Raw genomic sequence first — 72,089 nt, 5'->3', positions numbered from 1 at the left:
CTTGCTTTGTTTCCTGCTGTCTGTATTGAATGTAAGTTACACATTTTAGCATAGCAGCTGCCAGGGTAAAGACATTTGCTTTTAACTTAGGTCAGTTTAGTGTTAGGACATCTGCTCTGGAGATTTACCTCAACGTTGGTGCAGATGTCCAGTATATCTATATTTTTGCATGCAAAACTATGATGGAAGCTAAAATTTCTCCATAGACCAGTATTGCATTGTTTGGATGCGGGCGTACATTTTAGTCCAGGGGGGGCGGTGTGCGCCACAGCGATTAACCATTCAATTGTACAGTATTGGGTCAGGGATGCTCAGCCTTTTACCTATATTTTGTATCCACAGTTCTGTAACTACCAGGCTAGCAGCACCCATTGTGCTATCCTGTTTTGCATGGTAAGTATTTAGTTTAGTTTTGCATATGTTTTGCATCTGTCTGATTGCTGAGTGTGTATTTGAGCTATTTAAGCGGTGCATATGAGGTGGTGAGTCATTCAGATGCGGCCCATATTGGTGAGCGCTTGCTTTGTTTCCTGCTGTCTGTATTGAATGTAAGTTACACATTTTAGCATAGCAGCTGCCAGGGTAAAGACATTTGCTTTTAACTTAGGTCAGTTTAGTGTTAGGACATCTGCTCTGGAGATTTACCTCAACGTTGGTGCAGATGTCCAGTATATCTATATTTTTGCATGCAAAACTATGATGGAAGCTAAAATTTCTCCATAGACCAGTATTGCATTGTTTGGATGCGGGCGTACATTTTAGTCCAGGGGGGGCGGTGTGCGCCACAGCGATTAACCATTCAATTGTACAGTATTGGGTCAGGGATGCGCAGCCTTTTACCTATATTTTGTATCCACAGTTCTGTAACTACCAGGCTAGCAGCACCCATTGTGCTATCCTGTTTTGCATGGTAAGTATTTAGTTTAGTTTTGCATATGTTTTGCATCTGTCTGATTGCTGAGTGAGTATTTGAGCTATTTAAGCGGTGCATATGAGGTGGTGAGTCATTCAGATGCGGCCCATATTGGTGAGCGCTTGCTTTGTTTCCTGCTGTCTGTATTGAATGTAAGTTACACATTTTAGCATAGCAGCTGCCAGGGTAAAGACATTTGCTTTTAACTTAGGTCAGTTTAGTGTTAGGACATCTGCTCTGGAGATTTACCTCAACGTTGGTGCAGATGTCCAGTATATCTATATTTTTGCATGCAAAACTATGATGGAAGCTAAAATTTCTCCATAGACCAGTATTGCATTGTTTGGATGCGGGCGTACATTTTAGTCCAGGGGGGGCGGTGTGCGCCACAGCGATTAACCATTCAATTGTACAGTATTGGGTCAGGGATGCTCAGCCTTTTACCTATATTTTGTATCCACAGTTCTGTAACTACCAGGCTAGCAGCACCCATTGTGCTATCCTGTTTTGCATGGTAAGTATTTAGTTTAGTTTTGCATATGTTTTGCATCTGTCTGATTGCTGAGTGTGTATTTGAGCTATTTAAGCGGTGCATATGAGGTGGTGAGTCATTCAGATGTGGCCCATATTGGTGAGCGCTTGCTTTGTTTCCTGCTGTCTGTATTGAATGTAAGTTACACATTTTAGCATAGCAGCTGCCAGGGTAAAGACATTTGCTTTTAACTTAGGTCAGTTTAGTGTTAGGACATCTGCTCTGGAGATTTACCTCAACGTTGGTGCAGATGTCCAGTATATCTATATTTTTGCATGCAAAACTATGATGGAAGCTAAAATTTCTCCATAGACCAGTATTGCATTGTTTGGATGCGGGCGTACATTTTAGTCCAGGGGGGGCGGTGTGCGCCACAGCGATTAACCATTCAATTGTACAGTATTGGGTCAGGGATGCGCAGCCTTTTACCTATATTTTGTATCCACAGTTCTGTAACTACCAGGCTAGCAGCACCCATTGTGCTATCCTGTTTTGCATGGTAAGTATTTAGTTTAGTTTTGCATATGTTTTGCATCTGTCTGATTGCTGAGTGTGTACTTGAGCTATTTAAGCGGTGCATATGAGGTGGTGAGTCATTCAGATGCGGCCCATATTGGTGAGCGCTTGCTTTGTTTCCTGCTGTCTGTATTGAATGTAAGTTACACATTTTAGCATAGCAGCTGCCAGGGTAAAGACATTTGCTTTTAACTTAGGTCAGTTTAGTGTTAGGACATCTGCTCTGGAGATTTACCTCAACGTTGGTGCAGATGTCCAGTATATCTATATTTTTGCATGCAAAACTATGATGGAAGGTAAAATTTCTCCATAGACCAGTATTGCATTGTTTGGATGCGGGCGTACATTTTAGTCCAGGGGGGGCGGTGTGCGCCACAGCGATTAACCATTCAATTGTACAGTATTGGGTCAGGGATGCGCAGCCTTTTACCTATATTTTGTATCCACAGTTCTGTAGCTACCAGGCTAGCAGCACCCATTGTGCTATCCTGTTTTGCATGGTAAGTATTTAGTTTAGTTTTGCATATGTTTTGCATCTGTCTGATTGCTGAGTGTGTATTTGAGCTATTTAAGCGGTGCATATGAGGTGGTGAGTCATTCAGATGCGGCCCATATTGGTGAGCGCTTGCTTTGTTTCCTGCTGTCTGTATTGAATGTAAGTTACACATTTTAGCATAGCAGCTGCCAGGGTAAAGACATTTGCTTTTAACTTAGGTCAGTTTAGTGTTAGGACATCTGCTCTGGAGATTTACCTCAACGTTGGTGCAGATGTCCAGTATATCTATATTTTTGCATGCAAAACTATGATGGAAGCTAAAATTTCTCCATAGACCAGTATTGCATTGTTTGGATGCGGGCGTACATTTTAGTCCAGGGGGGGCGGTGTGCGCCACAGCGATTAACCATTCAATTGTACAGTATTGGGTCAGGGATGCGCAGCCTTTTACCTATATTTTGTATCCACAGTTCTGTAACTACCAGGCTAGCAGCACCCATTGTGCTATCCTGTTTTGCATGGTAAGTATTTAGTTTAGTTTTGCATATGTTTTGCATCTGTCTGATTGCTGAGTGTGTATTTGAGCTATTTAAGCGGTGCATATGAGGTGGTGTGTCATTCAGATGCGGCCCATATTGGTGAGCGCTTGCTTTGTTTCCTGCTGTCTGTATTGAATGTAAGTTACACATTTTAGCATAGCAGCTGCCAGGGTAAAGACATTTGCTTTTAACTTAGGTCAGTTTAGTGTTAGGACATCTGCTCTGGAGATTTACCTCAACGTTGGTGCAGATGTCCAGTATATCTATATTTTTGCATGCAAAACTATGATGGAAGCTAAAATTTCTCCATAGACCAGTATTGCATTGTTTGGATGCGGGCGTACATTTTAGTCCAGGGGGGGCGGTGTGCGCCACAGCGATTAACCATTCAATTGTACAGTATTGGGTCAGGGATGCGCAGCCTTTTACCTATATTTTGTATCCACAGTTCTGTAACTACCAGGCTAGCAGCACCCATTGTGCTATCCTGTTTTGCATGGTAAGTATTTAGTTTAGTTTTGCATATGTTATGCATCTGTCTGATTGCTGAGTGTGTATTTGAGCTATTTAAGCGGTGCATATGAGGTGGTGAGTCATTCAGATGCGGCCCATATTGGTGAGCGCTTGCTTTGTTTCCTGCTGTCTGTATTGAGTGTAAGTTACACATTTTAGCATAGCAGCTGCCAGGGTAAAGACATTTGCTTTTAACTTAGGTCAGTTTAGTGTTAGGACATCTGCTCTGGAGATTTACCTCAACGTTGGTGCAGATGTCCAGTATATCTATATTTTTGCATGCAAAACTATGATGGAAGCTAAAATTTCTCCATAGACCAGTATTGCATTGTTTGGATGCGGGCGTACATTTTAGTCCAGGGGGGGGCGGTGTGCGCCACAGCGATTAACCATTCAATTGTACAGTATTGGGTCAGGGATGCGCAGCCTTTTACCTATATTTTGTATCCACAGTTCTGTAACTACCAGGCTAGCAGCACCCATTGTGCTATCCTGTTTTGCATGGTAAGTATTTAGTTTAGTTTTGCATATGTTTTGCATCTGTCTGATTGCTGAGTGTGTATTTGAGCTATTTAAGCGGTGCATATGAGGTGGTGAGTCATTCAGATGCGGCCCATATTGGTGAGCGCTTGCTTTGTTTCCTGCTGTCTGTATTGAATGTAAGTTACACATTTTAGCATAGCAGCTGCCAGGGTAAAGACATTTGCTTTTAACTTAGGTCAGTTTAGTGTTAGGACATCTGCTCTGGAGATTTACCTCAACGTTGGTGCAGATGTCCAGTATATCTATATTTTTGCATGCAAAACTATGATGGAAGCTAAAATTTCTCCATAGACCAGTATTGCATTGTTTGGATGCGGGCGTACATTTTAGTCCAATTGGGCGGTGTGCGCCACAGCGATTAACCATTCAATTGTACAGTATTGGGTCAGGGATGCGCAGCCTTTTACCTATATTTTGTATCCACAGTTCTGTAACTACCAGGCTAGCAGCACCCATTGTGCTATCCTGTTTTGCATGGTAAGTATTTAGTTTAGTTTTGCATATGTTTTGCATCTGTCTGATTGCTGAGTGTGTATTTGAGCTATTTAAGCGGTGCATATGAGGTGGTGAGTCATTCAGATGCGGCCCATATTGGTGAGCGCTTGCTTTGTTTCCTGCTGTCTGTATTGAATGTAAGTTACACATTTTAGCATAGCAGCTGCCAGGGTAAAGACATTTGCTTTTAACTTAGGTCAGTTTAGTGTTAGGACATCTGCTCTGGAGATTTACCTCAACGTTGGTGCAGATGTCCAGTATATCTATATTTTTGCATGCAAAACTATGATGGAAGCTAAAATTTCTCCATAGACCAGTATTGCATTGTTTGGATGCGGGCGTACATTTTAGTCCAGGGGGGGGCGGTGTGCGCCACAGCGATTAACCATTCAATTGTACAGTATTGGGTCAGGGATGCGCAGCCTTTTACCTATATTTTGTATCCACAGTTCTGTAACTACCAGGCTAGCAGCACCCATTGTGCTATCCTGTTTTGCATGGTAAGTATTTAGTTTAGTTTTGCATATGTTTTGCATCTGTCTGATTGCTGAGTGAGTATTTGAGCTATTTAAGCGGTGCATATGAGGTGGTGAGTCATTCAGATGCGGCCCATATTGGTGAGCGCTTGCTTTGTTTCCTGCTGTCTGTATTGAATGTAAGTTACACATTTTAGCATAGCAGCTGCCAGGGTAAAGACATTTGCTTTTAACTTAGGTCAGTTTAGTGTTAGGACATCTGCTCTGGAGATTTACCTCAACGTTGGTGCAGATGTCCAGTATATCTATATTTTTGCATGCAAAACTATGATGGAAGGTAAAATTTCTCCATAGACCAGTATTGCATTGTTTGGATGCGGGCGTACATTTTAGTCCAGGGGGGGCGGTGTGCGCCACAGCGATTAACCATTCAATTGTACAGTATTGGGTCAGGGATGCGCAGCCTTTTACCTATATTTTGTATCCACAGTTCACTCAACACAAGGCTAGGTATATGCAGTGATGAGGTGGGTTAAGTAAACACAACAGGTACTGGGTAGTTAGATGCAGTGAGCTGGGTTCACTCAACAGTAAAGGTACTTAAGATGCAGTGAGGTGGGTTCTCACTCAACACAACAGGTAGTTAGATGCAGTGAGGTGGCCAGGTGGGTTCACACTCAACACAACAGGTAGTTAGATGCAGTGAGCTGGGTTCACTCAACACCACGCTAGGTATATGCAGTGATGATGTGGGTTAAGTAAACACAACAGGTACTGGGTAGTTAGATGCAGTGAGCTGGGTTCACTGAACAGTATACAGTAAAGGTACTTAAGATGCAGTGAGGTGGGTTCTCACTCAACACAACAGGTAGTTAGACTTAGATGCAGTGAGCTGGGTTCACTCAACACAACGCTAGGTATATGCAGTGATGAGGTGGGTTAAGTAAACACAACAGGTACTGGGTAGTTAGATGCCGTGAGCTAGGTTCACTCAACACAAAGCTAGGTATATGCAGTGATGAGGTGGGTTAAGTAAACACAACAGGTACTGGGGTATATGCAGTACTGGGTAGTACAATGTGCAGCTCCCTGTCACACACACAGGTAGTCAGTCACTGAATGTGCTGGGCTGCTGGCAGTGGCACACACACTATCAATTAGCAAGGCTGTGCATGCAACAAAAGTGTCAGAAAAAAAAAATGTACAGGTTGAGCTCTGAAAAGAGCTGTTGCTGGGTGCTTTAAAAGCAATATTAATCAGTCAGGAACAAGCAAAGCAGCCTAGAACCTAACTAATCTGTCCCTAAGAGAAAAAGTCTGCAGCAGCTGTCCCTTTCCTCTCTCTAGCAGGCACACGAGTGACTGTAATGGCCGCCGGAGGCTGCCTTATATAAGAGGGGGTGGGGCTCCAGGGCTTACTGTAGCCTGAATGGCTACAATGTGCCTGCTGACTGTGATGCAAAGGGTCAAAGTTGACCCTCATAGTGCATTATGGGGCGAATCGAACTTCCGGAAAAGTTCGCCTGGCGCAGGCGAACGCGAACGCCCAATGTTCGCCTGGAACCGTTCGCCGGCGAACTGTTCGGTACACCTCTATTCATGATTGCTAACTCAGTAAAGGACCAGCCTTTAAGGCGTTGCTATCATATAAATCCGGCATAGCGGGGTCTGAACCCTCTATAACAGTAATTATAGACTGACGGTATACCTTGAAATGAATCAGTATATGATTTTATATAAAAATTATATTTGCTTATCATACAGCGTATATACAAAATATGAACAGTTCCAAGTTGTGTTTCCTTCTAACAGTATTCCATCTCATTAAGGCTTTATAGTCAAGCGATCATCAATCTTCTAAGTACATTCAAAAAAAGAATATAACAGTTGTGTTATGTAGGATAAGATCAAATGTAGTCTCATCTGTATCAATACCCGTGTATCTAGTAGCTGTGTAAAACGTGTAGTAATCTTCTTAAAGAAATGGATTAAAAAATAGCTTCTAAAAAACTTCTTGCTAACATCTTAACAGAACTGAATGCTGAAAATTTAATAAAGTAAATCACCAGAATATTAAGCATATTACCCCTTCTCTGTCATCTCTTCAGCATCTAGAACCACGTGTGGGAAGGTAGCTTCTGCCTCATGTGTCTTCTCAGGAGATTGGAAGGCTAGTGCAAACTATGAGCTTTCAGCTCTTACTTTTATAGTGATTGGATGCAATATGGCTGCCTAATCTGGAATTTCCCTGAATCCCAGGTTCTGATTGGCTGAAACTTCCGTGCGTCAAACGCTATCTTTGTTTTGAATACTGTAAATAGTTGACATTTAAAATCACCATAACATTTTTGTTTATAAACTCCATAATTACCTTATCTTGTGAGAATTAACGTCATTTGGAGTGTTTACAAATTCTGATTAGGTCATTTCTGATGCAGTTAATTAAAAATGGAAGTCACCAGCCATCTTTTCTGCTGGTTGACTTATAAGATATAATTGCATATTAAAACTTAATAATGTTCTATCTAAATCATGTAAAACAACAAGCTGTATTATTAATATTAATTTTATAAGACTATGAAACCACCAGGTGGCATAATTGTCCTAAATACGGGATAATAGAGAAAACCTTGTAAAGTTGTTGACATTACAAAGGACACTCATAGTCAAAACAACTTTGTGGAACACAGCTAATATGTTTTGAAACTTTCACTGCAGAATCCAGCATTTAAATGTATTTCAAAGTATTAAATTATATTATATAGGGTTTAACAATAATTATTTATTTCTTTGGAAGGACTGTATTGATTATTAATATTTAGATTAATAATATTTATATGTAATAATTGAGAAAATGTGTATATATGATGCTGCAGTAATGTGAATTTTAAACCTGTTTCTTTTCAGTCTTCACACAGTACACTTATCTACAACCTTGACATTTGAAAAATGCACATAAACAAAAAATGTTTTCGTTTCTGTAACTAAAATAATCTTATAACTATCACAGCCTGGAATATGCTGAGATGTCTCAGAGCAATATTTTAAAGAAGTACTCTAACTTTACAGTTTACAATAAAAGTTTGCATAGAACATTACAACTTAAAACATACGCATATGACAGCTTTTCCTGCATAAATAAACCGCTAGAATTCTGACAACACTGCAAAAAATAATGTAACTATATTACACAATACGCATTCCTTTACCTAAAAAATTCTTCCTAGGGTTGAAACAGGTGATTTCTCAATTTATATGGTGAAAAAAAATGCAGGTTAGCTTATGATACATTAAGGACCCAAAAAATAAAGGTGGATTCGGGCTACCCTGTCTGCAAATGTACTACAATGCATGTATCTTAGACCAAACAAGATACTGGGGGTCTACCAGAGAAGATAATGGAAAAATATTGAGCAAGATATTTTGGGCTGCCCCCTAGAATGTTTTTATTAGCTAATTCAATAAAACCCCTCAAACTGAGCAACACTTATCCTACTATACAGAGTGCATGTCTGTCATGGAAGTATCGCTTGTCTTTACCTAAACAGAAGGTTAGTAATATAAAGCTGACCTTACCCCTCTGGGTCCTCGCCATTCTAAACAGTGAGCTGTATATCACACCTTGGGTAAAACAAGGAATACTGTACATATTATCAGTGACATCATGGAAAATAATCACTTTACAACTTTTAAGCAATTAAAAGAGGAGTTAAACATCCCAAACAATACCCACTTTCTTTACCTACAAATAAGAGTTAGTACTAAAGTACAAAATCTTAGCCCCAGAAGTGCAGATTCAAGTACGGCAAATCCTCTCATGTACCTAGAATATCAAAAAAATCATATCTAACTGGTACAATATATTAATCTCTCACAGGGGTGGTGATATAGGGCCCTTTGTGGAAGGTTGGTTGAAAGCACTGAATACAAATATTGTAATATCTGATATACAAGAGGCCACTAAAGTGGTGTCACAAGCTTCTAGATGTCTTACGCACCGGGAAACTCCGCAAAAAAAATCCTTAAGTGGTATCTTACTCCAGATAAATTAGCAAAGTTATCACCCTCAAATTCCCCTATGTGCTGGAGAGGTTGGATGAATGTGGGAACATTAGCACATATTTTATGGGAATGTCCCAAAGTTAAACAATATTGGCAATGTGCGTCTTTAATTCTACAAAAGGCCTTGTCACAACAAATAGTAATAACACTGCAATTGGCCATACTAAATATTGGTCTGAGGGGTTTTGGGTTATGCAATAAGTTTATCACTACACTTTTAGAGTGGTGCGTGTAATTTATTATGCAAATATTCAAAAACAGATGAAATAGCTTCGATGCCTCAATTAGCCACTTGTGGACCACAGGCTTACATCCCCGTAGTGATCAGGCCATTTTTCACAAATCAGTGCTGTGCAGCTTTGGCCATACAACTTGGCGCACAAATGAGTCTTACCTCCTTTTCTTGTCCTAGTTAACAGGACATTCTTTTGGAGGTCTCTGATCGCTGGTGCTTGATTAAAATAATAATACAAAAAAGCATTTTCCATCCCTCCCCCTCCCTGCCTCCCTCCTTCCCTGTCCAAAATTAACATAGGAAGGCGATCCGTGGGGCTTTCAATGCGAGCAGCTCTGAGGGACAGCCGAGTGTCTTGACGCCTATCAGCATTAGGCGGTCCTGGGGCTGCCCACCTTGCGACCGCCCATCGGCGTTAGGTGGTCGTGAGGTGGTTAATAAATAACATTCAATACAACTTCAGAATGGAATGGTACATCAGAAGCAGAGAACATGTGACACCTTTAGATGGAGACCTCTTTCCTTTATTCCTGCAGTAGAGATACACTCAGTCAATGTAAAAATGTTTACATTAACCCAGAAATATAAGCCATAATTAAGCTCAGATAGAACAGGCAATGAAGTATGGAAATGTAAGATAAGCCCACACAGGATTGTCAATTACTATTATATGGTATATTAATGATCTGGTCTTTACAGTTTTCAATGTTATTTTATTTATGCTCATTTTTTTTATATATTTTTATATATATTTTTATGCCTTGCTTCTGTTCTCATGCATTTGTTTCAAAGACATTAGCAAAGTATTGATTTTATAGCAATTATTAATAAGAAACGTGATAAGCTACAATGGAATTACTTTGCATGAACAAAGCTATGTGTAAAAGTTTAGCTATTTAGCAACAACAATGTTATATTGCGGATACTATATGCAATGCTCTACTTTGTTCTTTATTTGTATTTTTCACCAAATGTTTGAGGTTAAGGAAATTCTAACGCATATGTTGTAATTGTCTTCTAACAAGTACCAATAAAAAGTTAAATTTGGAAGAAAAAAAAAAAAGTATTTACTTATGTCATCTCCTTTTGCCAGAAAGATAAAACCTGTACTTATCCGTTCTGTAAGTTTATATTAGATTCAGTTATGCTCAACGTGGTCTCCTATATGTTGAATTATCCAGCAGTGTGGCATTATTTCAACATACATTTCTGAGACAATATCTATGCTGACAACTTGCTATTGTATAGATTGTCAATGACTGCCATCTAGTGGACATTATGTAGAATTTCAGCCTTTATCTCTATAACCCTGGGTTATAAAATCACAGCCTCAGCCCAAATGCATATCTTTCTTGTATGCCAATATATCAGTGGTAATGTAAAGAACATATGAGTGCAGCAGTCACTACACCACATATGAAATGCAGAAATGTAACTCCCACTCACATCTTACATGCAGCATCACATAACACATGGAGACAGTTGTGTCCCTATTACACAAGGTGTAGACACAGACACTGCCCCTTAATCATCCTTGCCAAGCGGGTCCAAAAACTGTTCCTCAAGTAGCAAGAAGAGACACCATAGTGCAGCCACTGCTCTCCCAAGTCATCGGTACTCAGTAGGCCTATCTGAAGCATGTGCCACTTCCTGGCCGGCGCCCTCCAACCCGGATATCCTACCCTGCACATGTGCAGTATGTCTGTCTGGGCACCTTGCAACCACCTCGCCGGCGACCCCATATGACATAAGCGCATCCGTGCATTCGCAAGGCACCTAAGTACCATACTGAGTATGAGCAGCATAGTATGTCCACTAACTGCCCAGTCCAGGAATAAGATTACCTGGATCGATACTGAAGAATGGAGGAAGCCATCGGGGGCATGGTAGGTGCTGTAGGCATCCGCACAACTTCCCATACACACATTAGGCGTCCTTTGAAGAGCTTGTACTGAACACTGCAGGGCTGTGGAGCAATTTTAGGTACCTGGAGTCAGAGGTTTCATAAACTGAGGAGTTGGATGAGTTTTGTAGCAACTCCACAGCCTGGAGCACAGTACAGTTACTCAGCTCTCTGCATTTCCAGCAACCGAAGTTCTTTATCAGTAATGATGGCACAAACAACAGATGAACATCTAGCTACTTTCAGCCCTGCGAGCTGCGAGAGTAATGCGCAGGCACTGGCCCAGCGGCACGTGCCTGTGTCCAGGAGTATTCTGCGCATGCGCACTACGTAGGGGAGTAGGCGGAAGATCAAGGACACGCTGCCAGGCCAGCGCACTACTGCCGCAGCTCGCCAGGCTGGAAGTAGCTAGATGGTGAACTGTTTGCGCCATCACTATTTATCAGCCCTGCATTTAGCACCTCATCTCCATGGCTCAGTGGTGTCTCCTAAAAAGTGACACGGCTGCAGCCCTAGACATGATACTGGATGCAGGGCTGATAGCAGTGGCGGCTCCAGGAATTTTTTTTAGGGGGTGCTAAGCAAGTGCTGGACCAATTTCCGGGGGAGCTGACGACGTGCGGCGTGTGGGTGGGGCTACAACCTGCGGCGCGCAAAGCACGCCGCGGCGAACAAATGGGCGTGGTCATGACCGGATGAGGGCGGGGCTAACTGTAATTTAAAGTGAACCCAGGGTGAGAGTGATATGGTGGCTGCCATATTTATTTCCTTTTAAACAATTCTAGTTGCCTGGCAGCCCTGCTGATCTATTGGCTGCAGTAGTGAACTGAATTACACCAGAAACAAGCATGCAGCTAATCTTGTCAGTTCTGACAATATTGTCAGAAACCCCTGACCTGCTGCATGCTTGTTCAGGGTCTATAGTTGAAAGAATTAGAGGCAGAGGACCAATACGGCAGCCAGGCAGCTGGTATTACTTAAAAGGAGATAAATATGTCAGCCTCAATATTATTCTCACCTCGGATTCCCTTTAAAAGTGCAACGCAAAGACAGAGGGCCCAAGTTTTGGTGACCCTTTCCCCAGAAAATTCACATAATTGTGCAGGTTTTTTCAAGAAAATACACGTAATGTGAGCAGATTTGAACAAAAAACACGTTCAATGACCCCAATATGCACAACCGTTATCAGATGTGACCCCAATATGCACAATCGTTATCAGATATGACCCCAATATGCACAACCGTTATCAGATATGACCCCAATATGCACAACCGTTATCAGATATGACCCCAATATGCACAACCGTTATCAGATATGACCCCAATATGCACAACCGTTATCAGATATGACCCCAATATGCACAACCGTTATCAGATATGACCCCAATATGCACAACCGTTATCAGATATGACCCCAATATGCACAATCCTTATCAGATATGACCCCAATATGTACAATTCTCAGCAGATCTGACCCCAATATGCACAATGCTCAGCAGATCTGACCCCAATATGCACAATGCTCAGCAGTTCTGACCACAATCAGCAGCACCACCTAGAAAAGCAAAGAAAACCCCATTTACTCACCTAGTCAGAAGACCTCCTGTTCCGACCTCCTCCTCTCCCGACCTCCTTGTGGCGCGCAGCTCAGCTCCCACGATCCTCTTCCTTCCTGCAGCAGCCTGCATTTCCCGGCGAGCAGGGCTACTGGAAAATGGCCGCCCGAAGCCCTGCACTGCAGACTCCAAGTCTGCAGAGCAGGGCTTCGGGCGGCCATCTTACCGTAGCCCTGCCTGCTGCTCCGGGCTGCCGCTGTGAACTGACTCGGCGTCTCTTAGACGCCTGAAGTCAGTTCACGCCAGGGGGTGCTTTGGGGGTGCTTGGACAAATGTAGGGGGTGCTTGAGCACCCCCAAGCACCCCCCTGGCGCCGCCACTGGCTGATATAGAACTTCCACAAGAATGCTGAGAGGTGATTAACCTCCTAGCTGTACTCAGTCCCCCAAGCTCAGCAACACTGCAGGTCAGGTCAGCAGCAGGGGGGCTGGTAGAGCTTCATAGGGTTTGGGGGTGGGGCTTCACTTAATTTGAGGGTGGGGCTTATCAACGACCAGGTGCAGGACTTAAAGAGGAACTGTTGCGAACATCTTAACATTTAAAACACATACAAATAAGAAGTACATTTCTTCCTGAGTAAAATGAGCCATAAATTACTTTTCTCCTATGTTGCTGTCACTTACAGTAAGTAGTAGAAATCTGATATTTCCGCCAGATTTTGGACTAGCCCATCTTCTCATACGGGTGTTCTCAGGGTTTTCTTAATTTTTAAAAGTACTTTGTGAATGGCAGTTGCTCTGTTCAACTGCCAAAATAGTGTGCAGCGAGCAGGGAGGCTGGCCAGCATCTTTGTATAAATCATTTTCAGGGAATGTCTTTATAAAGAATAAAGGTCATGCTGAGAATCCCCTATGAAGAGATGGACTAGCCCAAAACCTGTTGGTAATGTCAGTTTTCTACTACCTACTGTAAATTCCAGCAACATAGGAGAACAGTAATGTATGGCTCATTTTACTCTGGAAGAAATGTACTTCTTATTTGTATGCATTTTAAATTTTAAGGTTTTCGCAACCGTTCCTCTTTAACTACTCTACGACCGCCCCACGCCAATGGGCGTGGTCATGGCGGCAGCCCCAGGATCGCCTAACGCCAATTGGCGACAAGTCCTGGAGCCGGCTAATGCAGGAGATCGCGCTCAGGCTGCGCACGCATCTTCTGCTTGGGGGCGGAGCTCCGCCACGCCTTCAGTATCCGAGCGGCGATCGCCGCTCGGGAGACTGTTAGACGGCGTAATTAATACAAAATAAATATTTATTTAAAAAAAATTAAAAAATAAACAACTGTGGAGCGATCAGACCCCACCAACAGAGAGCTATGTTGGTGGGGGGAAATCACTCGTGTGCCGTGTTGTGCGGCCCTGCAGCTTGGCCTTAAAGCTACAGTTGCCAATTAAGTAAAAAATAGCCTGGTCTTTAGGGGGGTTTAACACTGCGGTCCTCAAGTGGTTAAACACACCAGAGCCCCCCCAAAAACAAAGTATTATTCCGCTCTGTGTGACGGCTTACTGAGCAGGCTGTCCCTGTGCATAGGCTATTTTAAAACTTGGTGGTGAGTTAAAAGCTGCCCCCTCCCCCCATGCAAGAAGTACCAATAGCCACTCCCCCCCCCACACACACACAATATTTTAATATACTACTACCATGTGCTGAACCCCCTTCACACACAAATACAGTGGGATGCGAAAGTTTGGGCAACCTTGTTAATCGTCATGATTTTCCTGTAAAAATCGTTGGTTGTTACGATGAAAAATGTCAGTTCAATATATTATATAGGAGACACACACAGAGATATATTAGAAGTGAAATGAAGTTTATTGGATTTACAGAAAGTGCACAATCATTTTTAAAAAAAAATTAGGCAGGTGCATTGATTCCAAAACCTTTAGAACTAATTATTGGAACTCAATGACCACTGACCTACATACACAGGTGAATCCAATTATGAGAAAGAGTATTCAAGGGGTTCAGTTGTAAGTTTCCCTCTTTTTTTAATTTTCTCTGAAGAGTAGCAACATGGGGGTCTCAAAACAACTCTCAAATGACCAGAAGACAAACATTGTTCACTATCATGGTTTAGAGGAAGGATACAGAAAGCTGTCTCAGAGATTTCCGCTGTTTCCACATTTAGGAGCATATTGGGGAAATGGAAGACCACAGGCTCAGTTCAAGTTAAAGCGGAATATAACCCTGCATTTCAACTTTGCTCTAAAATATTATTTACAGCATATTATATACAAAAAGCATTTTTTTTTACTAGACCAGCATTGGAAGGGTTAAACACAGAGGTTTAAAGGTCCTGGAGAGATATGCAGAAGTTCAGATAGATACATTCTATTTACATGTTACACACTCTTTGGCTGTCGTCCAAGCTCCTTCTCAGTGAGAGAGATGAGTCACATTCAACACTTAGATACATTATGTAAACAAAATGTATCTATTTCAGCTTCGGATGCGTCTGCAGAAATCTAAAGGAACTTTAAAGCCCTGTGTAACCCTTCCAATGCTGGTCTAGTAAAAAAAAAAATGCTGGTTGCATATAATATACTGTAAATAATGTTTTAGAGCAAAGTTGAAATGCAGGGTTATATTCCGCTTTAAGGCTCAAATTGGCAGACCAAGACAAAATCTCAGATAAACAGAAGCGACGAATGGTGAGAACAGTCAGAGTCAACCCACAGACCAGCACCAAAGACCTACAACATCATCATGCTGCAGATGGAGTCATTGTGCATCGTTCAACCATTCAGCACACTTTACACAAGGAGATGCTGTATGCAAGAGTGATGCAGAGGAAGCCTTTTCTCCGCCCAAAGCACAAACAGAGCCACTTGAGGTATGCTAAAGAACATTTGGACAAGCCAGCTTCATTTTGGAAAAAGGTGCTGTGGACTGATGAAACTAAAATTGAGTTATTTGGGCATAACAAGGGGCGTTGTGCATGGAGAAAAAACAACACAGCATTCCAAGAAAAACACCTGCTACCTACAGTGAAATATGGCGGTGGTTCGGTCATGCTGTGGGGCTGTTTGGCCAGTGTAGGGACTGGGAATCTTGTCAAAGTTGAGGGACGCATGGATTCCACTCAGCATCAGCAGATTATGGAGACCAATGTCCAGGAATCAGTGACAAAGCTGAATCTGTGCCGGGCTGGATATTTCAACAAGCCAACGACCCTAAAAACTGCTCAAAATCCACTAAGGCATTCATGCAGAGGAACAAGTACAATGTTCTGGAATGGTCATCTCAGTCCCCAGACCTGAATATAATTGAAAATCTGTTGTGTGAGTTAAAGAGAGCTGTCCATGCTCGGAAGCCATCAAACCTGAATGAACTAGAGAGGTTTTGTGAAAAGGAATGGTCCAAAATACCTTCAACAAGAATCCAGACTCTCATAGGAACCTACAGGAAGCATTTAGAGGCTGTAATATCTACAAAATGAGGATCTACTAAATATTGATTTCATTTCTTTTTTTGTGGTGCCAAACTTTATGCACCTACCTAATTTTGTTTAAACAATTATGGCGCACTTTATGCAAATCCAATAAACTTAATTTCAGTTCTCAAATATCACTGTGTGTGTCTCCTATATGATATATTAAACTGACATTTTTTATTGTAACAACCAACGATTTATACAGGAAAATCATGACGATTAATAAGGTTGCCCAAACTTTCGCATCCCACTGTATGCCTGCTTTATCTGGCAGAGATGACTCACTGTCCTCCTCAGTGTCCCGGGGTTATAAACCATATGCCTGCAGGCAGGCTTTCCTTGCATGTAGTGAGCTGTGCACAGGCTGTATTTGTAACATCTTGCACTGCATGGCCTCTGTCGGTTGGATGCAGATAGGGGGTGGAGTTACACATACACATACACTTTTGAAAACGCTAGCGGTTTGTGGTTAGCGGGAATTGCGCGATTCCCGCTTAGGTGTGAACAAGGCCTAACCCTTAACCACTTATCAGCGGAAATTTGGGAGTCCGAAGGCACCCATTAACCACTTGAGGACCACAGTGGTAAACCCCCCCTAAAGACCAGGCTATTTTTATCATAATTGGCCACTGCAGCTTTAAGGCCAAGCTGCAGGGCCGCACAACACAGCACACAAGAGCTCTCTGTTGGTGGGGTCTGATCGAACCCCCTCCCCCCCCCCCCGTGTTTATATTTTTTTAAATAAATATTTATGTTAATATTTTTGTATTTTTTTTGTATTATTTTTTTTAATCCCTACCACCCCCCAGCCAGTCAATAATGGCGATCGGCTGTCATAGGCTTCTGCCTAGGAGAGCCGATCGCTCTCATGTGCCCCAGCTGAACGCAGCGCTGTACATGTAAATAGACGGCGGTTTCACCGTCTAACAGTCTCCCAAGCGGCAATTGCTGCTCGAAGACTGAAGGCAGGGCGGAGCTCCGCCCCCCCAGCAGGAGATGCACGCGCGTTCTCCTGCAAACTGCTGCCCCAGGACTTTACGCCGATCGGCGTTAGGCGGTCCTGAGGCTGCCGCCGCAGCCACACCCATCAGTGTGATGCGGTCGGCAAGCAGTTAAAACAGCGGGCACTGAGGCTACCCGCTATGTGAATTGCAGCAATAAATAGCGGGCCCTTTGCGCCTGTTATTTATTATCACAATATGCATACCAGGTAGCTCCAGCACCCGCTATGGTGTTGGGCGCCTCCGAGCACCCAAAATTCCACTACTTTTAACAATCGTGGTGCCTCGGCTGCCCTTTTTCCTGTTTCACTTGACGTATCCACTAAAATACTAAATTGTCTGCTATCTTACCAGAAATTAGTACTGCCCAAGCATGTATTATGTATTCAGCAATGACCGTTTATACACTTGTGGTGTACAAGCCTTACAACACTCCATCCTCTTTGGGGCAAGTAGCGGGGAAGGCACAGTTTTTATGTGAACATTCCATATTCTCAGCTGTAGTTTTAATTCTGCAAGTGGAATAGAAGGCGGCAAATGAGAAAAGGTAGCTGCAAATGGGAAAGAACACATTGAAGAGGGGCACTGCTGCCCAAATAAGAAAAGCTGCTGTATATGGATGTTACACATGGAATGAGGGAAGGGGGCTGCATATGAAATGGCTGACACTGATGCTCCTGGAAGAAAAAGCACAACATACTTGCTGCTTACCTCAAGTTAGGGCATTAAAATTACTAATAAAGCAGGAGATAAAGGGGGTGTGGCCAGGGCCGGCCCTAGACTTTTTGCCGCCTGAGGCAAATTTTTAAAAAATTGCCACCGCCGCCGCCCCCCCCCCCCCCCCGTGGGGGGGCCGCCGAGCTGGAGGGGTAGCTGGCAGGACGGGGGTATTGGGCCTAGCGGCGGGGAGGGGGGTCGGACCCCCCCCTCCCTCGCCTGGGTCCCCCGTCCTCCGCTCCCCTCCAGCCTTAAATAGAAGCAGCCGCTATGTGATGTGTAAGAGGAACGGGCGGGGAGGACACTCACCTCTTCCCAGCGTGCGCTCCACTGACGTCACTTCCTGCAGCGTTGCAGGAAGTGACGTCAGTGGAGCGCACGCTGGAACGAGGAAGAGGTGAGTCCTCCCCGCCCGTTCCTCTTACACATAGCGGCTGCTTCTATTTAAGGCTGGAGGGGAGCGGAGGACGGGGGACCCAGGCGAGGGAGGGGGGGGGGGGGTCCGACCCCCCTCCCCGCCGCTGGCCCAATACCCTCGTTCCGGCCAGCTACCCCTCCAGCTCGGCGGCCAGCTCCCCGCACCCAGGTCGGGCTGCCCTCACCGCGGCTCTGGCTCCCCCCGCTATCACAGCCACATCATCTGGTGCCGCCTCTCCACTTCCTGCCGCCTGAGGAACCCGCCTCACCCCGCCTCATGGGCGGGCCGGCCCTGGGTGTGGCCAACAAAATAGCAACACCAGTTAACCCTTTGCACACTCGCATACAAATGCTTCCATGCAAATCAATCATCCAGTAACTAATGCTATTCCTACTGCAAGTTAAAAGCCGGGGTCTTCATTAGAAAACAATATGCATGTTACAGGGCCAGAGTTAGGGCACATATGAATTCTGGGGAACCTCTGCTTAGTAATGTGACCACACATGAGAAAGTATTCATTTGTAACTAAGATCCCGCATTTTAACTTAGCTGTAGGGATAGCATTGGTTTCTGGATAATTGATTTGCGTGAAAGCATGTGTATACATACGAGTGTGCAAAGGGTTAACTTATTTTGCTGCTCATGGAAGGGGAACAATACATAAAGATTCATCCTTGATGTCATTACTGTTCCTGACATGAGTAAAAGTGACAGCTTGTTCTCTGATCACCGGTTAGTGAGAGATCATTATGTTCAGCAAATGACAACAGTTGACTGTAACAATTTCTATAACCTTAGTCTGACTTTAACCCTAACATGCTTCCGTATGGTTCTGATCCAGTTCCATATAAAGCCTGAAGAAAAAGCTTGCAACAAACCATGTAGTTAGTCATTTGTCGTTTCCGGACCAGATGGCTCTTGCTGCTTTAAAGTGAACCTAAAGCCTGATAAAAAAAAATGAGATTAACTCACCTGGGGCTTCCCTCAGCCCCCTGCAGCCGATCGGTGCCCTCGCAGCTTCGCTCCGATGCCTCTGGACCCGCCGGCGACGACTTCCGGTTTCGCCGTCACCGGCCGACAGGCATGGGAACGCGAGTGATTGTTCGCGTTCCCAGCCTGTATATTGCGACCCGCAATAGCAGCATAGGGGGCGATATACAGGCGGGGAACGCGAACAATCACTCGCGTTCCCATGCCTGTCGGCCGGTGATGGCGAAACCGGAAGTCGTCGCCGGCGGGTCCAGAGGCATCGGAGCGGAGCTGCGAGGGCACCGATCGGATGCAGGGGGCTGAGGGAAGCCCCAGGTGAGTTAATCTCATTTTTTTTATCAGGCTTTAGGTTCACTTTAAGACCAGAGGAATCTATGCCCTTTTAAAGAGAATCTGTACTCTAATATTCTTACACTAAAAAGCATACCATTCTATTCATTATGTTCTCCTGTGCCCCTCTGTGCTATTTCTGCCACTCCCTGCTGCAATCCTGGCTTGTAATTAACAGTTTTAGGCAGTGTTTACAAACAAACTAACCAGCTTGTGATAGGCTCACATAAACACATAAACAGAGTGTGTGAGTCATACAGAGTGTGCAGGGGGCCTGCAGAGGGTGTGTATCGCTTCTATCCAATCACAAGCAGCCCTGCACATTCCACACATTCAAGCCTTAGCCCGACAGACACCACAGAGGAAAGGAGATAAGATTTATTACAGAGACAGTGCAATTAGGAAAGGCTGCAGTAAGCCAGAGCACATTAGAACAGGCATAGGAACTTATAGGATAGAAGAACTAAGGCTGAAAAATTTGTTATAGAGTCTCTTTAAGTGCTGTGATTGGCTTACAGCAATCACGGTGTCAGAAGCCAATGGAATTAGCACCTGCCCTATATATGGAAACTCTGCTGTCAGAGTGACAGCAGAGTCAGCAGATACAGTGATGCGGACATCGGCGAGAGTCGGTGGTGCGGCAGGGATAACAGCTCCCAAATGGCATAGATTTCAATTACCAAGGTCCGGAAGCGGATAAAGGTATTACCAGAAACAACGTTTGTTGTTTTGAGATCAGGATAGCGGCTCCATGACTAACACCAGAGTACAGTTCAATACTTTTATAATGTTTATAAAGTCAAATAAAAAGTTTCTTACTTCGTAAAGACAAATCTCAGAGGTCTGTTTCATCTTTTATTTATGACAACATTTTGAAAACATATAGACCTTTTGCATAGATGAACAAGAATAGCAGAAACACTGTGAAATGTTATTGTACAGTATGTTATGGCTTTGTGGTTGGATTATTATGGATACTGTGGGTTGTATTATACTTTTGCATGCCATTTACTCCGCAGTATCTGGTCTATAAAATACATGAAAGCAGAACTTTCCTTTCTGAAAAAAAGGAGATTTAAAGGTTAATCTGAAGTGAAATAATTATGGAGACCACCAACATTATTGCCTTTAAGAACATGCATATCGCCTGACTGTCAGACCTATCTTTGGCCTAAGTTGCTTCAGTCACACACAAAGAACACGCATGCAGCTAATGAAGCCATGCTTCACTCGAAACACCTGATCTGCACACTTGTGTCAGAAAATACATACAGATCATGAGATTGACAGTCAGTAAAGTAACACCTGTTAAAGGGAAGAAAGATGGCGCCTCCATCTGTCTCTAACTACAGCCTTAAGTAAGTTTGCTGTTAACAACATCAGAGTAATATATTGGAACAAATGGAATATACTGTATATTTTCCAGTTCCTATAAAGTCATTAAATAATTTGTGTACTTACTATTACTTATAAAACCTGGAATAGGGAGGCAGCGTAAAGGTAAAGAGATCCTCAATTACCGGTAAGTGCAGCATTACACTATATTTTACAACTTTGGAAAGAGTAGGAAGGCTTTCCAGATTTCATTCTATTGGAATGAATTCCCTTCCCTTCTTGTCACTTACAGCTGTCCTCAGAAGAAGAGTTGCAGTTAAAGCTTATGTCCACACTAATTTTTTCTTCCGTTTACCTCTACTCAAAAATACATTTTCCAACACCCTTCAACACCCCTTTCATACTAACATACAAGTGTACTGGGTAGCTTGTGCTGCTTAAAGGAAACCTTAACTGAGGAGGGATATGGATGTTTGCTTTTAAACAATTCCAGTTGCCAGGCAGCCCTGCTGATCTTGTTGGCTGCAGTAGTGGCTGAAACAAGCATATGCAGCTAATCCAGTCTGACTTCAGAGCACCTGATCTGCATGCTTGTTGAGGGGCTGTGGCTAAAAGTATTAGAGACACATGATCAGCAGGAGAGTCAGGCAACTGGTATTATTTTAAAAGGAAAAATCCATATCCTTCTCAGTTTAGGTTCCCTTTAACTTCAAATCACTTCATGCTGTCTGAACAATAACTAGCAGTAGAAGGAGGATGAGTATCAGGAAGGTAATGCTCCATCTTCCCATAACCTCACCCGACCACATTCTCTATATATCCTCCTTAATATAGCCCCTCCCTCAGGCAATGATAGGAAATGTAAGTGGCTCACATATCAATGCCCTTCCCCACAGGAAACAGCAGGAAGGCTAGTCAGTGACAGCATGCACCGCATCCCCTCCCAGAAGGCACTGCAAGAGGCTGGACTTATGCAATGATGTGGTAGCCTGATTCCAGAGGTCTCTGGGTATTGCGCCAGAAGAGAACCCTGATGAGATGGCCAGGAAACCGTTCTTGGCTATTCACTTAATATCTCACAGAAGAATTCTCTCCAATGGGAACACACCAATAAAAACCTGATAGAGTGTCTAGCTGCATTCCATCTAGAGAATTGCCAGAGGTATTCCTACCACCATTCCTTACGCCACTGTAATATATCTATGGCTAAAAATACAAATGTATTTTCTTGAAGTACCTGACATATTATATGTAAAGCAATATAAAACAGCACCCTTTTAATAATAATTATTATTTACATGTTTCCGGTTATTATTTGAGTAGGGCAGTCCTGCTAAAGATGTGTGAGAAATGTCTGATGAGGAGGACTAGCCTGCCAGTCATGTCTGTCACTGGACAAATCTACGGTTTCCTTGGAAGGAAAGAAAGCTGGGGAGTAGAAAACACGTATGTCCAAAAGATCCTGTGCTTCATCTTCTTCCATTCGGAGACACTTGGCCGATGCGTTTCATAATGACAATTCTATGGGTAGAAAAAAAGCAATAAGAGAAGAATCTTTGTTAGCAGTTTCCTCTTCTGTGCCAATTTAGTTTAAACCAAACCTGTTTACTAACAAGCCCGGGGCGTAACTAGAGGGGAGCAGCCCCTGGCCAAGAGCGGCTTTAAAGACAAACAAAGACAAACACTTATATCGCGCTTTTCTCCTGGCAGACTCAAAGCGCCAGAGCTGCAGCCACTAGGACACACTCTATAGGCAGTAGTAGTGTTAGGGAGACTTGCTTATGGTCTCCTGCTGAATAGCTGCTGGCTTACTGAACAGGCAGAGCCGAGATTCAAACCCAGGTCTCCCGTGTCAGAGGCAGAGCCCTTAACCATTACACTGGCCAGGCACTTTAGGGCCCCAACTACTTCCCTTCCTCCGACACAGGGGGACTGCACTTCAGATCAGATGTTTTGTGGCTGCACTTGTTATGGGTGTGAGGATCATGATGGCCACACTTGTTTTATGACGCTTTTGAGATGGTCCCTAAGGCCGTGAAGGGCACCAAGGGAAGGGGTGTGGACATTTGGAGGGCCTCATCAATAGTTTTGCTGAGGGGCCCCATGAATTGCGACTGTAATAAGCAACAAGTAAGTTTGGATGTAAATTACCATACTTTGCCATATAAGCAATGCTCTGCATACAGTGGGGGACATTTATTAAAGGGACACTTAAGTCAAACAAAAAAAAATGAGTTTTACTCACCTAGGGCTTCCAACAGCCCCCTGCAGCTGTCCGGTGCCCTCGCCGTCTCCCTCCAATCCTCCTGGCCCCGCCGGCAGCCACTTCCTGTTTCGGTGACAGGAGCTGACAGGCTGGGGACGCGAGTGATTCTTCGCGTTCCCAGACACATTAGCACCCTCTATGCTGCTATATGGTATATGATATATGCTATAGCAGCATAGATGGCGCTATTGTGGCCAGGAATGCGAAGAATCACTCGCGTCTCCAGCTTGTCAGCTCCTGTCACCGAAACAGGAAGTGGCTGCCGGCGGGGCCAGGAGGATCGGAGGGAGACGGCGAGGGCACCGGACAGCTGCAGGGGGCTATTGGAAGCCCCAGGTGAGTAAAACTCATTTTTTCTTTTTTGACTTAAGTGTCCCTTTAAGAGTGTCTGTGACAAAATATTAGTAGGTTTTTAGAAATCCGTACAGAACTGTCTCAGGCATCTTAAGAAGAAATCAGAGAGTTCAGATTCCTTCTAAAACTGTTGTATAATAGGAGGAGCTAGGAAGGTCTCTCAGACAGTGCAGTGTGTGAGGGAAATTGCTGTTGCTGAGGTAACCAACACACCTGCTGTATTGATAGCAGCAGGCTCTAAGGAGAATTTCAGCAGGGGGGAGGAGCACCACACAAATCATGTCTAGCCTGCACTCTGCAATCATGTCTAGCCTGCAATTCTACATCTGTAGAAATGCTATCAAGCACTTCTTACTCGGCAGCATTTTAGGGATGGATTTGCACTTTTCTCAACTGTAGTGCAGCTCTAGAAATCCACGCTAAATTGCCACTATTCCTAGGATTTAAAGAGAACCCGAGGTGGGTTTGAAGAATGTTATCTGCATACAGAGGCTCGATCTGCCTATACAGCCCAGCCTCTTTCGCTATCCCAAACCCCCCTAAGGTCCCCCTGCACTCTGCAATCCCTCATAAATCGCAGCCTCGCTGTCGACACACAGCGTGCGGGCTGTGTTTTTCTCTATAGTGTCAGTATGCTGCTCTCCCCGCCTCCTGCAGAACTCCAGTCCCCGCCTGCGTCCCTTCCCTCCCCGCTGATTGGAGGGAAGAGATGGGGGCAGGGACCGGAGCTATGCAGGAGGCAGGGGAGCAGCCGAGACTGACACTACAGATGTAAACACAGCTCCACACAGCTGCGGCTGTGATCTATGTCTGATTGCAGAGTGCGGGGGGACATTAGGGGGGTTTGGAATAGCAACAGAGGCTGGGCTGTATAGGCAGATCCAGCCTCTGTATGCAGATAACATTCTTCAAACACACCTCGGGTTCTCTTTAAGAAGGTTCTAATTATCATGCAGAACTATTCTCCCTGCCGGTTAGAACAGATTAAGATGAAAAAACTGTCGGCAATTCGTTGATAAATCTCCCCCAGTATGCCTAATAGTGTCTCCAGAATGAAGATACAATGCATCAAAATGACTGATGATGTGGAAGGATGCCCTTCATCTAAGCAGGGGTCTTCTGCTTCCCACAACATTAAAGTTGTGGATGCTAACTGGCTACTAGATTACATGGCAAACAAACATATGATGCACCTCTCCAGTGCATTCATTTATACTAAATGATGTCATCACAGCCAGAGGCAAGCTGAGGGCAGTGCTAAGTAGTGTGTAGTGTTTAGTACCACTGGTGTAACGTTATTGCTGGTTTAGAGTGCTGGGCCTGCTGTGTGACACTATTAATGTTACTATTTCACCATCCTGTGTTCATATATGTTCTGTCTTCAGTCAATGTTTTCTCCACATGCTTGTTCCAAAATCTAGTTTTGTCGCTTACAAAAATAAGTGACTTTTCCACGCAGTCCCGGCGGTGTTAATTACTATACCCCCTCCAGGCCGCCATGGATTCTGGGCAAGGACGTAATTTAGCTACAAGCCACTGCTGGAGGCCGGAATATGCTGTTTGTAAAGTAATTTGGGCTCCGTCTTGACAGCACCCAAAGAACTGTCTGAGCGCTGCTATAGTCGCAATTCATATTACGGCCTATGGGGGCGCCCAGATTTCAAGCGCTGTTTTGGGTTACGATGAAACATACAACACCTTTGTAGGGATCACCTTCTTCATTAGGTAACCCGCCTGAAAGTACTGAAAGACTATCAGATCTCAAGCCCATGTAATTAGTAAAGTGTATCAGATAAATCAGATAAATGTCATTACCTAATCTGTACAGTATATACCTAGAGAGCTTATTTATAAAATAGAAATCCACTTTCTTCTTGCATTGTACTGCTCTTGAAATGGACTAGGCTATATATAAAAAAAATGTCTCTTTGCAAAGTTGTGGCCCAGTGAAATGTGCAGTGATGCTCCTGTGCTGGTTACTGCACCCAATTGGTTAATTGCAGGCAAATCATGTGAGGAAATAAAAATCCTGATACCAGGCAATGCAGCATGAGAGCAGGAAATTATCCTCTGTAAAAGCAATTGTCATGATTATAATTCAATGGGGTTAAGCCTGAGTGGAAGGGACCAGAGCCAGATTAAGACCATACAGGGCCCCAAGCAGAGCAATACATTTAGGGGCCCCCTCCTCAGCCACCCTGCACTGCTTGGTCCTCTGCGCCGCCCCCCTCCCCTCCTTTATTGCAGCAGAATCCATCCTCCGCTAGACAGCTAAGGTTATGTCTGTACTGTGTGTTGACCCATTTGTGTCATCTAGTGGATCAGTTGCCGATCCCCAATGGGCAACTTCCATCGTAAGTGTGTACATGTCTAAAGCCTGGCTTGCTAAATATAAATGGCAGGGCTCATATTACTTCAAGGACTCACCTGACGAAGGTTTGGAAAGCCGAAACGCGTTGTGACGTCACTGACAGAGGACCATCAGGATGTTAGCCTGCTTTCCCTATTCCAGCTGGGACCGACCACTACTGGCCAAAGTGACAGTGACAGGACCCAACCTGAGGTCCACTAAAAGTTTTCACCCTTGAGATGTGTTTTAACTGTCACTTCTAGTAAGTGCAATGCTTTTATTGCGTGAATAAATCTCCTTTTTTTAACATACTACACAATTACATGCAGCAGAAGCAGGTGATCGAAAACCTGTGGGAGGTGGGGCTTCATTTGGGGGTAGGGCTTTGTTCAGGGGTGGGACTTAATCCAAGGGCATGGTGCCACCCAGTGCCAATGGCACTCCAATGGAACACCTTTGGTTTAAAACGGCCTTGGTTAAATCATTGTTTTATGGTGGCACATCCTGCTAAAATCATATTTTTTTGTATGTATGTATGTTTGTGGGTTTTTTTTTTTTTGGGGGGGGGGGGGGGGGGCTCAGCTGTGCAGGTTGTGATCTGTTCATCAAATTTCATTGAGTAATCATTTAAATTTCAGTTGCATTTTGTCAGATCAAGTTTATCATTGATCAAATTATCGATTTAGATCTCTATATTCATGACCACTGTCAAGTATTCTCTCTAACTGACATAATTCACAAAGCTTTTTCACCTGTTTTCACCTTATCTATGTTACTTTTTTAAGCTTCCAAAGAGCAAAAATATAATGGAATTAAGGTAACAAAAGTAATATTGAATTGAAGTTAATCAGGAATAACTTACTTTTAGTGTTTATTTTGTTTGTACAGTAAGTGTGCTGAAAGGTTATTTTTATCAGTTAACGGATAAATAACACAGTTATAAGAAGCATTGTGAATAGAGCCCAATGACAGTAAAACATGTTTATTCTATTAGAGTGGGGAAATGTTAGAACCTTTTTTTAGTTCTAAAAAACATTGGGGTTGATTCACTAAGAAAATAGCGCTAGTAGACTCCTGTTACTCCTGGACCACCAAAAAGACCACTCACCTACCGCCAATGAACAATGCAGAGGCTGTGGAGAGAGTTTCCAGCTTCAAATTTTTGGGAGTCACCATCGCTGAGAACCTGTCCTGGGCTGACAATGCTTTAGCTCTAACTGGCAAAGCACAACAACTGGAAGGAGGAGAGGAAAGCGCCGGCACTTGCTGTCATACACTTTATTGAGACAATGATAAAATTCATGCAGGAAATTCTTCCAGACAAAAAACGGAATAACACATACCGTGGGTTGATGCAACAGGTGCGGTGGGTGGGGTGCCTGACGGCCGTTTCGCGCAATATGCGCTTCTACGGAGGCTATACGGGGTGGTCTCATCACAGGCTGGCTTATAAGCCCATCCTAGGCCTGTGCGCGGCGATCCGCCGCCGAATATGCCACCTCCCCCAGGTCGTGACGTCACGCCTCCCCATTGGCCGCTCACCAAACAGGGGCGGCTGGAGGCAAGTGACGTCATACACATCCTGACTACGGTGGCTCGACAGGGGAACACTGTATTAGGTTTCCCAGGCAACCAGTGCAAGTCGAGCCAACAACGTAAGTCAGGAAGTGCTGCTGCCATCTTGTGGCCAAAATGGAAATTGCAGCCCCATAGCTACAAAGTGCGTAAATAGTGCAGAATCAATGCTGTTTATATGTAATGAGAGAAAAAAATAGTAGATGGAATATCACTCATCTTCACAATTTTTAAAACAGTGTTTTTAGTGTCCCTAGGCTCACTGAGCCGGCTAAAGTGAAAATTATGCAAAACTCATGTGATGCTCAAATTATTAACAGTGGTATTGTTCCATAATAAAAGGGTGGCTGGTTATATAAACCAGAACAAACGTGAGCACCACAAAAACTTGGTGCATCATATTGTGATCTACTGTGAAAAACAAATATGTAGTTGTTCGTGAACAAGCAGGATCAGTGGTTCCAGGACCATAATTGTTGCAGAAACGCTTAAAACCATTTGTGCTCATAGATGTGGTGGGGGACATATTGGAAACTTAAAAACAATGCGTGAGGGAGGGTGTAGATGTTGGTTCCTCTCCCTCACTGGAAAGGTATAGTAAGCTTCGAGGCAAAGGGCATTGGTACATATAATATTAAAACTGCTAAGGAGACATAAAAACGGGCCTATGTGTGTGGAATAGATCACACCTGCATGGCAGGAGCCATCCCTACACAATTTAGACACACTAAGGAGAAAGGTCAAAACATAAGGCCATAAACCAACCATCACAGCATACATAGGTCTAAGGGAAAGGGAGTTTTGCATAATTTTCACTTTAGCCGGCTCAGTGAGCCTAGGGACACTAAAAACACTGTTTTAAAAATTGTGAAGATGAGTGATATTCCATCTACTATTTTTTTCTCTCATTACATATAAACAGCATTGATTCTGCTCTATTTACGCACTTTGTAGCTATGGGGCTGCAATTTCCATTTTGGCCACAAGATGGCAGCAGCACTTCCTGACTTACGTTGTTGGCTCGACTTGCACTGGTTGCCTGGGAAACCTAATACAGTGTTCCCCTGTCGAGCCACCGTAGTCAGGATGTGTATGACGTCACTTGCCTCCAGCCGCCCCTGTTTGGTGAGCGGCCAATGGGGAGGCGTGACGTCACGACCTGGGGGAGGTGGCATATTCGGCGGCGGATCGCCGCGCACAGGCCTAGGATGGGCTTATAAGCCAGCCTGTGATGAGACCACCCCGTATAGCCTCCGTAGAAGCGCATATTGCGCGAAACGGCCGTCAGGCACCCCACCCACCGCACCTGTTGCATCAACCCACGGTATGTGTTATTCCGTTTTTTGTCTGGAAGAATTTCCTGCATGAATTTTATCATTGTCTCAATAAAGTGTATGACAGCAAGTGCCGGCGCTTTCCTCTCCTCCTTCCAGTCATGTTGTAACTTGGGCCTGAGCACGCTGAAGACACACTTTGTTTACACCTCCGTCTGGGGCTGCGCAGTGCTCCCTCTTCCCCCTCCTCCCCTTTCCTGGATGTGGAGCGACCTTTGCAGTGCCAGCAGCTTCTGTTTTCTTCTCTTACTGTCCCAACAAAGCACAACAACGCCTCTACTTTTTGAGAAAACTAAGGAGTGCTAACCTCCCACAGAAGCTGCTGGTTAATTTCTACAGATGCACTATAGAAAACGTTCTGAACAATTGCATGACGGCCTAGTACAACAGCTGCACGAAGGCTACTAGAGAAGCCCTGAAGCGAGTTGTTAAAACAGCAGAAGCCATTATCGGCACTGAGCTACCATCACTGGAACTCTTGTATAATACTCGCAGCGTGAGAAGGGCCAAAAACATTATCAAGGACAACACTCACCCTGGAAATGCCTTGTTTTTAGCTCCTATCAGGTAAACGTTTTAGATCAATCCGCACACACACAAACAGACTGAAAGACAGCTTTTTCCCATCCGCCATAAACTTGATGAACTCTGAATCCTCTCTGAAATAATTAACACTATGTACAAATTGTTTAAATATCTGTAATACCTGGCGACACTAGCGTGGTGACGGGGGTACGACCCGCACCAGGTGGGGTGACCCCAGCCACCCTAGAGGGGGTGCGCTGCATGGAGGGGAGAGCCGCAGCCATGTCCTCCCTTCTCCCAGGGCTGGCCTCCGTGCTCCCCCCTCCAGACTTCATAGAGCAATGCGCAGGGGAGCCTGTACTAAACGACTCACCTCCCTGCGTTCCCATCGCCGCTCAGTCGCCGCTGGTCCTCTGCTCGCTCTCTGCATACGCTGATACACACACTGCTTCCGGCTAAACAGTGAGGTGAGGTTAGGTCACTTGCCCGGAGGTTTGCCTCACCGTGGCGCAAGTGTCTAGTATAATATACTTTGCATGCAAACCATATTGGAAGCTAAAGCTCCTCCTAGTTTAATAAATGTTAGCACTTGTCTTGGATGCAGGGCATGCATTTTTCAGTCTAGAAGAGGCGGTGTATGCCTGTGCGATTAACCATTCAATTGCAGCATGTGTTTAGGGACGCGCAGCCTTTCCCCCCCACCTTTTCTTAACTTTGTAACTATGTAACTGTCAGGTTAGCTGCTCCCAGCCCCTCCTCCTGAGTTTCCTGTTTGCATAATAAGTAGTAGCAGATTTGCATATGATTTGCATCTGAATTGAATGCAAAGTGTGTAGAAAATCTATTTAGGTGCTGCACACTGAGCTGGTGGTCATTTCGGATGCAGCCTTAGTGGTATGCGCTGGCGTTCTCCTCGCTGTTCAACCAAATGTAAGTTACACATTTTTTTTGCTTAGCTGCTCCCAAGGTTTTAAATTTAGGTTAGGTCACTTGCCCGGAGGTTTGCCTCACCGTGGCGCAAGTGTCTAGTATAATATACTTTGCATGCAAACCATATTGGAAGCTAAAGTTCCTCCTAGTTTAATAAATGTTAGCACTTGTCTTGGATGCAGGGCATGCATTTTTCAGTCTAGAAGAGGCGGTGTATGCCTGTGCGATTAACCATTCAATTGCAGCATGTGTTTAGGGACGCGCAGCCTTTCCCCCCACCATTTCTTAACCTTGAATAATGGACTGGTGCTGGCGACTAGGAATGGAGGATCGTAGGAGGACGGCGTGGGACATGACAGCTGCAGGGGGCCGGTAGAAGCCCCAGGTAAGTGTTAGTTGTTGGTTTTTTTGTATGATCCACAGAACCCCTTTAAATAGCGCAAGTATCAGGAGTTTACTGGCGCCATTTTTCTTAGTGAATGAACCCCATTTTGCCTTACTCCCTGTTGTCGTATCAGAAATAGCAGAGGAATCTCTATCTACAACGGACACAAATAGCAAAAAGTTATTTTGTCTCTCTCAAAAGCAAAAACAATGGTATGGCCGGTGGTTCAGATAAATTTCTAATTTGGTTTACAAATTTTAATAAAGGACCTACCTTACCCTACTCTTTTGTACTGTACTTGTGTACTCGCCATACATCTGCCTTGTGTTGCAATAACTTCAAAATTCGAGTACAATGAGGGTTGTATAGAAAGTAATGTCCATTTGCCATTTTCTCCAAAAGTACAAAACCCAAATGTGATGCTTTTACGTTACCAGATAGAGTAAGCATAATGCATGCCTTGACTTGGATACAGTTGATCATTAAGTCTTTCTTAGGCTGCAAGAGTACTGTGGCATCAATGGCTTAGTCCTCCAATGGTTCTCTTCCTTCTTCGCTAGCAGAACACAAAGGGTAGCCTTGGGGCTTTTTTAGTCCAACCCTGTACCACTAAAATATGGTCTGATACTGTCCCCTTTGTTGTTCATTATATACATGCTACCACTCGAAAAAATTATCCAAAAACACGTTTGGACATACCACTGCTATGCTGCTGATACCCAGCTATATTTATCGTTCTTACCCTACATGACAGACTGCATTCTAAAAAATAAACACACGCTTAGCTGAGCTTCAAGAGTGGACAAATGACAACTAGCTTAAACTAAATGCTGACAAAACTGAGGTTCTTGTCATTGGAGGTCAGTGCCTAGCAGCAAAGCACCTCCAGCACAACTGAGGGTAGGGAACTCACACCTTATTAGCTCCAACACTGTGCGCAGATTGGGTGTACTGATTGATAGGGAATTAATCTTCAGGAATCAAAGTTCAGATGTTGTGAAACATGCAAAAAATATCATTCAGAGGATATTCCAATACTAGTCATCACATCACGGCTAGAACACTGCAATGCACTTTAAGCAGGCCTAAGTAAATACCTACACTGCTCAGAGCTTGTACAGAATGATGCTGCAAGGATGATAACAAGCCAACCCCACCATCGACACACAACACCAATGCTTTGCTCACTCCACTGGCTACCCATAAAATGGCATGCTAACATTCAAATATCTACATGATCTGGGCCCTGGATACCTGAAGGATTTGTTGCAACTTTGTCACACCTCCCACGACCTTATATCAACAAAATTGAATAACTTGATGTCATGCTGCCCCTACCCTTTGAAATGCCTTGCAACACACAATCAAGACATCTCCAAATGAACTGAAAATCCATCTGTTTATTCTGGCATTTATGATCACATAACTTTTTTCTCTGTAATACATCACAAACCGCAACTATGTACTGATGTAAGACAAGCTTATAGGCTCTGGGTCCTGCAGGAGAAAAGCATTTCACAAACGTGTGTTGCTGTTGTTGCTGTTGGATATAAACCAGAAACAAAGTCATTTGACTTCTTGACCAAAGATGACTGTATGAACGGTTTAAACATTTTCACCCATCTTTGCACATTACTCTCATCAGTTGTCTCCCCGCCACACACATTCATGAGCATTTTGCAGCAGCAGTACATCTGTCTTTGGACAAAAACTTGATAGCTATTCTGTTTCTGCTTCATATCCAAGGTTCTGCAGTGCCTAGACATACACAAATAAAGTATACATGGACTAAGAGTTACTCTATCTAGTGGTATAACAGCATCGCAGTTGGGTTAATAGTTTCTGAGAAAATGGCAAAAAATGCCTTACTTTCAGCCAAACTGTCATATTGCTCACACCAAGTTACCTGGGGCTGATGGCACTGTGCGGCTGTTAGTTGCCTTCACCATCAAAGAATTCTTCGGTTTTATTGAGATCCTGAAGTATCTCCTGGATGCAGCTATTCAGATCTAAGGCTGGTTCCTGTGGCAGTACCTGGAAACCCAATGGCTGTTCTGCAGAATCACTGTGTTGGAAGGATGCCAATGGAGATGGTGTGTCTTCCATAGGCACATCTTCACTATTTTGCTTGCATATATTCTCTGTACTTGCAGTATCATCAGAAAAAGAATCTTCATCATTCTCTGAGTCACACATTATTACAGTAACTTCAGAATCTGATGTATCAGAACTACCAGCAGTTATACTTTCAACTGGTAGCTGGACCTCATGATGAGCAGAGGTACATGATCTCTGATCTGTATCCTCATCAGTGTCGGAATCAGGGGCGGTGTGGCGTCTGATACGTGACACGGCCTCTCTCAGGTCTTTGGCAAAGTAATTTGGCTTTCTGGTGTACGCTCTAACTTGGGGTTTTATTGAAGGTGCTTGAACAACCAGATGGCTAACTCTTTTAGTAGTCTGTGGAATGATTGGATGATCGGGCACATGAGATGTAGCATGGCAGGCAGATGGTGTGGATTCTTTTTCACATTTACTCCTCTTTTCTGGACTCCGATTCACAGGTATGGGCTGCTCATTGTTTCTGAAATGTGTTCCCTTACTGTTGTGTACAGACATACAATTATCTTTAATGGGACATTGGTTGTCTTTAGCCTTTGACATACAGTTATCTTCCTCTAGCCTTTTAGTGGCATGCAGTTCCACAATATTATCTCTACAGATTTCTTCCGTGACCATGGGTTCAAAATCGTCCTGGTGCTTCTCAGTCATTGATAATTCAAGAGTCGTGGAGTCACTGCCTTGGCTCTCATCTAAGATAATGTCCTTCGGAAGGTAAGTGTTTAATTTTTGTGTTGCTGAGGTCTGATTATATAAGTGTAATTCTTGTACACAGCCATGATCCAATTCAGTTGTTTTTGGTAGCATTTCTGAAATAAGCGTCTCAGTGGCAGATGATTCAGGCATGTTGACCTCGGTTTCTTCTGTGTGAGAAGCTGACAGAGTTTGTTTTGAGCCAAAGTTTTTAGTGTTCACAGTAATGTTACAGTCCATTGACTTTTGAGTATTAGTGTGAACATCACAATCCCCGGATAGCTCTGTGACCTCTTGAATACATGGGAGTCCCTTACAATTTCTCAACTTATGTTCACTTCTACTGTTATTTGCAAAAAGATTTTCCTGAAGTGAATGGTACTCATTATCATATTTTGGCACTGACACGTTTGCTTTGCAAGAATCTTGAGCTTCATTGATGGATTCTAAATCACTCATAGAAATACCCAAGATACGAACTGCTCGTTCCTTGAGGCTTGGAGCCACTCTTTCTGTGAAGAGCTCATTAGACTGGTAATTATCTGAATGGTTTCTTGGAGCTACTCTTTCTGTGAAGAGCTCATTAGACTGGTAATTATCTGAATGGTTCCTTTCCTTTAAGTTTTTCACTGTTGAATCTGAAGCATTCCTTGGAGGAGGTGACCAACTAGGTGTTATCTCATTATTGGAGGCACCTGGAGAATGCTCTTTACCAGGTAAAATCTCTTCTTTAGATGTCCTATCATATATGATTGTAACTTGCTCCATAACTGGTGGAAATATATACTCTGCCCTAACTAGCACACAAGTTGCATCTATGACAAAGAAGCCATCATTCTCTTTGGAAGACAAAGGCTGTTTTTCTGCAACGTCCTTTGCGGTACGTTTTTTCTTACCCATCTTACTGCTGTGTGTAATAGAAGGCTCAGAAATATTGTATTTCCTCTCTAGCTTCAGGTTATCTTCATCCTTCCACCGATAACGATCACGGCCCCTGCCTGGCAGAGTATTGACTTTTCCAGGTTCTCGCCCCTTGGGTAACCCAAGATCTTGTTTGGATATGCTTTTATGTTTTATTGGGTCACGATGAGTTATGTCCTCGTACTTAAATGTTTTCATATAGTCTTTGTTCAAAGGAAGAGTATGACTCTGCCAACCATAGTCAGTTTTATAGGCTGCAGAATTTGAGTGAACTCTAAGCTTTGGCTCTTTACTAGAATTAACTCTTAGTGATCTTCTCTGTTCAATCTCTGTATCATGGTTTCTGGATTCTTGGGTTGAGTAGTTTCCTCTTGACATTTTATCAATAGGCTGAAATATTCCACTTGTATAACTGAAACCTAACTCTCGTGGCAGTTTCATTCCATGCAGAGGAATCGGTGGACGTTCATCAAATGAATGCATTTGCTTCTGACCATTATTTGCAGTAGTCTTATTTTTGAGTACTTCACTTCTGTCCTCCACTGCTTTGCCACTTACTCTTGGTAATGTGTGATGAGTAAATGGACCTCCTGGTTGAGGATTGGCAACTGTGCCATACATCATGCCATGAGTCTGATCATATTTAGATTTCTGGTCTGTAGGTATACTCGGGGCAACTGGAGAATTCCTTCCTTCCACAACTTCATATATATGATCTAGATAGTCATCAGAATTAGATGCTGCCCATGTCCTGAATGCCGGGGGAAGTTTTCGGTCCTGCATTACATTGTGATATGTGTTGCTATGTTTGGGCTTCTTGTCTGCTTTTCCCCGGTTCTCTCTCACGTTGGTGTCTGGTAAATTTATTTTGGCAGTTCTTTGGTGATCTACGCTATACCTTGGCATTTTTTCTCTACTTTCTTGGAAATCCTCTCTTTTGTTTAGTACAACTGATTCAGTAGTTACTTTATGGTAGGGTCCCTGAATGTGAATTAATTTATCTTTGCTAACAGAGAGGGTCCGATGCGGATAATCATAAGATGGTGGTGGAACATATGGTGGAGGTCCTTTTCTCTTCCTCACTTGCATCACATTTTCTTTTAATATTTGCTGTTTGGGGACCACATAGTTCACATAATTTTGCTCAGCCTGGGACTTACTGGCTTTCTCTTGTGAGGTCTCTGAACTGACTACAGTAGTGGTTGTAGATTTGGAATGTTTCACAAGCTTGGACCACCAACTTTTTTTCTCCTGACTTGTTGCCTCACTGGGTATTATCACTGATTTTGTGTTCTCTAATGAAGGTAGATCAAGTTTATTTATTTGGGATAACATCTGATTCTGCAGTGCCTTTGGTGGATAAGGTAAAGGTTCCCATTCACCTGATTTTAGTACTTTCCCCTTATTCTCCAGGGTATACTCAGGCTGCCATTCTCCATAGAGAGTATCCACTTTTAGAAGCTTTCCTTTGTAGTTGTGTTTACGGGAAGGTGAATGGTTCCCCATTTCAGCATCTCCAGGCGACTTGTGTCTTCTTCTTTCGTACCCTGAAGCTTTTCTTGTAGTTGTATCCCAGTCATGCTGAAATCTGTCTCTTAACCTGGAATCACCAATATGTTCCAATCTCACCATAGAGGCCGCCCTACTTCCTGGTGGTAGGAATGGTTCCCAGTTTGTAGAGTCTTGCAGAACCGTAGAGTGTTGCAGTCTGGAGGATGGCCATTGTCTGTATGGAGACTGGTCTCTCATCGGACCTTTGTTATCATACCTTGAAAACAGTCATTGAATATATTAAATTATTTAGGTGGAACTCAAAAACTCATTACAGAAACATTTATTTACATGATTCATTTTTCAGGTGCATTAGTGCAGAAAATATGTGTATTCATCTATGAGAATTTGTTTTGTTGTTACTTTTCAAAAATCATCATCAGCAGAAGTTGTACAGTATTCCGAGCTGTCTGCATAATCAACTATATGGTTTTCTTTCAGGAAAGTTGGCAGAATTTATGTTGATAGGGACTAGAAGAAGAAGACCCATCAAAAACAGCACCACTCAGGAACTCAAGATATCATCACGCATAGCCCTAAGTATCAACCAGGAAGGGGGTTCCGGACTGCTGATGCGGCGGAAGCCCATCGGTTAATTGCTAGCCCATTACACATTTAAGCAGCCGAGCGAGGACACATGATACAGAGGCTGTGCTGCTGAACAGACGTTTGTTAGGTAAGAACCTTTTGCATTTTTGTTTCTATTTTTGATCTCACGAGGCTAACTATATTATAGTCTACTTAGAACGCTTTTTTACTTAGACACTACGTTAGACCACTAGCTAGGATGCATTCTGTATGTACAATGCTTGTTTCATTTATTTCATTTATATTGGGAATACAGACTATTATAGGTACTGTATATTCTACCAGCTATGTGTCACTATGCAATTAGTTCTATTATACGTATCTGTTTTTCTGATGGCTGTCATTATATTATACTGTTTCGCTATATAAATTTGGGGGTATAATTTTTGGGGAAACATTTATTTATAACAAATAACTCTGATCTAAGTCTACAGGTATTGTACGTATACACATTATGAGTACCTATAGCTGTTTATCATGGTTGGTACCGCTACTTTTGACACTCTAATATACAAAGACTTTTGTTCAACTACTGTCTGTTCATTGGTCCTTAGTCCTTTGTCCTCTGATCTTATTTTCCCCAGCTGTTCTCCTTTGATTGCCTGATGAAGCAGGACTTTTCCCGTGAAACGTGTTGCATGCTGGAGATCTAAATAAATGGTATTTTTGTAATAAAAATAACGAATCCTTGTCTGTTTACGTTAGAGGGAGGTAAGTCCACTAACTTCCCCCTTTTAAACTGTTTTTAGCTGGTTTCACTCTACTTTGGCACCTCTGTTCAAAAGTTTTGCATTTAGCACCACTCAAGAGTATAGTTTCAAAAGCATGTATACAATAGTCTTCATTATACAGATTAAATATAAGACACCTTTAGTAGCACAAAATTAAAAAACATTAAAACAGACCATGTTGTCCTAAATCACTTTGCTGCTACCTATCAGAGGCGTCTGAGCCATTAGGCAGCTATAAATTCTTGACTAGAGCGACAGGAGGAGGGAAGGGCGCTGCTGCACTGAGTAGTGAGAGAAGAAATGCCTCTTAGCTAACTCAGGTATCAGTTTACACAGCAGCAGCAGCAGCGCCTGACTCGACTCCTGATTCACTGACTGATTCATTCATTTCCTTCAGCTCAATGATTCAAAGAACCACAGTAATGAATGAGTCAGTGAGAGAAGGCACTCATCCTAGTCAGGGATCCGAGTACAGTATCAGCTCCTGAGTCCTGAGATTCATTCAGTCCCTCTCCCTCTGCTACTGGTAACTGCATGGAAGTAGAGACTGTGTAGCAGGCAGGCATTGACTTGTGTCTGCTGTATTCAGGTTTGTTGTTGTAAGGCAATGTGAAATTCTAGGCTAGCTGATAAAAGTGCAATTAGAGGGCAGGCAACCTGGTAAATATACACAGCATGATGCAGAGGAGAGTCCTTGGGAAAAAAAATCTGTCTGGTCTCTCCCCATTGTTAAAATGACTGCATGTGCAGATAAGGTGTTAAAGTGGATCTGAGATGAACTTTTACTCATTGCATAATTGTGTTCCTTACATATAGTTTATAGGGCATTCCTCAAGCCAAATACTTGTTTTGTTTTGTTTTAATACCCTAATTTCCTATAAACTAAACAAGCCACACCCACAGCTTCTCCAGAGTGCCTTGGCGCTTGCAAGGGATTGTGGGATTTCAGTCTGGGCAGGTGAAAAAGGTGTTACTAGCTATAGATTTCAGAGGCAGAGTTTTCACAATCTGAGAGCTGCAGTGCAGATACAGATCAGTTGCCTGTGTAATGGAGGAGATAAGAGTGGAGTTTTCACAGAATATGCAGATTAGCATGCCTAGATACAGATAAGCTTGCCTGTGTGTGTAATTGTGTAATAGTGACAAGCAGAAAACATGTCTGCTCCCATTGTATCACAGGAAAAAATATTAATATACTGTTGAAGCTGTTTGAAGATAGATTTGCTGTGTAAACTATCTAAACTTTAGATAAGATATATAGACAAGTCACTTGTTATATTTAGTTTTTCATCTCGGATCCGCTTTAAACAGGTTGATCTCTTGAGTGGTGCTGTTTTTGATGGGTTTTCTTCTTCTAGTCCCGAACGTATGGTTTTGGGCCCTAGCACACTCAAACTGTAGGTGTTGCGGACATTCTCTCTAGAATTGATGTAGATTTACCTTCCAGGAATAGTGCCATATTTCCCTCTGACATCGGCAGGTCTCCTGGTAATGTCAGAGACTGGTCTGTGTGCCTGTCGCTCTCTGCCTGGTAGAGTGCTGTATTTCAGAGGCGTGTCTGGCACTCTTCTGTAATTAGAGCTGTACACCCAGGAGCCATCTATGTCCATCCATCTGCGACTATCCATCCTGGCAAAATCAAACAGAATATAGATCGTATAGAGGAGAAATACAGCAGAGAATGGCATGGTCCTATAATGCTAACAATTATATAAAAGGACCACTTAACCGTAAAATATTTAAAATTTAAAATACATGTAAACACATGCAAATAAGAAGTAGGTTTCTTCCAGAGTAAAATGAAACATAAATTACTTTTTTCCTATGTTGCTGTCACTTACAGTAGGTAGTAATCATCTGACAGACCTGACAGGATTTGGACTAGTCCATTTATCTCTTCATAGGGGATTTTCAGCATGACCTTTATTTTTATTTTTTTTTATAAATACCACCCTTTATAAATACCCTCCTTGAAAAGGATGTATACAAAGATGCTGGCCGGCCTCCCTGCTCGCTGCACACTACTGTATTTTGGCAGTTAGACAGAGCAACTGCTATTCACTAAGTGCTTCTGAAAAGAAAGAAAATCCTGAGAACACCCCCCCCCCCCCATTAGGAGACGAGCTAGTCCAAAACCTGTCAGATTTTTACTATGTGCTGTAAGTGACAGCAACATAGGAGAAAAGTAATTAATGGCACATTTTACTCTGGAAGAATCGTACTTCTTCTTTGTATATGTTTACATGTATTTTAAATGTTATGATTTTTGCAACAGTGTTCCTTAAGGCTGGTTTCACACCAGGACGTTGCATTTTAGGGGACGTTATGGTCGCATAACGTGCCCCTAACGCAATGCCTGGTGGTGCAGGAGAGGACGTTAGAGTGAGCCGCCTAACGCGGCTCTATCCGCATAAGGTCTCCCAGAGTGGAGAACACAAAGAATTGCAAGTGCAGGGTAATCCTGTCAGCAAACTTAGGCGCAGCAAGTGTACTTATACCTGCAGTCCCAGATATAGGGCTGAACCAAACAAACTATCTCCTCTGCCTCAGAAAGAGACTTAAGTTTCACATAATAATGCAAGTGGGGTGTAGCTTGCGGGTGGTGGTCCTAGGCGCTGGGAGAGATTTGGACCCCGCCGGTACTGTTACCTGCATTTGAATGCTTAGATCAATTAACAGGTAATGCAGCTCTTAAGTCACATAGTAGTGGTTAGGAGGGGACATAGAGACTGGCTGCACACGCCACCTCTGCTGCCACGTAATTTGCATTATTATGTAAAGCATAACAGAATCATAAACAAGAGGCCACAAGGCCAGTTTTCTGGAAAGGAAATAAATCTAACCTTGAGACACAACAGAGTTTCTTTATGCTCTAATAGGGGTACAGACCATACACCAACAGCATTTTTCTTTTTTGACCTCTAGATGTCCTGTTTTTATGACCATATACTACATTGTAGAAAAGCTGAGTGACATTGAGGACACCATGAGGATCACTATGGAATACCCAGATAAGTCTCTGCTCCTACTTACTATCAAAACATACCCATTCAATAGTTTTTTAAAAGGACAACTATCAAAATTAACTAAAATTCTAAATGCCAGATATATTTCCAGTAATTACGTACTAGCAAATAGCAATACTGGCTATTAGCTCTGTAGGTACGTGAGGTTTACAGAATGACAGTTTCTTCAATAGTTGTCCTTTAACCTCCCTGCCGTTCTAAAAATTAGCTGCGCACGGCAGGGAGGGTGTTTTTTCGCATTTTTTTTTTAGCATGTAGCTAGCCTAGCGCTAGCTACATGCTTCCCCCCCTCCCTGCGGCGTCCACCCGTATGCGCTGATCGCCGCCGGCACATATGCCCATCCGGAAATCCCGTTCTGAACGGGATTTCCATGAGGGCTTCCCCCGTCGCCATGGCGACGGGCGCGATGACGTCACCGACGTCGTGACGTCAGAGGGAGTCCCGATCCACCCCTCAGCGCTGCCTGGCACTGATTGGCCAGGCAGCGCACGGGTCGGGGGGGGGCACCCTTTTTTTTTTTTAAAAAAAAGAGGGGTTAAGAGGGTTTTTTTTAAAAAAAAGAAGGGTTAAAAGAGCCTGAAAGGACCTCATCAATCCATGCCATGCACTTGTGAGGACCAGAAGGTCCAAAACAGGCTGTATGGATGCTGGATTGATGTGTAAAATATATAAGCTATAGCCTCACTATACACCAGCGGTTCTGGATGTGTGCCTGGCTTTCAAGGGCATAAAGAGATAATTTGCCTATTCAGGAGTGATGCATCATGGGAAACCACAGTTGCTCTCTTAAAATATACCTGAAGTGAGAGGGATATGGAGGCTGTCATATCCATTTCCTTTAAAACAAAGCCAGGTGCCTGGCACTTCTGCTGCCCTTTTTGGCTGCAGTTGTGTCTGAATCGTACACCTGGAACAAGCATGTGGCTAATCCAGTCAGACTTCAGTCAGAAACATCTAATCTGCATGTTTGTTCAGGGTCTATGGCTAAAAGTATTAGAGGCATTGGATCAGCAAGACAGCCAGGTAATGTCCATTGTTTAAAAGGATGTAAATATGTCAGCCTTCATATTCTATTCACTTCAGATGTGCTTTAAAGCTGAAGTAGGGCAAATACCTTCTGTTTTAAAAAGGCAAAATTATACATCAGGATCACTGGTGCAGACAGTAGAACATCAGCAGCAGAATATGGATGTTACGGTTGGCTAGCTCGGTTACCATCATGGGACTGTGTATAGAAGCTTTTCACTACATAGGTACTGATCAATGTTTGTAGTGCTCACACATACAGAGCATACAGAGCCCACACACAGTTTTATTGAATTCTTATACAGGACTGAGTTCCATTAAAAAGGGATGGGTGGTAATATTAACACAAATGAAATGAGCACTGCTTATTAGCATACAAAGGGAGGCCCCAATACCAGAACAATTGATCTGCCAATGAAACTGTAATTGTTTAGATCTGGTTTGTACTGATTGTTGCAACTCCTTAATGCTGCTTGGTACACACAATGCAATTTTCTGATAGATTTATGGTCAGATCAACTATTTCCAACATGTCCGATCTGATTTAAAAAGTATTTTTTCATAGACATGAACAGAAAATTGGAAATCATTTTGGACATGTTGGAAATAATCAATCTGACAGTAAATCTGTCAGAAAATTGCATTGTGTGTATTAGATTTCCAAGACAATATTTCAACCTGTGAAAACCCAGGAAGTGTATAAATAGTATGTTTTTTATAAAGTGTCTTTACACTCCTCATAACAGTTGCCTGGCAGTCCTATGGATTTCTTTGGCTGCAGTAGTGTGAATCACACACCTGAAACAAGCATGTGGCTAATCCAGTTATTCTTTGATTGGCATGCTTGTTCATGGTCTGTGGGGCTAAAGGTGTCGAAGGCAGAAGACCAACAAGACAACATTGTTTAGTTGGAAATAAATATGCCAGCCTCCATATCCCTCTTGGTTCAGGTGTGCTTTAATAGCCTTTGCAACTAACAAGTAAATAAAACACATTGTGGGTACCAGTGGCGTAGCAATAGGGGTTGCAGAGGTTGCAACTGCATCTGTGCCCTTGGGCTAGAGGGGCCCCAAGAGGCCCTCCTTCAACCACAGTATTAGCTCTCTATTGGTCTGGGGCTGGTAATAATTACTTCTATAAATACTATAAATAGTGGTAATTATTAACAAGCTGCTCCCTATCCCCCTTCTTGCTCCTCTGACACTGTAGTTGTCCTTGGTAGGTTTTGGTGCACCGTATCAATTGTTATGTAAAGAATACTTGGGGGGGGAGGACATGTAAAACTTGCACTGGGGCCCATAGCTCCCTAGCTACGCCACTGGTAGGCACTACTTATAAGCAGATAGTAGTCTTTATTTCTTATGAACAAAAAGTGCATCAGTATACCACTTACAGATACAGGCTAATATTCTACCATGAACATAAGTGCATAGCCAATCAAAGCAAACTATCACCGCTTAAAATACACATAACAAGAATATTGAGAAAAGTGTCTAAAATCATAAGAACATCAAGTGTTCACTCACCTCAGCTACAGCCGACCTATTCTGCAGCCCCTGCCAGTCATCTGCACTCAGATTATATTTGTATTGCTATAGCCTCCTCCAGGCTAAGGAATCTTAATAATTCCTGGTCATATGTAGAGACAAACAAGCTAAGCATGTCTTCATTACTTCCATCAGTGCAACAGAGACTCCCCCAGGTACACTAATGAGGGACACCGCATAAAAATAGCTTACCAGTCACACTGAGTAACATCAGCTCTTATCTGACACCATCATTAATATTGAGTAAACCATCATGTAAGAAGAATGAAAGGACAACAGAAGTGAGAGGGGATATGGAGGCTGCCATATGTATTTCCTTTTGAGCAATGCCAGTTGCCTCCCTATTCTGCTGATCCTCTGCCTCTATTACTTTAACCACTTGCCGACCGCACGCTTATACCGTGCGTCGACAAAGTGGCAGCTGCAGGACCAGCGACGCAGTTCTGTGTCGCCAGCTGCAGGCTGATTAATCAGGAAGCTCGCTCGAGCGGCTGCTTCCTGTCAATTCACGGCGGGGGGCTCCGTGAATAGCCTGCGGGCCGCCGATGGCGGCTCGCAGGCTAAATGTAAACACAAGCGGAAATAATCCGCTTTGTTTACATTGTACGGCGCTGCTGCGCAGCAGCGCCGTAAGGCAGATCGGCGATCCCGGCCAATCAGCGGCCGGGGATCGCCGCCATGTGACAGGGGACGTCCTGTCACTGGCTGCACAGGACGGATAGCGTCCTGTGCAGCCCGGATAACCGGGGGGGAAAGGTAGGAGAGGGAGGGGGAGAATGTCGCCGCGGACAGGGGCTTTGAGGTGCCCCCCCCCGCAACATGCCTGCAGGCAGAAGCGATCAGATCCCCCCTGCACATCATCCCCATAGGGGGGAAAAAAGGGGGGCGATCTGATCGCTCAGCGTGCACCCTGATCTGTGCTGGGGGCTGCAGAGCCCACCCAGCACAGATCACAACAAACAGCGCTGGTCCTTAAGGGGGGGTAAAGGGTGGGTCCTCAAGTGGTTAAGGCTGCTTTGACAGTAAGATGTTACACGTTAGTGCAGCCTGTAACGCAGCTCACCGCACAGCAATGAAAAATCAATGGGCTGTTCACAGTGCCCACATTGCGTTATATTGCAACACAGCACGTTTAAATAAAGTGCTGCATGCTGTGCGTTCTACGCGGCTAAGCCGTGTTAGACTGAGTTAATTAATATTCACTGCACTGTGATGTGCAGTGTTTACTTTCCAGGAGCGGCCGCTCTGTGCGGCGATTGGCTGGCAGGACCACGTGATGCGGATCACGTGGTCTCCGCATCCCAGAGCACAAAAAAGGCGCACCAAAAGCTGCATGACGCAGCTCTAGGTAGCGCCCTGCTCCAACACCACCAGGCGTTGCATTAGGGGCACGTTATGTGACCTATAACGTCCCCTAAAACGCAACGTCCTGGTGGGAAAGCAGCCTTAGCCATAGACCTTGAACACGCAGATCAGGTGTTTCTGACATTATTGTCAGATCTGATGAGATTAGCTGCATGCTTGTTTATGGTGAGACATTACTGCAGCCAAATAGACCAGCAGGGCTGCCATTCAACTCCTATTGTTTAAAAGTAAATAAATACGGCAGCCTCCATATTCTTCTCACTTCAGTTGTCCCTGAGGCCCCTTTCACACCGGCGCGTTGCAATATTCTGGTTTGCCACAGGGTAATACCAAGCCAATGAAAGTCTATGGGGCATGACATATTTGCCGCATGGCAACTCTGGAGAAACAGCGCGTTGGTAGGCAACGACAACGTGCACCAAACCGGAAGTCATGTAAGTCTATGGCGATGCAGATTTTTTTTTAAACGGTTTTTGTGGTCACGTTGCAACGCACCTGCGTGGAACTGTATTTTTTCAATACACTTCCACAAAATTCATTTTTCAGCCACAGGAAGTGAGCACTAGCCTCACTTCCTGGGGGATTACCGTGTTGCCGTGTGATCATCTGATTACACCACACTGCTAACGCTGCCCTGCGGTGTGAAACCGGCCTTAAAGAGACACTGAAGCGGAAAAAAATATATGATATAATGAATTGGTTGTGTAGTACAGATAATTACTAGAACATTAGTAGCAAAGAAACCATTCTCATATTTTTATTTTCAGTTATATAGTTTTCTTATAACATTGCATCATTCTCTTATATTTGCAGTTTACACACTACTCAGCATTCTAAATGATTTTACAGAGCAGGCCAGTGAATTTTTGAACTGTTCTCTGCAGGAAAAAAAAACAATACAGCGCCAGACACTTGAGATAATAAGCTTCAGAAGACAGAGCTCTCTGCGACTTTGAAAGTCGTGGAGCTCAATGGCTTTTTTTTGCATAGATAACGACTGGAGTTTCTTAACTCTTCCTATACTGGAAACAATTACACTGATGTATTTGATCTTAATGTTTTATTTCTTAGCTGTACTACACATACAAATCATGATATCATAATTTTGTGTTCGCTTCAGTGTCTCTTTAAATAATGCAGCCCTATTCAGTGCCTCATTCATCTAACCAAAAGGCATTATCCCTCCTATCTGTGCCTTAGGGTACATACACACATCAGACTAAAATGAAAGATCACAGACCAATCTTACCACCCTTCATGTAGTATGAGAGCCATACTCTACACAGTCTTTTCTATGGAGCTGAACTCAACATCAGAAAAAAATCTTTGCAAGATGCTGCACACACAGATGCTGTACAGACACAAAAGATCAGTATCTGCAAAAGATCTGTTCCTGCCAAAAATCCATTTCTGCAAATTGCAATGATAGTCTATGAGATCTGCAGATCATCATACACACATGATTTAACTGACATTCATCTGCAGATCAGATCCACCAGGATGGATTTTCAGGTCTGCAGATCTGCAGATGAATGTCAGTTAAATCATGTGTGTATGATGATCTGCAGATCTCATAGACTATCATTGCAATTTGCAGGAATGGATTTTTGGCAGGAACAGTTCTTTTGCAGATACTGATCTTTTGTGTCTGTACAGCATCTGTGTGTGCAGCATCTTGCAATGATTTTTTTCTGATGTGGAGTTCAGCTCCATAGAAAAGACTGTGTAGAGTATGGCTCTCATACTACATGAAGGGTGGTAAGATTGGTCTGTGATCTTTCATTTTCCAAAGACTATGGTCTGATGTCTGTATGTGGCCTTACTCATTCCACAGCTAATAGCATTAAGTATATCCTTTCACCATAACTCTAAACGTCTAACCTCAGTCTTTACATTATACCTATCACTAATCTATGTCCTGAATTATTGGTGACATTGAACTCTGACAATACTTGCTAGATTTTGTTTTTAATCATTTAAGGACGACCCTAATTGAAATCTGCACTGTTTTGATTCTGCTGTGGCAGGGCGTAGAATTCGACTCACCGACTCCGCACGTACTCACCGCTCCCCCCGATCACATTGCCATCTCCCCACCGCGGCTCACTCGCCCTGCCGTCTCTATGATGGCAGAGCCCTGTGAGCCGGTCAGGAGCCGATAAGTTTACAAGGACAAGACATGTCAGAAATGGCCCTGAGTCTACACCTGAGTGGGTCCAGGTAAGACAGAGGTGCCATGAAACTGCTGGTAAGGGGCGGGGGTGTTGATAGCTGCCCTAGGGCAGTAAAAAGTACAAATCCAGCGCCCTCACATGCTGCGAAGATGTATTACACATGCCCAGGAAGGATTACCGATAGGAAAACAATGAGCCTTAGTTTAGAGATGGACCAGGTAAATAAATGTGTACACTCACCTGCGCACTCCCTTCTTCCTCTTACTAAATACAGCCCCAATAGTGATCTCCAATTAGCAGCGCACTTCACACGATTCTGTGGCTCACTTGGTTGATGCTCAGCAAAGGATGCTTCTTTTTTTGTATAAAATGCTCTGAGCTGAACAAATAGGGATTTAGCAGCACAAGAGGTGCCCATAGTCAGCAGATTTCAGCTGCCCTGTCCTCCTAGCACAACAGAGAAAACAACTCCCCAGCACATACAATAGAACAGGAGAGAAGCCAGGCCTGGCGTCTGCATGCTGACCAAAGTCCCAGCACTTCCTCTGCATGGCAGTCCCAGCGCTTCCTCTGCATGGCAGTTCCAGCTTACACACATCACTTGTCCTGGTTGGGGAATATTTGAGTTTATGTCTTGGCTAGAAAGTAACAAGCTTGAGGTGCACATCTGGCCACAGACATAAAGAGATCATATCCATGCCTCAGCCCAGCATCCTTACAGAGAGGTACAGTCAGGTTCATAGAAGAATCAGCATATTCACATACAAGGCAGTCCTCCTCCTGGATGTGAGATTATTGCTTTGTAAATGTGCTGCTTACTTATGAAAGATGGGATTTGCCCCTTAATTTTATCTATTCTCTGAAGCTTACATTATGCCTAGGTTCACAGTGGTCAGCTGCATAATGCACACATTATAATGTGTGTGAACTGCAGTGGAGACTGGGCATAGACTTTATTGCAAAGCCTGCATGCAGTGACTTAGGATAATGTGATCAGTTACAACGCAGTACTGTGAACAGGCCCATAGAATTATATGGGCAGTGTGCAACGCAACTGAGCACTGTGAACCAGCCCTCAGCCTTATCAGGCCTGACCGCTTTTGTCCTACAAGCACCGGATCCAGGCTAGCAACACAGAACGTGACTCAAGCCTGGTACGCACATCCAATTTTGATAGGCCAATTTTACCACTTCCATGTAGTGTGACAGCTTACCTTCACATTCTATTCATAGTTCAAAATATGTGGATCTTCATACTGTAGGGAGGTGGTAAAATTGGTCAGTGATTGGCAAATCAAAATTGCATGTGTGTTTGTACTCTTACTTAGGGTGTGTACACACATCCAGTTTTGATTGGCCAATTTTACTATATCCATGTAGCATGAGAGCTTACCAACCATCTTTTCGTAATTCAAATTCTGCTGGTCCTCAAGCTACATAGAAGTAGTAAAACTGGCCAATCCTAGGGCAAGCAAAATTTGGGCTGAAGATAATTGAACATAGGCCATGCGTGATCTCTGGCAGTGGGGAAGGCAGGACACACAGCACAGGGACTTGTGTGTTCATAGAAATATAAGAGATCCCCTGAAAATAAGCCCCAGCACATCATTTGAAGCAAACATTGAAGAGACTCTGTAGTCTCAAAAAAAAAAAACCAAAAACAGTTTTTATTTCAGATTGCTCTTTAGTATTAATGTGCCACCTAAAACGCAGCATACCCGCGGCTGAATACTCACTACAACCCCCTGAAATCCCTGGGCAAAAATCCACGACTTTCTTGGTTGTGGATTTTGCTGCCCTAAGGAGGCAGAGCTTTGGGCTGTTACTCTGCCTCCATTCGTGTCCATCAGCGTGGAATGCCGCCTCTTCCCGCCCCTCTCAGTGAAAGAAGTCTGAGAGGGGCAGGGAGAGGCGGCGATCAGCGTTGATGGACGTGAGTAGAGGCAGAGCAACAACCCAAAGCTCTGCCTCTACACAGAAGTGCTGCACAAATATTCCCCGGGGGATTCCAGGGGGTTATAGTGAGTATTCAGGCGCGAGTATGCAGCGTTTTAGGTGGCACATTAATACTATAGAGCAAACAAATAAAAACTGTTTTTTATTTTTTGAGATTTCAGAGTCTATTCAGACACTCTTATTTTCAGGAATACCCGGTATTTACCACCCTCTCCTACATGTTCTTCCTTCCAGTCCTCGTAACAGGAAAGGGAATAGGATTAGCTGCTACGAGAGAATCAGAGAAGGTACTGCAGTCAGCCACACCTCAGGGAACATTGTGAAACCAGCTTTTATAAAGGTGTGTATACCTCAATAGGGTTGGGATACCAGGAGTTCCGATATATGACAGAACTATTTCACAAGTATGACTGATTGGCAGCTTTATGTGAACAGAGCTGGGATTCACTGCTAAGAAACAATACGGTAACCCTCTGATGAAAGACATTTGAGCCTGAAAGAAAGGCATTAATCGCAGAACATAAAACTGACATACTCTAAAGGGAAATCCCATTTTGTAATAAAACTGCCATGAATATAGATTTTTGCTGCATACATCTATTTGTTATTTTATGCTATTAAATGATCTTGGCCATTTCACCCGGCATCCTGTGACACTCCTATCTTCAAAAACAAAAAAAACACGTTTTGGTCAAAATGAACCAAAACGCTGACTTGAGAAAAAAAAAAAAAGGTACTGCTGTCTGTGTCTCCAGCAAGATTGTTATTATTGATTTGTATAGCACCAGCATCTTCAATGCTATAAAACAGAATATAAACACAGTTACTGTTAACAAGACAAGACAAAGCTTGATTACAGCTTTTGCAGTGAACAAATCAATACCAGTTTATAACATAATGGTGGAAGATATGCACATACATTACACAGCATAAAGAGACAAAACGGGGAAAAGAGCCCTGGCCAATTAGCCTTACATCCCAAAGGGTTAAGGGATAGGACCATAGTCTGTGTATACGATGGTAAGATTGTGGTCAATGGTCAAAGTGTCCTTAGAGAGAGAATATGCTTACCTGAAGAGGTGTGTTTTCAGGTTTCATCTAAAAAGGGTAAGTGTGGGCAAATGGCGGATGTGCTGAGGGAGAGTGTTCCTGGGAGGCAAGAGGATTAAGAGAAGTCTTGTATGCAGGAGTGAGAAGAGGTAACCAGAGAGGAGGACAGGAGAATACTGTAAGTAGAGTGGAGATTGTGTGTAGGGTGGTATCTGGAAATAAGTTTATTTAGATAAGAAGGAGCTAGGTTGTAAAGTGATTTATAGGTGAGTGTCAGGATTCTGAATTGTATCCTTTGTGTAACTGGCAGCCAGTGAAGATCCTGACAGAGTGGGATGGGGCTGGAGAGGTGAATGAGTCGTGCAGCAGAGTTCATGATGGACTGCAGCGGAATCAAACGGTTAGCGGGTAGGCCGCAGAACAGAGCATTGCAGTAGTCTAGATGTGAGATAATAAGAGCACGCACCAGAAGTTTGGTAGTGTCCCATGTTAGAAAAGAGCAGATGCGAGCGATGCCTTTTAGGTGGAGGCGACAAGGGTATAGTTTGTCAATGTATGGTTTGGATGAGAGTAATGTCCAGTATTACACCTAGGGAGCCCGCCTGGCGGACAGAGATTAGGATGTCAGGAAGGGGCGTTGAATTGTGGGATGGAAGAATAACTATTTCAGTCTTGTCCATGTTAAGTTTTAGAAAACAGGAGGACACAAAGGTGGAGATAGCATTGATAGTGTCAGGAACATGAGCTGTTACGGTAGCCAAGACAGGAACTGAAAGGTAGATTTGGGAACCGGCAGCGTATAGGTGATATTGGAAACCAAAGGAACTGATTAGCTGACCAAGACCATTAAAGTGAAGACTGAGAAAAGGAGAGGTCTGAGGATTAAAGCGGTATCGTCACCATAAAAATCAAATTTCAACAGCAACTGGTCTGAGTGTATTAACCACTTCACCACTGAGGGGGTTTACCCCCTGACCACCAGAGCAATTTTCACCTTTCAGCGCTCCTTCCATTCATTTGTCTATAACTTTATCATTACTTATCACAATTAAACGATCTATATCTTGTTTTTTCCACCACCAATTAGGCTTTCTTTAGGTGGGACATTATGCCAAGAATTATTTTATTCTGGGATGTGGGAAAAAAATTAATTATTTTTCAGTTTTCGGCCATTATAGTTTTTAAATAATGCATGCTACTGTAATTAAAACCCATGAAATGTATTTGCCCTTTTGTCCCGGTTATAAAACCATTTAAATTATGTCCCTATCACAATGTTTGGCGCCAATATTTTATTTGGAAATAAAGGTGCATTTTTTTCAGTTTTGCGTCCATCCCTAATTACAAGCCCATAGTTTATAAAGTAACAGTGTTGTACCCTCCTGACATAAATATTTAAAAAGTTGAGTCCCTAGGGTAACTATTTATGTATTTTTTTTATTGTACATTTTTAATTTTTTTTTTTATTACAAAAAAAAAATATTTGGGAGTGTGGGAGGTAATGAGTTAATTTTTTTGTGTTAAAGTAATTTATTTGTATGTGAAAAATGTGTAGGGTGTAGTTTTACTATTTGGCCACAAGATGGCCACAGTAACTTTTTGTTTTAATGCGACCTCCAAGCGTCCTTCCGGAAGCTTGGAGGAAGTACTTGGAGGCTGGGTAAGTTTGTATCTTTTCACAATGATCGCGGCAGCGGATCATTGCGGGGCTTAGATCAACGAACGGGAATGGATTTTCCCGTTCATTGATCTCCGGGCGAGCGGGCGGCGGCGTGTTTACTATCGGCGGGCGGCGTGTTCACGAGCGGGAGCGCGGGCAGCGGCGGGAGCGCGGAAAGTACGGATTTCTCCGTCCCTGGGGGTTAAAGGATGGAAAAAGGGACGGAGAAATCCGTACGGGCGGGGGTAAAGTGGTTAAGTGATAAAGATGCTAAGCCTGCATTCAAAACTTTTTCTGCTGTTATGATTTGGAGTTATCACATACTTAAGGAACACTGGCCCTTTAGTAGTCGTGCCAAAGAATTGCATGCTGGGGGTTCTTTTTATCTATAATCTATTCCTCCTCTTCGCTTTATTTCCCTGCCAGCTTCTTATCTGAAACCTAATCCCCTACTCACTTGTGTTTACAAGCAAGGCTGAGGCGACTCAGCGATTGGAGGAGACAAGAAAAAAAGTAAAGGGCAGAAATGACATCACAAGTTAGCCTTAACTGTGGGCAAAAGACATGGCCCCCACCAGGAACAGAATTCTCGTAATTTACTATACAACATTCACTGAAATCAAAACGTGGACAGTACAATACATGTGTTATGTAAGTAGATCAAGTATTTATCTACTTTTATATGTGTTTTTTTCCCTGGCATAGTATGGCTGATCCTAGTGCTTTAAGCCTTGGGGAACTCCAAAAGTTAGGGGTCGTGGAGAGGAGGTACTGCCGGAGGCAGCGACACTGAAGGCCCTATCTGCGAGATAAGAGGAAAGCCATGAGAGAGCAAGCGCAAGACCCGGAATACCCATGGATGAGAGGATTTGGAAGAGAGAAAGGTCTACTGTATCGAAAGCGGAAGAGAAATCCAGGAAGATCAGCATATGTGATTCTAACGCTCTTGATTGTAACAATGCAATCAGTTGCATTGCAATTGAAGAGGTGTGAACCATTCATAGATTTTCTATTAGTGTGGCAGTAACTGTAGTAGCAGTAGAGTGTTGTACTGTGTTAGCCATCAGTAAAAGCCTGCCAATGGGCAGGCACATTTTAAAACCTACAAACACTGTTTCTGGCCACAAAAGTGGTGAAAAAGTTGTTTCAAGGGGTCTAACACCTGGACAGGGGCATGATAGAGGGGGATCGATGCCAAAAGTCTCACCAAAAATTATGGAGTTAACGCAAAGTCGGGTTTTAATCCCTAAAGGTTTCTTTATAGAAGGATCGATTTAAATCAAGTGAAGCCACGATTTAAATCAAGTGAAGTGTCGTTGCCTGAACTAAAATTACCTTTTTTCATCAAACAAAGCACACAGTGTCTATGATCTGCTTTTTGTATTGCTTTTTATATGTCTGTACCACAAATTCTTCTGCTGCTTTACAAATAATTTTTCTACCTTTTTGAAGAAGAAAAATAATTTTTTGTGAATATAATAAAGTGTGAAACAAAAAATTTTGCAAACAGATCGCTATTTTGTGGCTTCACTTGATTTAAATCGATCCTCCTATAAAGAAACCTGGTACTATTTGAGCACAGTGGTGTGCTCAAGTGTGGATCGTTACACTAACAAGAGTTCCTTTTTCTGTTACCTAGGACTCATTCACAACCATATTGAAACATTTAATCCCTAAAGGGCAGGAATCACATTATGCACAGCTCTCGGTGTCAATGTACTATGGAGTGTCACAAATCGAGAAATGCAATAGTACTATCAAAATACTATGATAAAATAATGCTTTGGAGTGGTTGGTTCTCTGCCTGCAACTTAATGAGGCATCAGCAGTAGTGTGGACATAGCTCTGGGTGTCAGTGGGCTGTTGAGTGTCACACACACAAAAAACACAGGTCACCGATGTGTTTGAAGTGCTTTCACAGCAAGTGAGGAACAAGAACACAGGCCTAACTAATGCTTTCCTTACCTATCTGTAGCATGTCTGTCCCTGCTCTCACTAATAGTCAGCAGCCAGCAATATGGCCACTGCAACGGCTTTCTGATAGTCGGGTGGGGGTCCAGGGAGGGGTGCTAGCTGATTGGCTGCCATGTGTATGCTGACTGTGAGGTAAGGGGTCAAAGTTTAACTCAATGATGATGTATAGGGGGCGAATCGAACACGCCAAATGTTTGCTATTCACCGTGAATGCAAACAGCCGATGTTCACAGAATACTGCTCGCCAGCAAACAGTTCGGGCCATCTCTAAGATAGGGTGCATTTCTCTATATTTTTCTTCTGTCCTGTGCAAGCTCCACTTTAAAAACTCAGTGGGGTCTGGTAATAAAGCTAGTATATTAGCCATCTGGGAAGATTTTTTTTTTTTTTTTTCAGTAAGCCCAATTTGTTGTGCACAATCACCAATTGGTTAAGTTTTCATCCAGCCCGATTATGATTCAATGTGACTAAAATGTATGAAGTAAAACTTGGAATGGACCTGAACACTTCCACAGGACAGAAGAAAAACAGAGAAATGCACCATGTATGTATGTATGTATGTATGTATGTATGTATGTATGTATGTATGTATGTATGTAGAGAGTATAGCCTATTTAATACGCCCTTATTTCTGTCTAATCACAAGTTGTAGTTTGATCTGTCTCCTGTGTCACATGACTGCCACAGCAGATAAGCGCATTTAAATGCACAGGCTGTTAACAATATGTCTGCTTCCATGAATCAGGAAGTAGAAACAGTGCACATTTATTGTAGGATTTGTATCAACTGTAACAAAGAAATTATTTTTGTTAAAAGTTTATCATGTTGTTGTGTATCTCTTAGAGCAGAGGGGACGTTCTAAGGTCAGGTCCGCTTTAACCAATGCAATTGTTAATTAATGCCATCTTTGTAGGATTAATTATTGTAATTGAAGAAGCATTAGTAAATCAAGGCAAATGATGCCCATAATGAGGTTTGAAGGTCTAGTACTAAATTTAAAAAAAAAAAATCCAGGCCTGGATTTACCTCACAGGAGCCTATAGGCACAGATGTCCTGGTACCTTAGACTTCACCCTCCATGGACCTACAAAGCCCAGCTGCCACCTCTCCCTTACTTGCCCGTCAATGGTAGCTACAGGTGCCCCTTAGTATTGGGTAGCCAGAGGTACTCTCAGTATTAAGTAGCTAGAAGTATCCCAAGTATTAGGTAGCTAGAGGTGCCCCTGACTGAAGGGAGATCTCATCAGTGGAATGCCGAGAGCAGGGTGAGTAATCTCTCATTGGCACTCTGCATAGGTAAGGCAGGAAGGATGCACTCGGGGAGGGGAGTGAGACACCTTTCCACCATCAGGCGCCTGTAGGCAGGTGCCTACAGTGCCTTATGGTAAATCTGGCCCTGGAAAAGTCATTAACATTTTATATGAAATGCGTGAAACGAGACACAGTCAGCTGTATGATACATTTTGCAGAAGACTATGTACCTACACCACAAGACTAGGTCCTGGTAATAAAGAAGTATTCCAATCCTTTTTCTGAAGTAAATGACAATAGTCTTAGCACAGTGCTTGTTCAATCACTCACCTCTAACAAATCCTTATCTTCTGCTCTGACAGTGATTCTGGGCAGCAGTCTGTCTTCTCATACATCTCACATTGCTACGAAACCCAGAACCAAATGTAACACGTACACCAAAGTATCTATTTTGCTTGCCTGGTTACCCGTGTTTGATAAAGTTACTCTAAATGTAACAGGAGACATTATTATTTGATTACTGGCAGATGTTTTGAGTAATCAAACATTCACAGTGTATTTGCATCTGTAGTGTTTGGTTAGTAGGAACCATTTATACAGACACCAGCTTCCACCTACATAAAATTATATAGTGAATTTGGCAGTATCCTGTGACATGCACTCAGAAAAAAACCACCTCACATGGCAACCATTTAGATCCATTTATTGCTGTATTACTATAACTGTGTTACAGTTCTAACCAGAGTACCAACAACTACTCATAGTGACAGAAAAGTAAACAGTCGCTTTATTAAAAAGAAAAAAATAACTCCTTTCAGTCTTTTCAATAAATTAGGCCAACCTGTACACAGACAAATATTGTCTTATCACTTCCAATTTTTAATTTGAAATGAACAATTAGGTACCGTAATTATTAAAGTCAATCTGAGGTAAGAGGGATATGGAATTTGACATTTATTTCCTTTTAAACAATGCAAGTTGCCTGGCTGTCCTGCTGATCCTCTCTGCCTCTAAAGGTGCTCATAGGTCACAATGTATGGGCAGACTGACCAAGTGACAGATCTCTCTCTGATCGGATGGCCGATTCATGATGAAGTTCAGCATGAAATTTCTCGGGAATCGGCCGTGTTACGCCACATCTGCCGCCCTTCCCCCAAATGTAAAAGGTGCCTTCCCCAGTGCCGTATACTTTACCTGTCCGTGCCCCCCCCCCCCGCATGTGTGACGTCACACATGCACCAGCAACCATGTGGGGCATGTGTTTGCAGATTGCGGACAGGAAAAGGTAAAGTATAATGCACCGGGAGGCCACATTTGACATCACGGCAGACAGCACTGGAGGTTCCATCACGTCCCTGCAGATATAGCACTTGATCGAGCATGTCGGCCCTCCATCTTGCAGTATGTCCAATTGATACATGTGACAAATTTCAGTCCAAAATTGGTCGCATTGTTGATCGGGCTTGCTTTTGGCGGCACCGTTTTTCATCCGATCTGATTATAATTTAAGTTGGATGGTCAGTCGGCTGCCAAGTCACTTGATCTATAGCCACCTTATTACTTTTAAAGAGAACCGGAACTGAAAAATTAAAAAAGTCAAAAGAAACAAACACACGTCATTATTACCTCCTGTGTAGTCTACTCATCGATAGCTTTCTCCTCTCCTGCGTCCTGTTTGTCCACTGTGATTATTGGAATTCTCTGTCCTCCATTTTGAAAATGGCCATTACCCCATACCAGCATCCTGGTCAGCACACTGTTAAACTGTAATAATGCCCACTTGAGCCATAGGGAAACATGGACATTACCTTGCACATTCAGTTGTAACTGACAGCAGCTGATGTATAACTGACAGCAACTGGTATATTTCAGTTCTGACAAAATATTATCAGAACTGGAAGGGATCACTGTAAGAAGAAAATGGTGAGCTTCTGAGAGGAACTGACAGAGAAGTAAGTATGTACTATTAATTTGAAGCTACATCCTGTGTTTATTTTAAATAATTGTACTCAGTTCAGGTTCCCTTTAACCATAGACCCTAAACAAGCATGCAGATCAGGTTCTCTGACTGGATTAGCTGCAGACTTGTTTCAGGTGTGTGATTCAAGCACTATTGACCAGGAAAAAAAAAAAAAAAAAAAGAGCAGGAGGCCAGGCAACTGGTACTGTTTAACCACTTCACCCCCAAGGGTTTTTACCCTAACGAACCAGAGCAATTTTCACCTGTCAGCGCTACTCCCTTTCATTCACTAATAACTTTATCACTACTTGTCACAACAAAATGATCTATACCTTGTTTTTTTCACCACCAATTAGGCTTTCTTTGGGTGGTAAATTATGCTAAGATTTAGTTTATTCTAAATGCATTTTTACAGGAACAATAATGAAAAAATGTATTATTTCTCAGTTTTCGACAACCATTATAGTTTTAAAATAAAACGTGCTACTGTGAAAAAACCCACATATTTTATTTGCCCATTTGTCCTGGTTATTATAACATTTAAATTATGCCCCTAGTTCAGTGTATGGCGACAATATTTTATTTGGATATAAAAGTGCATTTTTTTCAGTTTTGAACCTGTGGCCAATTAAAACCTCATATATGCAAATATAACAGTAATATACCCTCATGCTGTACATAGTAGAAAAGTGGAGTCCCTAACAAATGTATTATTTTTATAAAATGCTGTCTTTTTTTAACAAGTGTTTTTATTTAGGTAACGGGGGGGGGGGGGGGGGGGGGGGGTCAGGGAGGAAGGTATTTTTTTTTTTATTTGATAATCGTAAAATGTAGTGTGAAATGCGTATTTTTTTTATTTTTGCCTTTTTTTAACCACTAGATGTCCTCACACTGTCTCTGTGAGACAGAAGGTTTTGTAAGTGCAAATCTCATTGGCTTTTCGTTGAAGCCATGATCTTTGCTTACGGGCACTCATTGGTTCAGGGAAGGCTTTTTCCTTTTCCCCAATCACTGCCCTGCGGGTCCCCATGGTAAGCGTTGCAGGCCAACGATCGCAAATGGTAGCAGAAGCGAGGGGGGGTGGGGGCGTTTCAAAACGTCCGGTGGACCTTTAACAGGGACCAACATGACGTTTTAAAAAACAGTGGGTGGGTGGGCAGTCGTTAAAAGGAAATAAATAAGAGCCTCCATATGTCTCTCACCTCAGATTCCTTTTAACCATTGAAGGTTGCCAATGTTTGCCTTTCTGGAACCCAAAGAAAAGTGATGCCCCTGTGTAATAATTCTCTTTCCAGTGTAAAAGGGAGAACAATAGGAACAATCAAGGTGACAGCCAAGACGTGGCTAAAAAGAGAGAGACAATCGCTCATAATCATTTAGGGTAAAAATCTATTATCTGTACTGACTAAATGACTGGTATAAATTATCACTATTGTCTGGTGCCTCCCATCTATCCACTCCATACAACATAACAGGCTGTAGCTAAACAGGTCTCCATACAACTGGTTCTAAAAGCTGTCACCTGAAATAACCATTACTGATAGTTCTGGGTGCAAATTACTGCACTTGCCTGTTTGTAACTTTTGCCATGGTGACTAGTTACTAAATGCTGCCATGGCTGGTTTTCTGCAAAGGCAGCTGCCGAAGGAGCGCTGGGCATGAATGGTAAGGAGTTGAAAAAGTAGAAATGTAGAGTTGCACATGGAAGAGGCTGCACATGGAAAGGGGATGTGGCTGATCATAGAGTGAGCTATTGGACAGGGGAGGAGGCTGCACATGGAAGAAAAGGACATCTGCTCATGGAAGAGGGAGTTCGCTGCACATGGAAGAGAGCTGTTGCACAGGGGAGGATGCTGCACATGGGAGAGAGCTGTTGCACAGGGGAGGAGGCTGCACATGGGAGAGAGCTGTTGCACAGGGGAGGAGGCTGCACATGTGAGAGAGCTGTTGCACAGGGGAGGAGGCTGCACATGGGAGAGAGCTGTTGCACAGGGGAGGAGGCTGCACATGGGAGAGAGCTGTAGCACAGGGGAGGAGGCTGCACATGGGAGAGAGCTGTAGCACAGGGGAGGAGGCTGCACATGAAGGAGAGCTGTTGCATAGGGGAGGGGGCTGCACATGGGAGAGAGCTGTAGCACAGGGGAGGGGGCTGCACATGGGAGAGAGCTGTTGAACAGGGGAAGAGGCTGCACATGGAAGAGAACTGTTGCATAGGGGAGGATGCTGCACATGGGAGAGAGCTGTTGCACAGGGGAGGAGGCTGCACATGGAAGAGAGCTGTTGCACAGGGGAGGAGGCTGCACATGGAAGAGAGCTGTTGCACAGGGGAGGAGGCTGCACATGGTATAGAGCTGTTGCACAGGGGAGGAGGCTGCACATGAAAGAGCTGTTGCACAGGGGAGGGGGCTGCACATGGAATAGAGCTGTTGCACAGGGGAGGATGCTGCACATGGGAGAGAGCTGTTGCATAGGGGAGGGGGCTGCACATGGGAGGAGGCTGCACATGGAAGAGAGCTGTTGCACAGGGGAGGGGGCTGCACATGGAAGAAAGCTGTTGCACAGGGGAGGGGGCTGCACATGGGAGAGAGCTGTTGCACAAGGGAGGATGCTGCACATGGAAGAGAGCTGTAGCACAGGGGAGGAGGCTGCTCATCTAAGAGAGCTGGAGCACAGGTGAGGGGGCTGCACATGGGAGAGAGCTGTTGCATAGGAGAGGGGGCTGCACAAGGAAGAGAGCTGTTAAATAGGGGAGGGGGCTGCACATGGGAGAGAGCTGTTGCATAGGAGAGGGGGCTGCACAAGGAAGAGAGCTGTTTAATAGGGGAGGGGGCTGCACATGGGAGAGCTGTAGCACAGGGGAGTGGACTGCACATGGGAGAGAGCTGTAGCACAGGGGAGGGGACTGCACATGGGAGAGAGCTGTAGCACAGGGGAGGGTACTGCACATGGGAGAGAGCTGTAGCACAGGGGAGGAGGCTGCACACGGAAGAGAGCTGTTGCACAGGGGAGGATGCTGCACATGGAAGAGAGCTGTTGCACAGGGGAGGATGCTGCACATGGAAGAGAGCTGTTGCACAGGGGAGGAGGCTGCACATTGAAGAAAGTGGGATTGCGCATACAAGGACTGTATAAGAAAGGAGTGGGATTCTGCATATGTGGGGTGAGGGGGGTGAGTTGGGAGTGTTGGTGGAAGGGGTGGAAAATGGATCAGAGACGTTGGCCTAAGGTAGCAAAAAGTATACATTCAAGCTGAGACTAGTAGGCAGAAATCAGCCTGCATTAGACAAAACAGAGTCACTCCTCCTTCAGTCACTTGGCAGCTGGACATATGATGTTGACACGTTATGCAGATATTATATCCTTCTGCGAAGCTGCAGCAGCAGTCGTCCACATGACATGAGGCTTAACATAAAAGTACAATTACTCACGAAAACAAAATTCCATGCAAAATACACCAGCTATGAAAAACTGAATTTTATTAATGGTATACAATTCTCTGGTTCTAAATGCCAGTTTGAAAACATGAAGGACACATGAAAAACACTGGAAATATATAAAATTAAGTTCCAAATCATGGACGTGTAGCTGCCCTGCAGAGGCAGCCGCAACACAAAACACATACTAAAGTGGCATGTGGAACTGATGTCCAAGTGCAAGCATAAACAGCCTTGTGTAGACATGGGAATATGTCCCAGTGCAAGACTTCTCACACACAGTAAACTAGTCATGGAAGCCAAAGAGTGCGTGAGCCACTATGTGTTCCGAACTCTAACTCTGGGCACCGCGGTTCTAACTCTCCAGGCCGAGTACGCCCTCTAAGCCTTGGACACTGTAAAACAATAACGGGATAATATAAAACAACTCATTACCAAAGCGTGTGCATGTAGTAAAAATAAATCCCAGAAAGACTCCAGTTAGTCATCAAGACTGTATCCTTCTGTCATCAGACTGCAAAATCCTCACTAATTAAAAAATGGCTGGCTGGTCAGTCTAGTAATGCCCCATAGTATTGCTTAATGGTAAATACTGCTGCATCATAGCAAGTCTTTCAGTCGTGTGTTGCTGGTGATCAGTCTAGTCCTTACATCTCCAGATGAACAGTGGAATGGTCTATTGCTCAGTGGAGAATAGATTTGAAGAAGTACGGGGATCTTTGTGCATCTCTACATTGCAGCACTGAAGTGGTGTAGCAAACTTATAGTAGTCAGGGACTTCTCGCACCTGAAATGGTGACAGAGATAGATGGCATGATAGAGGCACGAACAACACAGTACAGCATGCTTATATTCCAATGGTTTCAGCTAAACCTTACCTCCAGCCGTCAGCACCAGACACTGCAGGATGTCCGATAGAGAAACTATTCCTTTTGCCACCTGGTTTTTATCCACTACAACAAGCCTGTGCACCTAGAAGGGAAAATCAAAAACACATGAATCCCCAAATGTTAAACATCCATCTTTATCACCAAGAAAACCAACAGATCTGTGTTGCAACTAATCTAAATTCCAAAGCACATGCTAGATGGTTCTCAACCAAGGAAGATGGTCGTGACCATGAGAATGTAGTGTACAGAGACCTTCATGTGTCAGATTATCTCACCCGAGAGTAGGCTGAGGATACTGTTCTGCGTCTTACCACTTCTGCACAGTGCTGCTCTGTTGTCCCTCTGCCCTCTTACATAGCAACAGAACAGGTCGCTGGCCTCTGGGATGGCAAAACATCTGTGCAGAACTCAGCCCCGAACTGTTGACTACTCTCCCCCTATTCCATCATGGAGCAGCACTGTAATGGCGACATCTTCCTCCAGGTCCCGATCACATGGTGTGACATGTGACCCTGACCCAAAGGAGGATGTCAGCATTACAGTGCTGCTCAGTGGTAAAAGAGGAGACCGCTCTGTAATGCTGACATCCTTCCTTCCAGTCCTGTGATTGTATGTCATGTGATTGGGACCTGGAGGAGGATGTTGGCATTATAGTGCCATGGTAGAGGAGAACCGATCCCGCAAGAGGAGAGCGAATCTTGCATCCTGAATCGCTCCCTGCACTGCTCTGTACTATGCTGAGGGAGACAAAAAAAAAAAGAAAAAAAAAAAAAGAAGTGGCACTATAGCAAACATTATTTAAACAACAACAACAACAAAAAAACAGGTAAAAGGTTAAGAATAAAAATAGTTGTAACACCTAAATGAAAGTCAAATTAGATTGTGACATACCTTTTCTTAGCTAGAACCATGGCCTTATCAATGCAGTGGTGCAGGTGTAGAGTAATAGCAACATGCTATCATTTATTTACATAGACAGGAGATGTCACAGCTGCCTCCCAACTGTCTCTCTATCAACTGATCAGAATATATCAGATTTTAAAATAGTAAAAGCTAGGTACACACACCGGAGAAAACTCAAGCAGCTATAAAGAACCATTGCAGTCAAAAATCTAGCATTTGCATGGGAGCTCTTGGATATTGCCTAAAGATCTGGCCGGAGGATGTAAAGTCAGTGCTGGCCAGGTTTAGAGCCAGTCCTACAAAAATACTTTTGGATCGGTTGGGGCTCTTTCACAATACAATGTGCATAGTGGAGTTTTCTGCACATAATGTGCATTTTGGGCATGCCTTTTCCCCGCCACTATCATTGATATAAACACCCTCATCAAAACAAAAATGAAGCATATTGCGCTTCTAAAAATGCAACACAGTAAATTTACCAGCCTTTTCCTGCCCATAGTGTAAAAAAACCCGTACCAGGTACCTGAACCAAGTAAAGTTTTTTAAAATACTAGGTGACCTAAGCCCATTTAAAAACAGGCTCTATGTCTGTGTGGAATCCCCATCCCCTCTCCTCCACTCCCCTTCCCTTCCACCTCCCCTCTCCGCCGCAGTGTCACCGCGCATGCGCGCACCCGCCCGCTGACCCGCCGCAAACCGGGCCTCCTGCTGACCCGCCGCTCGCTCGGCTCCCTGGTCCCACACTATCCCTGTGTAGCGTTGTCAGTGCTGCGCAGTGCGCACAACGCTACACAGGGACAGCGCACGGACACAGGGGTTTTATTATAGAGGATACACAATGTAGCTGCAAATTAATATTACATACTTACCTCGCCATCAGTTCCTCTCAGAAGCTCACCATTTTCTTCCAACAATGCCTTCCAGTTCCGACAACACCTAGTCATACTTGTCTCTCTGGAAACGGAAAGCCTTAGGACCTATTTCCTCTACATTGGCCAGTCATAACTGAAAGGACAACTGATGTGCAAGGTAATGCCCATGTTTCTCATTGGCTCAAGTGGGCAATATTACAGGTGAACAAAGTGAAGACCCAGAAGCTGTTACGGGGTCATTGTCATTTTTAAAACAAAGGACGGAGAATTCCATCGATCACAGTGGACAAACAGGACACGGGAGAGGCAAAGGATCGATGAGTAGACTACGCAGGAGGCAAGTATGACGGGTATGTTTAATTTAACTTTTTTCAGTTTAGGTTTGCTTTAATAAAAAACCACCCATGATTGGTTATCTATGGCTGTGACCGTACCTTATTCAACTGTCTTTTAAATACAGAAAGGATAAAACAATGTTCACGTGTAGACAATTCCACTAAGGCTGTCATTTCTTCCGCCAGTGAAATTTCCTTTCACGTGCATTGTTGTGTGCTCTAATCTAAATCAAACCCAAATAACTTTGTTAAAAAATAATATGTCTATATTTTCTGTGCTCCACTGTCTTCAGGTTCTCAGAAACTTGGGTGATGCCAAAACTGTAAAGGAAAATGCCTTGCAGTAATAAACCACGGCCATAATTACTGCTACCTTTACTCCCTTTGTATCTAGATACCACAAGAACATAACTTCTTCCTACACCAATCAATAACATTCTACATTGCAAAACCTTTACTAGGCACCACTACACATTAACGGCATATTTTACTTAACTATGTTAGCTAAACACAGCTGTAAAGTTATTAACAATGGGTGATGACCATAAATCAAATCTCTTAGTGTGTCATTAACTTATTGTACAAAATGTCAGTCTACTAATCTATGAAAGACTGAAACTAGTGCACATATAAACTGATCCCGGTCCAGGCTCACAAAAACCATAGAACTCAATGTTCCCTGTTGTAAAAAGGCATATTATGAATCATTTCCCATTCTTCTAATATTAAGTCAGGCCCCATTCACACTTAAAAGCACAAAACGCCAATGATTACCGCCGGCGTTCACAAGGAAAAAAAAACACTGGACACTGCAGCGATTTTCCCGTGATCGCGTTTAGCGCTTCTATGGCACTGAAACGCGATCGCCGGGAAATCACCTGAAATTGGTGCAGGCTACGCTTTTGCCGATTTGCGTTAATCGCCGGCGATTAACGCAAATCGCCCAAGTAAGAACAGGCCCATAGGGTTTTAGTACACTAGCGCTTTCAAAAGTGCTAGCATTTAAGCATTTTGCCAAAATTGCTGGCAAAAAGCTCTAGTGTGAATGGGGCCTCAACCATGTCACACCTGCGAACAGTTAGCATAGATTGTGGGGGAGGCAGTGTGGGATTTTGTGGCTGGATAAAAAAAAAAAAATTCTGAGATTGTTAGTGCTTGCAACTTCTAAACTGACACCAGTGGTGTCTGACTGAACAAGCCAATCTCCTCTACTGGACACATATTGTATGAATATTTGGCACTGAGGGGACCCAGTGGGAAATTTCATAGACCAACATCCACCATGTGTTCACAGCAGATTTGTAAGAAATACAGGGTGCAAGAAAAAGGTGACCAAGGGTGAAACACAAACTATAATTGCACACTACGGCCCTCACCCACGGCCTTCGGGCACAGCGCTTGCACAAATTTACTAAGCCTCGGTCAGTGGTGTGGACAGTGTTTCCCGCTGTGTCCCTTATTGCTTACAAATTAGTAGTCGTGACCATTTTGCTGTGAGCAGGAAGCAGCCTTGGATGCCCTCAACTGCATTAACACCGAAAATGTAAGGTGCCCATACATCCCAGATTAGAGAGATTCCCAATAGATTTCAGCATAAAATCTCACAGGATTCTGCCTCATTAAGCAGCCTCTGCCCCCGGTGCCCGTGCATTCGGAATTTCACCTACTCCAGCTGCGGTGACTGCCGGTCTCATTCGCTGTCTCCTCAGAGTGCTGCCATCACACACGTGCCAACAAAACACGTTTAGGTTTTGGGGGAAAGCGGCCGGGGGTCCATCATGTTAGTCATGATATCACGCATTGGTTTCGGCTCACAACCGATCGACCACATTGACCCAAGATTTTACAGCATGCTCAAACGATACATTCGACTGATTTCAGCTCGAAATTGGTCAAATAGTCACTCAGGCATGCTTGATGCGGCACCAATTTTCATCCGATTCCATAGATTCAACTGGATGGTCAATCGGGCCATGAAATTCCTAGATGTATGGCCAACTTAACCCTGTATCCCTAAAAACATGCACACAGCATCCTGCAATACAGACAGTGAAAAAAAGCCAAGAAAGTTGTTAAAATAGAAGATTTTAGCTAAAAAAATGAATTCAATTTGCAAGCTTTTCACAGCAAGCCAGTCACCTCAACATGGTTCCCTCGTTCAAACTGGTCTCTACTTTAAGATTGCACTGGATGCAGTGAAAATAAACTATTAGGCTTAAGAGTGCTGTAGTCACTGTGGAAACCAGCAGCTGAGCAGCTTTAGTCCACAGAGGGGGAGGATCACTGAATAAAAGAATAACAATAAATGTGAGGGGTGTACCGGTAATTATTTTTCTTCAATTTTTTTAGAAGAGGGTCCAGCATATCACTGTATTGATTGAAGATCACTGCTATGCTATCATAGCTCAACTTTACCTAAAAAGCTATTTGTTGCCACATAATAAAAAACACACTTAATTTAAAAAGTAACCTAACATGTTGGTGGAGTTTTATTTATTATTTTACCTCTGCGTCAACAAGCCGGTTGATGATGGTTTCAAGAGTTTCGTGTGGATAGCATTTCAGGACACCTTCAAAGTAATGAGAGCGATGCCCCAGAGCCTTTGTCACAGTTATATCCAGATTATTGTAGGTCTTCTCAGCTGCCAGATTCTAGGAATCAAAAAGAAAGGAAATGCGATTGCCCACATTCCTCAATGGCTGGAACCAGGGACTGCCGTGGACAGATACTTACAATGACATCAAACTTGGAATAGATGTCCACCACACGTCCTGCAGATACAAGCACAGGTACCAGTGAAAGGCAGCCATGACAGGAGAACATAACATGTTAATGTATCGGCTCACCCTCATCTTAGCTAAACATATGCAGAACATTTTGGGGACATGCAAATCTCACCAAAGGGAATACTTATTATTACTTATCTGCCAACTAATTAACACAGCTTCCTACAAGCTAATTTGAATATATTGTCTTTCATTTGCTAGCAAAGCTTTCATTTCCTGGGTGTACTATAGATAAAAAATGTGAAGTGAGAGAAGGAAGTGTCTGCCGAGAAGGTCATGCAGGCTAAAACTCCATGTTGGAAACTGGCTACAGAAGAAAGAGGAGTGGGATGTGTCAGGCTGTAGAGAGAGAAGATGCATCTGTTAAGCTACATACACACGGGCTACAACGGTCGCCCCAACCACGTGGCACGCGCGTGTTGCGGCGACAGGTCGCCCGTGTGTATGGCAAGCGCGCCCCGAACTGTCGCTACTCAGAGCGGTCACCGCCGCAACTGACGCTAGTCCGCGTGTGTATGCGGACTAGCGACAGCAACCCATAGGCAATACACGGAGCTTCCGACAGGGGGGGAGGAACGTCGGTGACAGCTTCCGTCACATCACTAACCCCTCTTCCGCCGTGTATATGCAGAGGGACCTGGCGACGAGCTGTCGCGCACACGCTCCTGTGTGCTACCGACCAGCTACATTTGTAGCTCGTGTGTACCCACCATAAAAGAAGGGGTGGAGATTAGGACACTGAGGATTCTTTGTCATGAAAGGAAAGGAAGAAAAAAAAAAAGTCGCTGTGAGGGAATGGGGAAATACTATGGCTGTTGGTGAATAAAATATGTGACTCTAGGAGAGGAAAAGCAGAGTTAGTACCTGATAACGATGTTTTCAACAATCCTTCAGGGCAAAGGTGAGACGTAGCTCCTCCCAGGAACAGGAACAGACAGCACTTCCCCTATAAAAAAGTCACATGATTAGTCCACCCTCAGTGCGTTTAGCCAAGTACCCGACAGGTGAACATTCCACTACCCATAACCGTGCAACTATCAGACACAGACAATTAACACCCGGGTGGGATCGTTGCCCTGAAGGATTGTTGAAAACATCGTTATCAGGTACTAACTCTGCTTTTTCCCCACAATCCTTCAGGGCAAAGGTGAGACGATTAACAAGTAATACAACCTCAGGGTGGGACCAATGCTTGGAGAACGTTTCTACCAACCGCCTGGTCGTGTGCAGACATTGCATCAATTCGGTAATGACAGATGAACGTAGAAAAGCTTGACCACGTTGCTGCTTTACATATTTGCTCAGGCGAAGCCCCTGCATTATTAGCCCAAGAAGCTGCCCTAGCTCTAGAAAAGTGAGCTTTAAATGAAGCAGGAGCCTCACTTCCCATAACTCTGAAAGCTTCTATAATAGCTAACCTAATCCAATTAGCTATAGTAAATTTAGAAGCTATCTGACCTACAGTTTTCCCTGAAATAAAACAGATAAGGAATCGGTCTTCCAGACATCTGCAGCTCTGTTCAAGTATTCCAGAACACATCTTCTAACATCTAATGAGTGAAAAATCCTCTCTTTTCCACAACTTGGATTCACAGAGGGTAGGCAAAATAATATCCTGCGACCTGTGAAACCTAGACATAACTTTTGGACAAAACTTTGGATCCGTCTGTAATACTAACCTATCCTGAAAATAAGGACTTTTCATAGACAAGGCCTGTAGCTCACTAACCCTTCTGGCTGTAGTGATGGCTACTAAAAATACCATCTTTAATGTAAGAAATTTAAAAGAACTGTCCCCTAGCGGCTCAAAAGGACCTTTGGACAGCCCCTCTAATACTAACGATAAATCCCAAGGAGAAACGTATGGCTTGTAAACTGGCAGTTTCCTAGATAGAGCCTTCCGAAATCTCAGTATTGGAGAGGAAGACAAGGGGATACCTGAAAAAGCAGATAAGGTAGCAATCTGCACCTTAATCGTACTCACAAATATTTTTATCCCAACCGTCCTGGAGAAACCAGGACTGCTGGGACTGACAAGCTATCAAACTTAGAGCCAGATAACCAAAGATGGAAAGTCTTCCAGTATTTCAGATAGATCCTCCTAGTAACTTCCTTACAGCTAGTAACAAATGTAGAGGCTGCCTTCTCAGATACTCCCAACTTTTTGAGTAAGGCTAATTTAAGATCCAGACTAACAGATTCAATCTTCCTGGATGCGGATGCCACAGGTTCCCTTGTAGCAGTAGATCCGGCCTGCAAGGAAGTCTCCAAGGGTCTTCTGATGCTAACCTGAGAGCTGAAAACCAGCTCCTTCTCGGTCACCAAGGTGCTATCAAAATCATCCAATTTTGACAACCTCTCCATTTGCTGATGACCGCGGGAATCAAATTGAGAGGAAGAAATGCATACAGAAGTGGAAAGTTCTACTCTTGAATGAATGCATTCACCCCCCTGCTTTGATCTCTTGGATTGAGAGAGAAAAAAGTCTGAATCTGGGTATTGTCTTCTGTTGCAAACAGATCGATTGACGGTGTTCCCCATCGTTTTATGATGTCTGCGAACACACCTCCTTGTTTAGAGACCATTCTGATGACAGAATCCTGCTTCTGTTCAGTTTGTCTGCATGTATATTGAGTGTTCCCTTGAGATGAACAGCTCTCAAGGATGACACATTCTTTTTTGCCCAAGACAAGATGTCCTCCGCTTCCTCCTGCAACAACAGGAATCGCGTGCCTCTGTTTGTTGATAAACGCTACTGCCGTAACGTTGTTCGACTGGATCAGAACATTGGACTGCAACAGTATCGATTGCAACTGAAATAAAGCCAGCCTTACTACTGTTAATTCCTTTCAATTGGATAACCTTTGAGACTGATTTTGTCCATTTCCCCTGAAAGGCTCTGTGAGCTATATGAGCTCCTCAGCCCCAGGCGCTTGCATCCGTAGTTATTACGTTGTCTACAGGCCCCTTCCAAGGCCTGCCCTTCATAAGGTAGGATTCCTCCAACCACCGTTGCAGAGACACACAGTTTGAGGGATTTTGACTTTGAAATCTAATGTTTGTGGACGACCGTCCCAATTTTCTAGGAGGAACCTCTGTATCTTCCTGATATGCGCTAATGCCCAGGAAACTGCCACCATCGTGGATGACATTAACCCAAACACCGACAAAATCGTTCTTAGGGAAACTTTGTCTTCCCCTTGTAATGATTTCACTGCCAAACTTATCTTCAGAATCTTCTTGGGAGGAAGGAAAATCATCTGTTTTACTGAATCCACTAGCATGCCAAGAAACTGAGTTCTCTGACTTGGAATTAGAGAGGACTTCTCCAGGTTGATGATCCAACCTAGGGATCGGAGATGTTCCGATACCAGATTCAAATGGATTTTCAGCTGTTTTGCTGAACTTCCTAGAATAAGCAAGTCGTCTAAATACGGAATGATTAAAATCGATTGTTCCCTTAACGGAATTATTTCTTCTCCCAGAATTTTTGTGAACATTCTTGGGGCAGAAGTGATCCCAAATAGGAGGCAAACAAACTGGTAGTGTTCTACCATCCCATTTATTCTCACTGCAAAACTTAAGAATTTTTGTGATTTTTGGTGAATCGGCATATGCCAATATGCATCTCTTAGATCCAGAGATGCCATAAAGGCCTCTGGAAACAATAACTCCCTTACTGATTCCATCCGAAAATTTTTCATAAACCGACTCAGGTTTGTTAGGTGCAGAATCAGGCACAGGATGAATTCCATTACCTTGTACAGCTCCACGGAATATGTTGGCGCTTTATAAATCAATAATAATAATAATAATTCTGTCTTAGCATGTTCTGCAATATGCTCAAAATCTCTGGAACCAGAGTGGGATCTCTTAGGGCCTTTGAGATCACAAATCTTGATGGTGGAGGAAGGGCAAACTATTTGGAAACCAAACATTATTGTCTGGCGAATAAATGGATTTTTTGACACTTTTGCCCACCTAAGAGAAAGTGTCTTAGCCTTCCCCCCACCGCCTGACACGAGTCATTGGGATTCTGACTGGGACTCTAGAGCTTTAGACTTAAAGCCCCCTTTCCTGGACTTGTCAAAAGTCCACCTCCTGCCTTTACTTTGATCCTTAGAGGCATCCTTTTGATCACTCCTTGGCTTACGAAAAATATTGCTACCACAGTCTTCTGTTTCTTAAGCAAAACTTTATTTTTATTCAATGTTTTTTCCAAAGCTGAATCCAGTTCTGGACCAAACAACAATTCACCTGAAAAAGGGACACCACACAGCCTGTTTTTGGATGAGATATTACCATCCCATATTTTAAGCCACAAGGCTCTAATAGAAACAGAGCAATGGACCTGGCAGTAAACCTAATTGCTTCAGCAGAAGCATCTGATAAATATGCAGCAGTTTAAATGAAAATAGCAATAGAATTAAACAATTGCAAAACAGGTGCACCAGCCAGTATGTTAGCTTTGAGCTGATTAATCCACAGCTCCAAAGTTGTGGCCACACATGTAGAGGTAAAAGCCGGCCTAAACATAGCCGCACTAGCCTCCCAAGACCTTTTCAAATAAACATCCACCTTTTAATTAAGTGGATCCTTCAGCTTTGTATAATTGATTATGAATAAACAAAACAGCTACCACATCCTCAATACAGAATTTAAACTTGTAAACAGATTCAGATTCTATTTCTCTAGTGTCTGAAACTATCAACTTCAGTCACAGATACTCCAGATACAGCAACCTGAGAAGTGGATGGATTAGCATTCAATAATGAGGACTTAATTGATTCCAATGAAGCATTAATCACCTCTCTAAAGGATTCAATGTATCCTGAACAGAGTGACCCGGCTCCTCCCCTACAACCCTCTGTATGCACAACTGACAGTTTTTGCATAGGGCAACATAAAAATTGCACAAAGGGCATGTTTTATCATTAGGAGGATGCCTATGCTTATCTGCAGCAGCAGCAGATTTAGCAGAAGCCTTAGTATTGGCATAAACAACAACACAACAAGGCATGTAACTCTGCTCACACATATAGCACAATCAGCCCAGAAAGAGAAACCATTATCTCACCTTTTGGGCGGCCTGGTTGCTCTCAATCCTCTCAGCGTCTGACATGCTTCCAGCTGACACATCCAGCGCAGGACAAACTCTCTCTGAGCAACAGTGCTACAGGCCCGCGCAGCTTCCCCTTGAAACATACCTGGCCTGCCGCGAATGGATGAGTGGCGGCCCGGAAGCTGCAGAGAGAGTAATGAGCCGGCACTACAAATTGTTACTTTCGGCATACCCGCCGGAAAGTACGCATCCGGACGCGGCCAAGCGTCCTAATGGCCGCAATGCGCTCCACGCTGCACATGGCCGCCGGCTTACCTCCGTCCTGCTCACTCCGCCGCAAGGCCGCCAAGGGGAACCCACGCCTTCCACTCTTGCTCTCCCTGGAAGCGGGAGAGAAAGGTAGGCAAACCCCAGGAAAGCTCCAGCCTGGGGCGCATGGCCAGACTGCCTCAGTACCACAGTCTCAGCCACCCAGAGAGATCCACCTGCAGCCCAGCACACAGGCTTCACCCAAGGGGGAGATGCCGACCTGCCTGGACGCAGGAACAAACAGCACTGAGGGTGGACTAACCATGTGACTTTTTTATAGGGGAAGTGCTGTCTGTTCCTGTTCCTGGGAGGAGCTACGTCTCACCTTTGCCCTGAAGGATTGTGGGGAAAACCTGGCTTTGGACAGCGATGCAGTTGCAGGAGAGAATGCAAGCATGGCATAAAGGAAATGATGAGGTGTGGTTGTGGAGTGGGGTACAGCAAGACATGCCTTTAGAAAAATGGGACATTTGTTTTGCCACATGCATATGCACAAGGGTAAACCGGCCTCAACTTTATGTACTAAAACAAAGAACTGCAAAGTGTCCGAGGTAACCATGTACTAAAGGACAGAATTTTTTGTAAACCCATTTTACTGCACCTCAAAATGGCATAACAATGAGCCTTCAACTCAGTAATGCAAAGAACATGTACGCATTAATACACACAAAACTAAAACTGCACCGTATCTATCACACACCCCACATTACTGAAAACCCTAGTAGCTCTGAATCTCTGTAGACAGCTGAGGAAAGGATGGCACCATAGAAATGAACTTAAATCCCCACAAAGTAATCAACAGCATCTGACATTACTTTTACTGTGTAGAAATACTGCAAGGAGGAAACTAGGGCGGAGATGGGCGCTGAAACTTTGTCATACTTCTTCCTGCATTTCCTGACAAGCAGGAAATCATATATTTTGGGACACAACCAGCCACTGAGCTGTGTGACAAAAGAAACAGCAAAAACAATGCAGCTACAAGCCGTGAGCTGATACACATGGAAGTGCGTTCAAGTCCCCAGTATCCAGCACCGGCAGGAATCGCCTGATGCATGTGCTTGCTGGTTGCTTGAGAAACTGGCTAAAAAGCACAAACCTCACCCTGCAAATACTTAGAGC

At 43.6% G+C, this 72,089-nt stretch overlaps 2 protein-coding genes across 3 annotated transcripts in view; both read right to left on the bottom strand.

Moving 5' to 3' along the window:
• Positions 1-20,568: 20,568 nt before the first annotated feature.
• Positions 20,569-46,859, bottom strand: DDN (dendrin). 2 transcript variants are annotated; one of them, XM_068267684.1, is made up of 4 exons: positions 46,765-46,859; positions 38,826-39,014; positions 32,687-36,283; positions 20,569-22,582 (listed from the first exon to the last, which is right to left on the bottom strand). In XM_068267684.1, exons 2-3 carry the CDS (start codon positions 39,011-39,013, stop codon positions 32,713-32,715), a joined length of 3,759 nt encoding a protein of 1,252 aa, XP_068123785.1. In that variant the 5' UTR covers position 39,014; positions 46,765-46,859; the 3' UTR covers positions 20,569-22,582; positions 32,687-32,712. The 2 variants fall into 2 exon arrangements, with proteins under 2 accessions (XP_068123785.1, XP_068123784.1); XM_068267683.1 differs by lacking the exon at positions 46,765-46,859 and adding an exon at positions 39,227-39,318.
• A 12,975-nt stretch (positions 46,860-59,834) lies between these two features.
• PRKAG1 (protein kinase AMP-activated non-catalytic subunit gamma 1) overlaps positions 59,835-72,089 on the bottom strand; it is a 24,849-nt gene continuing 12,594 nt past the window's right edge. Inside the window, exons 10-13 of the mRNA XM_068267682.1 lie at positions 65,544-65,581; positions 65,315-65,461; positions 60,688-60,781; positions 59,835-60,596 (exon numbers count right to left, since the gene is read on the bottom strand). Of these exons, the coding sequence (XP_068123783.1) occupies positions 60,580-60,596; positions 60,688-60,781; positions 65,315-65,461; positions 65,544-65,581 (296 nt within the window). The 3' untranslated portion in view covers positions 59,835-60,579. The remainder of the gene's footprint in view (positions 60,597-60,687; positions 60,782-65,314; positions 65,462-65,543; positions 65,582-72,089) is intronic.

The sequence above is a fragment of the Hyperolius riggenbachi genome, chromosome 2, assembly GCF_040937935.1.
Source record: "Hyperolius riggenbachi isolate aHypRig1 chromosome 2, aHypRig1.pri, whole genome shotgun sequence".
NCBI lineage: Eukaryota > Metazoa > Chordata > Amphibia > Anura > Hyperoliidae > Hyperolius > Hyperolius riggenbachi.
The sequence above is the reverse complement of the archived record's forward strand: the minus strand, read 5'-3'. Positions and strand labels throughout refer to the sequence as shown.

Bases quoted from the DNA above. Each gene is read 5' to 3' on its own strand.
- DDN (XM_068267683.1), bottom strand. From the start codon at position 39,303: ATGCTGAAAATCCCCTATGAAGAGATAAATGGACTAGTCCAAATCCTG. The intron at 39,015-39,226 runs GTAAGTGACAGC...TGATTTTGCCAG, and splicing joins TCAGATGATTACTACCTACT to GATGGATAGTCGCAGATGGA. The intron at 36,284-38,825 runs GTAAATCTACAT...ACTGTTTTCAAG, and splicing joins TATGGCACTATTCCTGGAAG to GTATGATAACAAAGGTCCGA.